This window comes from Mixophyes fleayi, chromosome 2 (assembly GCF_038048845.1).
Source record: "Mixophyes fleayi isolate aMixFle1 chromosome 2, aMixFle1.hap1, whole genome shotgun sequence".
NCBI classification, from domain to species: domain Eukaryota; kingdom Metazoa; phylum Chordata; class Amphibia; order Anura; family Limnodynastidae; genus Mixophyes; species Mixophyes fleayi.
Window position 1 is genome coordinate 198,732,526 of NC_134403.1, and position 72,089 is coordinate 198,804,614.

Here is a 72,089-nt window from a genome sequence, read left to right on the forward strand (position 1 = left end):
TGCTGCCTGATTTATGGTGTTTGTATTTCTAATTGTTATACTGTAAATTGTGCAATAGCTTTGCTTTTCATGCTGCTGTTTTTGTATCTAGATGTTGATTCCGTGGAAAAATCACAAATATTGACTAATTAGTTAGATTAATTCACTGTGCAGCAGCGCTATTGGTTGTCTCCCTCTTAAAAAAGATCAAGAAACAGTTCGGTGCTTATGCTTTAAAAAAAAAAAAGTTTAAGAGACGCAACACATTAGAAGAATCAGGACTTGTTGGATTATTTTCACTGCAAACTACACAAGTTCAACTTCTTCATGATAAATATTTTAATTTTAATATTTTAACTGTTTATGCTGACATCTGAAGCCAGCTAAAGTTCCAGAATAAGTGGGTCCTTTTGTTTTTTTAGTGTCTTTCCTAGCTATTGCTTGATAGGATTTTGAATCTGAATATTGGATTGTGGAATCCTAAGATCTAAGCATTTTCCCAAATAAGTCTGTAAATTAATTACCTTTACCTCAGCTATTGCATGAATTTCAGGAGTGTCCTTTTATTAAATATATTCTGAGCAGGGCTATTATTATTGTTTTTACATTCTAAGAAACATTTATGGCACATGAACTTGTTATTTTTTTTTATTTTATTTTAATTCTTTATTTTGAATGGTCAGTCAACAAAAGGTATTTACAATACGAAGTCAGAAGTTTATGATGTATACATGGAAGGACATGAACATTGTAATGGCGTCTAAAGAAAACGTCTTTCGACAACTTGAAAGAAATATTGACCATATTTTCATTTTTTTTGCTTTTGTATAAATGTAAGAGACAATGGAAAAAATAGAATGGGGGAGGGGGGTGAAGGAAAATTAGAAGGGAAAGGGAAGGGAGGACCACAAAGGTTGATGCATGAGTATAATCGAAAAGAAGGTAAAAATATGAATGTTAGAAGATCAGGAGATGGCAGGACATCATCATCAGCTATTTACATAGCGCCACTAATTCCGCAGCGCTGTACAGAGAACTCATTCACATCAGTCCCTGCCCCATTGGAGCTTACAATCTAAATTCCCTAACATACACACACAGACCAGGTTCAATTTTGATAGCAGCCAATTAACCTACCAGTATGTTTTTGGAGTGTGGGAGAAAACCGGAGCACCCGGAGGAAACCCAAGCAAACACATGGAGAACATACAAACTCCACACAGATAAGGCCATGGTTGGGAATCGAACTCATGACCCCAGTGCTATGAGGCAGATGTGCTAACCACTAGGCCACTGTGCTGCCCCAGGACAGGAGCAGAGTCCTGCCCGCCGCACATGGGTCACAATGGGGTCATTAGAGGCCAGAGGGGAACGAGCGTTCTGCGAACTGCCAAGGAGCCTACACTTGGTTGAAAGCGTAACCTCTATCGTGTAGGTAGTAAATAATTTCTTCCATGGCTGCCACGTGCCAAATTTGCTTTTTAATGGCAGAGAGAGATGGAGAAGAGCTACATTTCCAATTAAGGGCTATAAGGGATTTAGCGGCTGTAAGGATATGTGCAGTAATTTTTCTAGAAAATTTATCAAGTCCACCAGATATGTAACATTGATCCCCTGTGGTAACAACCCCGCCAACAGTCAGGGGACGAGGAGGGGAACATTGTATGAAGTCGGGTGGGGGTGTAGTACCAGCGATAATAGATTTTATAGGATGTTTCTTTTAGTTTAGTTGATATGGAGCTTTTAGCTATCCCCAGTCTCAAGTCCTCCCAAGCCTCCTCATCCAGGGGGGACCCAGATCCCTTTCCTAGTCAGCTTCATGTGAGAGTTGCAGATGAATAGAGGATTCAAGAAAGATATTATAAAGTTGTGATATCATACCCTTATCCATGGGGTGAAATTTGCAAAGGTTTTCGAACAGGGTAAGGGGACTTAGTAAGTATTTGGGTGGTAGGGATTGTAAAAAGTGGGTGATCTGGAAGAACTCGGAAGGGTTAAGCATTCGAGCTGGGGGGCGAGGTTGGAGTTCTACTAGTGGAAGCCACTGGCCTTGTTTCGAGAAATCTGATGGGAATTTGAGGCCAGCTTGAGTCCAAAGGCGGTGTCTCACCTTGGAGAGGCCAGGAGGAAATATAGGATTAAACCAAATGGGAGTCAGGGGGGAGAGGGCAGATGTGAGTTTCAATTTAAATGAGTGAGAATCCCAAATCTTGATGTCAAATTTAGTGGTAGGAAGTAATTTGGATGGAGGGGGACGGTGTATAGGGGATAGACCCCATAGTGAGGTGGAATCAGGGAGGGCTATATATGCCGCCTCTAGATCAAGCCACGAGGTGGAACCCGAGGGGGCATATGATGCAACAATTTGTGAGAAATGGGAAACCAGATAATATAACTTAATATCGGGTAGTCCCCTGCCGCCACTAGGGATGGGCTTTTTCAGAATATTGAGCGAGACCCTTGGGGGCCTGTGGTTCCAAATAAAACGTGTCAAAGCTTTCTGCATATTGGATAGGAAGATGGCAGGGACCACAACTGGTAGAGTCTGGAAGAGATATAACCATTTGGGTATGATATTCATTTTAACTGCTATGATCCTGCCCAGCCATGAGATGATGAGACGGTTCCAGGTTGTCAAATCAGATTGTAATTTGGAAAATAAAAGGTGGGAAGTTTTCCTGATAAAGGAGGTCATAACGGGAAGTAAGATAGACTTCCAAATATTTTATTTTCATGGTCTGCCATTTGAATTTGAAAGAAGACCGTAACATTTCGGCCTCCCGAGGGGGGACATGAACCAGCATGGCCTCTGATTTTGTGTAATTTATTTTGTAACTCGATATCACACTGTAGGTCTGAAGAATCTTATAGAGGTTGGGGAGGGAAATGGCCGGCTGAGAGAGCGATAGCAGGACATCGTCCGCAAAAAGTGAAACTTTAGAGTTGATGTCCCCTACCTGCATGCCCCAAACACTAGAATTAGATCAAATTTGGGAGGCCAATGGTTCAATTACTAGAGCGAAAATGAGTGGAGAGAGGGCAACCTTGTCTTGTACCGTTTTGGATGGATATCGAATTTGAAGGTGTGCTGTTGATCAGGACTTTGGCCGAGGGCAAGGAATACAGTGCCAGGACGCCAGCGAGAAAGTCACCAGTGAAGCCAAAGGCTTCGAGAGCTGCTCTCATAAAACCCCAGGAGATCCTATCGAATGCTTTTTCAGCATCCAAAGAGAGAAGAATAGCAGGGGATCTCCTTGTGTTTGGAACTTATTTTTATAATAAATCCATGATTGATGATGAGATATAGTGCCTATGCTTTTTAATACAGGTTATTCTGCCATATTTATTTCAGATTCAGCGTCCTTGCAGCAATATTTATTGGTGCAACGCATTTACAATAAGGGCATGCACACACCCCAGAAAGTAGCCTGCATCTCCAGCCATGCTGTTAGAAGGTTCAAGAATTGAGTACCCAAGCCGTGGTGGTAAGAACCATGATGACAATGATCAGCACAGACCTTCACTACTATAAAAAAAAAAAATAATATATATATATATATATATATATATATATATTTTTACAAACATTATCTCTATATATCTATCTCCATCGGATGACAACAGCTAGGTAGTTTTACTGTAGACATATTAAGTGTATGTTACTGTAGCTACATACTTGCACTATTTTGACTAGTATATATGTTAAGATATGTGCAATGCAAAATACACATCTTAGGTCCCAATTCTGCTGCCATATTTTTAGGTGTATGTTCGGGTCACAAAATTGCAGTCTACTGTACTTCATATGAGGCCCATTGTGTTTTGTTTGGAACCTGGTTTAAGTAAATTATATAAAATGCTTATCTAAATAAAAAGCTATGATAAATTGAATGTATTTTTTTTCTTATCTTTGTCTTTTATTCTAAGAACTTGACTCTGAATACAGTTTTCACCATTTTTTTTTTCTTTTTCAAACACCCAACCCCTTTTTTATATCATACTAATAATTTCCATATTCTGGTACCTCCAATGTTTGTTTCAAGAACCGACATCCTCACAGGAAGCCTTCGGTCACTCCCTGGCTTATTCCAAAACGTAAATAAACCAGTTAGCATTTGTATAGCCAAGCCATCTACATGATGTTATTAAATGTAATTTAATATGGCAAAATAGTCACAATGCTTAATGTATACAAAATAAAATAACAAAAATGACACACAGTAATAATATGCAAAAGTTTCTTTGAAATAAATACAGAGAATATTACCTGCTATGGTTTGAATGGATTAAATTTAAAAACTTCACATTGTATGCCCAATGAAAAAAATAATCAAGGCCCGAACGCCCCACACGACAAACATTTCATCTTCCCCTCTCTTTTCTATCCACTATCAGACGAAGTGGTTAAGCAATCACATCACACTTTGGGCTAGATTTACTAAAGGGTGGTTTGCTCAAACTGACGCTTTTTGGCTATTTTTTTGGGCAGTTTTGAAAACGCCAGATTTACTAAAGCCCAAACACCGTTAAAATGGCCAGAATTGACATTTTTCAAAACCACCACTTTACAACTTGCCATCTCGATTTCAATAATGATGAACATACAAACAGCCGGATTTACTAAGCTGGGGTTTTCAAAACCGCTGCCAAACCGCCATTCAAACGGCCAAAATAAAGGAGGTGATTGTGAATGGCGAGATTGATCAAAAAGCATACTGTTTTAGCTATTTTGCCATTCAGAATGTAAGAGGAAGCACCATTGACATTTAAATTATTTTTTGATTAAGGTGCAAAATGAATTTAATATTAATGTGAGGGATTTTTTTATTTTTTTTAAGGGGACACCAGCATATATAGCATTATATTATGTGGGAAACGTGAATATATAATATTATTAACCGATTGTTATTGGTGGATATAATTATGTTGCACAATTTGTTAATACATAGTGCCCAAATAATATAATTAAATTGCTCCCGTAATATAATGAGGTTTTTTTCCCCTCATAAGTTATTACATTTATTTTACCCCTTAAATCAATAAATGATTGCCAAAATAATTTAAAAATCAATGGTGCTTTTTCTTATGTCCTGAATGGCAAAATAGTTCAAACAGCATGTTTGAGCTGTCAACCCATTCTGAAGCAGGTATTAAAACATTCCTGTCTTTTGGATGGCAGTTTTAACCAAACCGTCAGCTGTTTAGCTATTTCAATCTGCCATACATCGCCATTACTTTTAAATTGAAGCCTCAAACTGTCCTATAGTAAATACGACGGTTTAGACCACTAAACCGCTAGTAAATGGGTGGCGGTTTGAAACCACCACCAAACTCGATTCTTAGTAAATGTAACCCTCGGTTTGTTGAAAAATACTGCCAACAGTTCCGCTACCGGGACTTTTTGCTAACCTTCCCAACCTGATGAATACACTGCCATATTAGTGATGTAAAATGTTTAAATTATGTTGTTTAATATACAGCCTGCAATAAAGCTCAATTGTGTTTATTCTATTATATGTAAGTGCCGTTTTATTTTCAATTAAAAAAAAAAAAGTTTCTTTGAAATAAAAGTAATAACAAAAAATTAACTCACTATTTTCAAGTTTGGCAGAGAGGTGTAAAAAAATTAACAAATTTTAAATTTCACATCGACAATAGAAATTACAATGAGCTAAAGAATTACATAACATTCTAAAACCACTAACTTCCACCTCTCCTTCACCACACTGAAAATAAGTGTGTGTGTGTCAGTAACTGACTCTTCTAACTAAGGCACATTTATTACTTTTGACTTTATATATTGAAAGATCTTCTCTCTGAAACATCCCAGAGACACAACTTTAGTAGAATAATAGTTAGGCACTCCAAGGTGCTAATGCGACGTAGATGTAAATTTAAGTTGTTTTTCTCTATCCTCGTTACATATAAGGGAAACTAATTAGTATGCCATTTTTTATTAAAATTGACTGACACAAAAACATATAACATTGTATAGATTACATTAAATTGCTGATAATCCTGAAACATAAATAACAATTGAAGTGTGTAAATATTAAAACATATTAGTTTTATTCGAATAGTTGAAGGCAAGTCCAGCCAAATATCTACTCAGTAGTCAATCTATCCAGCCAATGTCTATCTCTTACTATATCAATGTATGGATCCAGGCGAGTGGAAATGCGATGTGATCGATCTTCTACATAGAAGGAGAATGGTAAAAGTTATTCTGCGTATCTAGCAGTGGTGCACAGGTCCTTCACCAGCAATGTCTGTGCCAACGAATATGGATGAAAATATGTACAATGTTGGTATGATACTTGTGGTGAGTCGTTAAGCCAGGCGGGTACCCAGCAGATGTTTGAAGCGAGGTTGTGCAGCGCTGCGAGGTCAGAATATGTGCGCGTTCCACTGTGGACCGCAAGATAGTCACTTCCGGGTTTGGATAGACTAATAGAATTGCAGGGGCGTGTCCCCAACGCGTTTCGTCCCCGGGGGGACTTTCTCAAGGGTGAAGTGGACGTATATATGTCCTATGTGAGTATATATAGTGTGGTTCCACTTTGATATCTGTTTTGATTGGCTGGAGATCTTATATATTCTTATAAATCCATTTGCCTGTTAAACTTAATAGGCTCTATGTCAGATAATTTTACATATGTCAATTTATCAACATTGATTGCACAAAACCTCATAAATGTGCATTCCACAGTATTTTGTCCTACAATATGCTGATTGATCTATAAATAAAACCCCATATTGTATGTATCCCCTCCAGGGATTCTAATGCAAATGTAAAGTTTGTGTTATCTTAATCTCACTGTGTGTTTAATACTTTTGACTCTTTTATTAATTGATTCCCATTAATTTCTTCACCCACCTAGGTATGAGGAGGATGTTAAAAGTATCAATATTGACATGCGGATTAATTATATTCCTAGAGAGATAGTCACACACAAATCCAGTTGGTTAAAGGACAGAACACCTAAGAGTGGCTTTTTCTATTGTGGCCAGTGCTCCAATTGTGTATCACTAGGGTGCAGAAGCACAAGACCAGTAAGGGAATACCGATTAACAGCCAGTGGACAGACACAAGCCACAGACATTGTTTGCCTGGGAGAGGTGTAAAAAATGAACAATTCTTTAATTTTTCACATCGACGTCCAATAGAAATTACAATGATTTAAAGAATTACATAACCTTTTAAAATCAATTTCTTCCACCTCTCACACAACTCCTTGTGGTCGCACCGAAAAGAGGTGTGTGCATGCCAGTGAGTGACTTCTATTTAAAGCATATTTCTTACAATTTTATACTGAAATATCTTTTCTCCAATACATACAAGATATATTAATTTACCTTTATTAAACAAGTCAGATCTCTGGGCACATAGAAAAGTATGAACAATATTCTTTTTATGTGTATTTTTTAGTATGGAGAAGTTTCCAAACATGATTACCCTGCATTTTAGTACCAGATTCATAGTTATATCTGCCCATCAGAACCGAGCTGTGAGCCACAGAGTCTAGTTAGCTATGCATACTACCTGCTGACACTTCCTTACTATGTGTCAAGACTGACACCTTCCAACATAAAACATCCAGCTCAGAGAATTGACAGGTGAGAAGTAGCAAAAGGTAGATTAACTCCTTGTGTACACATCGTAGAACAATTTATATCTGTGGAGAGGGGGAAGTAAGCATTCATACATTTATATTGGTGTTCTACTAACTTGTGATTAGGTCATAACCACCACAACAGAGAAAATTAATTTTCGCTTAAAGAGAAGAGAATTAGAAATAAAATTAAACATACTAAACATTTAATAGCAGAAACATATTTATTCATTATTTAATCAATAATTTTTTATTTTTGTTTTGTTTTTTAGCTATGCAATTACAAGTTATCACAATGCTGATTACAAACATTTTTAGTATGGCTGGATGAACACAAATAACCGAGCATGGTTATATGCATAGAATGATATGAAAGTTATCCTTCACACAAGTAGAATACCAAGTTATGTCTAAACTGGGGTACACATTTTATTTTTTTGTAAGATTCTAGCAAATTTCATATAACCCCATTATTTACTTTTATTAGCACATAAAATGCCTTTTATTCATAAAGATTAGGAAAATGTGTATCGATATCAATCACGCGTGCCCACTTACACATACATAACACCTCACTCAAGTACCAGCAACTAATTTTAAATCAACAATGCACTTGTCCAAAAACACTTTTCTAGTAAGCTGGGTGTAAAATATTGTTTTTAAATTATTTTTTTTATTTGAAATCTACATTTAAATTTGCAATTCATAACAAACACACTAAGGCACTCATGCATTAGATATTTATGGGTTCAATGGGTAGCAGCGTCTTTTTTTTAAACTGACTTAAGTTGATCTTAAGTTATTACCATATGTTATATCCTTATAGGCATTCATGAAGTTGGTTGTCTTAAATAAATTGTATTAACTCTAATAAACATATATCCAAAAATCTTCATCTAAAAGTAAAAACTATTTTCATGGATAGATTTTTAATACTATCAAGTTTTTGATAGAAAGTGCTACAACAAGCACATCATAAAACAGTCTACTCGACTTTAGAACAACTGTCTTTAAGCCAGCAGGAAAATATCAAAGCAATTAGCAGAACTGTGGCCTTATGGTTTCTAAGTCGGATCTATAATATCACCATCTTCATAAAATATACCACAGGTACAATACATAACACATGTTCAACAAAAATAGAGTACACCCTGTAGAAGGCCATACTTGTTATATCAGCTGCAACACACTACTAGGAACAGACATCAAACATCTGAATAAAATACAAGGTGAACCAAAACAAAATATATCTGACCTCAGTGCAACATTTTAACCAAATAACTAAAATGTTATACACTTTCACTGACCTCATTCAAAACAAATGTAAGCAGCTGGATTTCACAATAAAGCAGAGCACTAAAGAGTATGTGCAGTTACCACCCAGTGACATATTCGTAACAAAGATCACATTTTTGATAGCATTTGCATATATTTATGGCACACACTGTAGATACGGGGTATTTTAAGAAGTTTAACAAAAACTTATACTGATAAGTATGTAGCCAAGCTAGATATTACAATTGTGTAAATGTACAATAAGTTGTCATGAGCACTGTAAATTGTACTGATAATAATAGAATCATAGTGGGTCAAGTGCAAGCTGAAAATGAATAATGGATAAAGTACACTACAGGAAAAGAGAAAACGGTGGTAAAAAAAAAAAAAGGTGCATCCCTATAACAAACACTGCGAAAAAATAAATCTTATAAAGGGTCGCTTAACCAAAAACACATGGCGATGCAACATGGCATTTTGTAACATTCCAAAGATATAGATAGATATATATATATATATATATATATATATATATATACACACACAGGGTTTAAGAGGTTTGAAATGATAAACCTAGCCAGCAAATCAAAACTATTTCAGTTCTTATCCATTCAACAGTTCTAGTCTTACTAGAAATTTCATGGGCTTAGAAAAAAAATTGGTTAATAGCCTAGATAATATTCTAATGAAGCAAACTGTATCTCAAATATATCTTAAATCTGCACTACCCCTAGTAAAAAGTGGTAGTGCAGGCCTCCTTGTAGCTAGGTCAAAAATGTGGGGAGGTGTTAGTGGGAGAACAAATCACAAGCCACATAGCATCTTATGTAATATGTATTTTTTGGTTCATTAACTTTGAGTAGAGGTCATATACAAAATAATGTAGTGTCATTTAGATTACATGGTACTTGGGTAATACATATTATTATACAGTCTGAAGTGGAGACTCATAAGACACAAAATGGAGAAAAATGGCACCACTCTTTAACATGCCATTAATACTAGTGAAGCAAGTAGATTGTACAAGTGCTAAATAAACTTTATCAAATTACATTATGATTGTGCAGGGTTATAAAACAAATGTTAAAATACAATGATACTTTTCTAAATAAAGATAGTAAACATTTAAACAAGTGCTTACAAAAAAAAACAACAAAAATTAAAAGTAGCTCCATAATATTTTTCAATAATGTACCTGTAAGATCTATTGTAAGAAACGAATCTGGATGGAATGTATGTATGTTTCACAAAACAATATTTTCCAAAGCAAAACAAAAAACATATTACAATAATCAAGATGTCAATGTTACATACAATCCAGCAGGCACTTAAGACCAGATCCTGTATGCAGCCAGTGTTAACTGGAGGAAAAAAATATTACATTTTTCCATAATATACATATTTATGTAATTAGGTTCTAAGCTAACCTCATCTACCATTAAGGCTTTTCCGCCAACATGTTGCTTAAACACTGGAAATCTTTTTAGTCTTGTCAATTTGATCCTAAGCATCACTTAGGAAGTCAATATTAACAAGGCAAGTAACTGATTGTTGTAAGAGAATAGAAAAGGAAATAGAAAGGACTCCGCTCTTCAGTCCTATATTTGTTTCTCACTGAACCTAAACTGCAAGCAACAACTGAAATAAACCAGAGAGAGTAAATTTCTTCTGTTACTTGCTGTAATTTTAAATTTTCTTTAAAAAAAAAAATCAACTTCCCCTTTCCCCCCCAAAAAAACAAAGAAAAAACAGAGGATATAGATTTAATTTACACCAAATTCCAAAATATGCATGAAAAAACATTACAGTAAATCATCAGGTATATTTTGTAAACTTACCGTACAATCTTAAAACTACAAGTGTCACACACCCACGACAGTATTTAAGAACTTTGGTAATTGGTCACTAAATCTAGAATTTCAATTCACATGAATATTAAATTTGATAAACTATCCTTGCTACAAAAATGGCTTTGCAACAAGTATATAATGTACCTTTAAACTGGAGAGGGGCAAAACATAACTGTGCAGTTTGAGCTGGCTACAGAGGTGACATTAATTGTTGAATGCTGTAAAGAGTACAAATGATTAATGAGATAATTATTTTAAAGCATAAATGAAATAAGCTCATGAGATATTTGACAAATGTATGGACCATGTCAGTGCAAAAACCACACCATATAAATTGTATATTGTAGTTGTAATACAAATGTATATAGCAGCAAGCCAAATAAAAGTGGCAGAACCGTGCACATTTTCAGTTGCTGAGAAACATTATTAGCAGGAGCAAGGAGTGTACAGCGAAGGCTACTGCATTCTTCTTGCTCCTGCCAACTGTTTTCGACAGACAGGCACCATGTTGTCAAACACTCTGCCTGCAGGAGGGTGTAGGAGAAAAGGATGGGCGAGGGGGAAGAGGGTGTCAGGGTAAGGATGTGTGCAAAAATCCATTTCCGTTATGTAATCTTTGGATTACATGGGCTTTAATGTAGGATATTTAGTTTTCAGTGGAATTATTCTTTAAGTATACACATGCTCAGATGAAACTAATCTGTGATTGTAGAATATAAATATTTACTTGTATTATTAACTATTAATAAAAGTATTAAAAAAAAATAAAAAAATACAAAGAAGTGGGCTACACGTTCTCACCGCTACTTGTAACTTGACCAAAGTGTAAAGTTGGCAACCTTGGTAAAAATACAGTAAATCATTTTCATTGAACTTAAGAATTTTAATTTTTTTTTTTTTTTTAAAAAAGTATGAAAATAAAAAATGGAGCATCTGTGAGACCAAGGTTAGATATTTGCTTTTAAAACAGAAACTAAATGCAGTATATTTATTCTACATATTCCAGGGGGTAAATGTATCAAGCCGAGAGTTTTCCGGCGTGTTTGAAAAGTGGAGATGTTACCTATATCAACCAATCAGATTCTAGATATCATTTTGTAGAATGTACTAAATAAATGATAGCTAGAATCTGATTGGTTTTTAAAACCCGCCGGAAACCTCTCAGCTTGATACATTTACCCGCGGATATTTTTGGATTTTGTTGTTCTACACAGGTCAGGTAAGCCTTTTGGTGTTTATATTCACACTATTTTAACAACAAATAATGGCATAACATATTTTTGCTTTATTATCAGCTGCACACAACGTAGTAAACTTGCAGTTTTGGCCAGTGTTCAAGTATGGACAATGTAATCAAAACCTCACAGAATAGGGACAACTGATTATCATGTGAGGCGGGCCAATACAAATGGACTTCGTATAAGGACAAATGGTGAAGAATGAGTCATTGTTCTGTATTTTATGAGACTACACAGTGAAATTAACAGAGGTGTGAGACAAGTGTCCACAGTCTGGTAAGATTTTACTGGGTGGATTAGTAATAAATAGCAGTTCTGGCAATATTTGGGAATGTTTACATATGTTTGAGTAACAAATCACTTTCACGTCAGACATTTTTTGTTATTGTTTTATTTTAACAGAGGGCATATGTAGTTATTCCCATCTCTCAGTTTGTAATGCACTGCTATCATCATAAATGACTAACAGAAATAGGCAGACACTTACTGCTTATACCAGTAAAAAATAGAGAAGGCACAGTACTTTCACTTAGCATGCTTAATAAAATTAAGCGTTAAATATACAATAATGGGCACAAAAAAAAAAAAAACTGTTTCATAACACAATAAAAACCAAAGCTTCACTTAATAGGTTTGAACCAACTATGTTGGGCTCTTTTTAAGAGACATTACTATACTGTAAATTGTAACTAGATACAAGTAGGGTGATAAAGATTCTCATTACTATTCCTAACATAAACGGGAGATTAAACTAGGTATTACCTGCAGATATGGAACATGTGAAAACCTCACATGCTTTTATGCCAAAATAAAAATAAAGATGACAAAAGGGGGAGCAGTTATGAAACTGGTGCAAAAAGGAAAGCAGGTGGTTTGGAGAATCTCTTTAAGGATCAACCGATGACCTTTGAAGCAGAGGTCATCATGCTGTGCAATGATCAGACGATTTGGCCAAAAGCTAGCAAAATCAGCAGATAGTGTATGGCAGTCATTAGTCTGCACAAACGCAATCTTCAACCAAAACATATATTGAAAAAATTAGCATTAATATAAAAATTTTAAGCAAATATATATATTTCATACATAGCCAAATCTTTACTTGGCATGGGTATGCTTAAATGGTTTAGTCATTTATGCTCAACACTTTTTCCATTTCTAACTGTACCTTTAAACACTTAAGCACAATTTGTTCTCCCTTGAAAACTAGCAGTGGTGTATTAGAAAATCAATATTATTTCTTTACAAAGGTAAATTTTGCAAACAGAAATGAAATAAATGAACAGTGCAAATAAACGAGAAAGATACTTTTTTGAATGGAATTCTCCCAATATTCGAGTTATGTGGTAATGTACATGGTATATTGTACACAGAAGCCAATTGTAAAAACGATTATTGCTTTGCCTTGGTGAAATTGTAATGTAACAGAAGATAAAAATAAAGAAGTTAAGTATTTAAAAACAATATTTAAAATGCGCTTTGCATTGTTCTTGCTTGATGGCCCTTTCAGTATTTTTGGCATATACCCAACTGACAGGGAACAGTAAACTGAAATGTTGCCACAACAAACAGCTCACATACACACTTCATAGCGCTAAGACACTTAATATTTTAAATATAATAAGTGAATAAAACTTGATCCTAAATTGGGGGGGGAAACATAACAAAAAGTTGACTTGCTAAATGATTAGACAGACATACAAGATATATGTCTCAGGGATTGGCACATACAATCATTTGAAAAAGACTACTTGTTATACCACATAATAAAAGCAGTATATAAAAGCCATTACACTGTACAATAAACAAAATTAGATGTGAAAATTGTTTTCATTTTGCATATGTTCTTTCAGTCTGGCAGGTATACTTCTGGATGGAGAATGGTACCACCATTAGCTACTTATGTTTTCTATGTAGAGAAAATGGACAGCAATGTGATGAGTGGAAAGGACACTCAAGGATTGACTGCATGCTTAGCTATTCAAAACCACTCCGTCCCAGTAAAGCACGGACAGCCACTGAAAAATAAATCAAAGCAGATTTGTTCTCATTTTACAAAGCATGCGAAGTAAGAAAAAACAAATAATTTAAAAAGGCAGGAGATAAAAAGGATATCCAGCTTAGATATGCCATACTTAATGAATACTAGATAGTTTTCCCTTTAAAAACGGATATTAACAAGACTCAGAAAAGTCCTTAAGCTCAGTGAGCTTCAATGAACATGATATAAAATTGGTGGAGTGCACTATTAGTATATTATATAACATTATATAACTCCTGGCCCAAATGAAACAGGGAAAACAAATCTCAAACTTTTAAACAGTTTTATTTGCATCTTCCGCTTGGAGGAAAAAAAAGGTAACACTAGTCCTTTGCCCTGTTGACTGAAGTAGAAAAAGTGGATAAAGCCGTGAGCATGCCATAAAGTACTAGCCATCAAGCAGATGCGCAGATCTTATCCAGACAATTTTCCAAAGGAAGAGAACCAGAGTTGGATCTGTGTGTTTTGTGCAATTTCACAGTATGAACTTTCCCAGTATGATGAGAAAAACAGTTGGTAGCTTGCCAAAGTTTGCCAGTTATTTTTCTTCATTAAATTTTAACAACTTTGCCCTTCTGTTGTCTGTGACATGAGAAAAGACTGCACAACATCTTCTGTTGATAGGGGGCTTGTATTTACATCCTCTAGGGCATCGGTGACTGAAAACTGACGATCTCGTAATCTGTTCCAATTTGCCAATATATTGTGGTACTCAAATACTTTCTCAAAGTTACCAACAGAATTATACAGTTTAATTAGGCCCCTGTAGTCATACTCTAGTCCACTATAACCTTCGCCAAATAATTTCTTTCCTTAAAAGAAAAGAGAAAGAAAATGAGATGTGAAGACAAATGAGAATACATGCGTAAGCATCAAAACTATTTTTTTTTTCTTTTTTAGCATCAAAACTATTTTAAAGGGAAAATTAATAAGAAGTGCCAGCTAGTACGTGCACAGTCAGTTTAACCTCTAAGCATACGAAATACACATACACAAGCTGTCCCAATTCAAAGTATAAATGTTAAGGAACTAAAATAGAGCTGGGAGCGCTCCTGTATTAGATGTGCCTGCCTATAATGTATATCAGGATGTTGCTGGGCTCTTCATCTGTAAAGTACTGCATTTAATATTTGCAACATATTTATGCATAAGTCATAGCATCAACAGGTGCTACACAATGAATATTATATATTTTTGTTTTTTAATTACAGTATAATGTGTTCTCAATTATACAACCTTAAACTTTACATGTGGCACTGATCAGGTAACCAACTTTTACTACTATAATTATACTTAATATTAACAAGCATTCAACTGAATCATGTTAAAAAAAACATAGCATTGCACCATTGATGCACTGTATTACATTAAGCAGTATTCACCAGGTGGAGGATACCATATACTTTTATTGTGGAACAAGGAATTTAAATTGGAACATAAAAAGGTCACTTTGGATACATTTACAAAAATAAAAGGAAAAAACAAAAGAAACATTAAGTGAAATACTGGAGTACATACCAATAGCTATTGATCGTAGATACAACTTCTCTGCATTTTCATACTGATTCATGTCATAGTTATACAGAGATGCCAAATGCCCTACTGACAAAGCCACTTCATAGTCTTCTTGGCCAAGCAGTTGCTCTTTAATCTGTATAGCTTTAATATGCATTTCCTCTGCCTCCTAGATAGCAATTCACAAGATTTTATTCAGTCCAGAGATCATGAAAGAATAGTTTTAATAACATCTCACAAAAATGAAAACACAGGCACATAATTGTAACAAAAAATGCACCATTCACATCTTCATTTAAGATAACCTTGTTACTATCAAATATATGCAGTATTGAAATGACACCAGCAGCTACATTTTCTTGTTTGTATTTGGTTTTTTACTATAGAAGGCCGTTTGATTATTTGTCCTCTGTAACCTGCATGTTAAGCACAGCCAACTGTAGTAGCAACATTCAATATTTTAGATGACTAACTTGCAGCGATTCTAGTTAGCAGCATTGTGAGACTGGAAAATTGAGTGAGCTTGCCTACAGGATAGCTTACACACTTTACCATATGGATTGCATCGGAGCACTAAGCTAAACATGTAATATTTCATGGGACAGATTCAATTAGCCTTGATGTCCTTCTAGGCAGTACAGAATCTTTGCTCATTTTCCTTCACATCTCTATGGATCTGCCCCTCATGTATGCCTTTTAAAAACTCATGGTTATCATAACTCAAGCCAGATTATAAACAAACAAAAACAACCCAACATAAAACCTAGAATTTTGGAGAGCTCAACCTTACCTTAAACTTTCTCATGGACTGATATAGTCTGCCCAGGTTTCCGTAGTGTTTTGCTGTTTGCACGTTGAACTCACCAAAGGCTTTTTTAGCAAGTTGCAATGAGGAAAGATGAAGGTCATGAGCTTCTTGTAAAAGTTTTTGTTCAGTCTCCTTGTTGTGACAATCTATAGCAATCTCCTCCAGGATTAGAGCTTAGAATGTTAAAAAATATATAATAAAAAAAAATGTGTTTTTATGATGTTCCAGTCACATGTACAGTGTCCTTACCCCATTACATTTACCCCATACAAATTAAGTGCCACAAGGCACCATTGATGTAAAACAGTTAGTAAAAATGGAATTGTATTTGTAAATATGCAACAAAAGAAGGTGCTTGTAGCAGTTAAACATCATGCATGTAGCATACCAGAGAAGGGTATCACTCAATAACAAATGGGAATAAACACACACCGGCTATATCTCAGAAAAGCTCCAAACGTATCTACATACAATCCTGGAAAGTATTGTGTAATATCTGTTCTAATACAAACAATCAGAGCCCCCAATCTGACCCTCTATGGAAATTCAGGACTTGAATGTGGCTGTGCTGCAAAGAAAAGGCGGACTGCACATTTTTAGACAACCATTTTGTAACCTGGTATAAAATATACTATTACCCACAGCAAGTAATCAGACATGTAATCAATTGTATATCTTGACTGCAATTTTATAAATAACCAAGCAATAACACACCGCGAACATCTGAGCTCAAACATGGCGCAAAATAGTTAATAAAATAAAAGCGTAATATAAGTAAAACCTAACGTTAAGAGACAAGTTGAACTTCAAGCGAAAGTTACAGAGGAGAGCAGCCCTGTTCCTACCGTATTCAATACCGTATTATGGAATATTATAGGTGTACATTTTATTGTGAGTCAATTTGAAGCCAATGCTAATTAAAAAAAACAAAAAAACACTTTATATATGGAAAGGTTGATTTAAGTATTGCACCTTTCAACAACTTTGTAAATTTGAAAAACCCTTTGCTACACTTTAACCTTAACGGAGACCTAATAAAGTACTTTTCTTAAGTGTAGTGAAGGGTATCCAAATTTACAAAAGGTGTTGAAAGGTGCAATAGTTAAAAATAACCTCTCATTTAGAGCTAAAGGGGCCGAGTCACTAAAGAAAGCAAAGCCAAAAAAAGGAGTAACTTTGCACCTTAGCAAAACCATGTTGCATTGGAGAGTGGAGGTAAATTTAAAATGTGGGGACAGATTTATATTTGGGGTAGGTCATGTCCTAGATAAACTTTAAATTTATGTGTAAAAATAAAAGTTATCAAATATGTGTGCTACATAACAAAAAAGCCTATATTTTCTTTATGTGCAAAATAATAAACTAATTTGCACCCCATGCATTAACATGGTTTGTCCAGGATCAAATGTACTCCTTTATTTTGCCTTGTTCTCCTTAATGACCCAAAGTGGGGTAATTCAATTGTTCGTCCAGACCGCTGAAAAACTCGCGCTCTAAAACTATTACCGTTAATATGGTAATATTGCGCGTAAAAACCGTTCATACGGTAATTTACTCTCTGAATTTCAGCTCGCAGCTCAGGGAGCTGCAAGCTGAAATTCAGTGAGTAATTACCGTATTAACGATAATAATTTTAGAGCGCAAGTTTTTCTGCTGTCCGGACGAACAATTGAATACCCCCCAAAGAGTGCAAATCTAACCCCCAGCACAATAAAATAGTTTTGCTAGTTAGACTGTCAAATCGCAAAACAGCACATGACTCTAAATGAAGCTCTTTATGGTTTGTTAAAGCAACAGAATATTTGTGCAATTTAAACAAGGTTTTAGTATCGGTGGTAATAACGGACACTGTCTTTATCTGTCTAACACCAAGCTTTGCATTAGTTAAACTTCCACTTAGACACCAGAGATATAAGAAACATAGGACATTAGCAACTTTTGCATTTCAATTTCTGACTAAAAGACAAATAACCATAAGAAATAGAAACACTAGGCATACCTTTAACTCTTTTTGATGAAGCTAATAATAGATGATCTTCTGGGAGTATATGAGTGATGATATCTATGGCACGTTCAGCATGAAATCTTTAACAAAGCAGAACAGGTAATATTGGTGGAAAGCATACAATTAGAAAACAATGTAAATGGTTTGCACACACATATCTACACTTCATAGTGTATGCAATTCATAGAATCAATACAAGTTTACTAAAATGCCCCATCTCTCCCCTGTACATTAACCACAACAAGCTCCACACTCACAGTCAACCGTACTTTGCTCTTGCCTCTGCATCTCTCTTAATTGTCTGCAGTACCCTGACTCCACTTCACTGCCAATTAAGGCTGTGGCTAGGACAACTTAAATTAGTATTACATTAGACCAGTTAGCACATGTACCAAAGCTGCCAGGGTGCCGATGACAATTTAGACTGCGGCTTTAGAGTACCAGTTCCTGGTTAGGCTGGAGTCTAACTTACTATGAACACCACGTCTGTAGAAGTATCCCAGCAGCTGGGGCACTTGAGGGGGAAGATGATCTGTGCAGTTTTATAAGGGTGGGGTAGACGGTGGCATGTGCCACAGCATTAGGACGCAGTTTGTAAGTAGTGCAACAAAGTCTACAGTTACTAGTTTAATCACTTTGCCTCTGAGGCTTTGCTCACCTGCGTGGAACTCATCTTATACCACTTTCAAAAGGTAGGAAAAGACTTTTACTTCTGTACTATGTAGTAAAGATATTTTAGCTTTCATTTATTAAAATATGAAGAATTTGCATACATTCTAACATATAGAAATCTCTAAGTATAATGCTCATAGTGTAGTTTTATTATTGAATTATGTGTAACTACAAACAGAGGTATGGAATCTTCTCTAGAACGTTTGAATGCTTTCCAGATAAGATAGTTTTTCATTAATTTCAAGCATGATGTCTAGAACATACTAATTTGCATTTAAACTGATCCCCATTTTCCCCCATACTTCCCTAGCTTTTCATCTAACAAATCAAAATGCTTGTATTTTTTCAGTTTAGGAATATAATATGGGTATTTTAATTACCATTAGAAGACACCCCGTTGTAGTGAAAAAAATGCCTTTCGATTTTCGTCTGTAGACAAACTTTACACAAAAGGTTTTTGCAAAAATGCCAGCTGACCACTAACCCAGAGGAAATGCGTTTCGTAACTAGATGTGTAACATTATTATGGGATCAAATTATGAAAAAACCAATAACAACAACAACGCTAGCCAGATGAAAATACTCACAGCGCATTGTCAAATTTCCCTGAACTGTACTGATGAACGTAAGAGGAGTAAGCCAAATCTTCATGGGCTGTTGCAACATGAATATTTTTACCTCCAAATACTGACTGCCGGATATCAAGAGCAGTCTAAAAAAGGGTTAAGAATAAAGTTTATTAGTATTCAAAATAAAAGTCAACGGAACAAAAAGTATAACCTAAAATGCACTAAACAAATACAAAATAAAAAATACAATTTCCACTCAATTGACTCCTGGTCAGGTTTATAAAGGGGATAAAATGGTAGAGAATTAATGTTCCACTTGAACAAATTTTAAAAAAAAACAAAAACAAAAAAAAACATCTCCCCTTAAACGGTTTTATTCTGGATATGCCATACATTAGAAAATATATAGCACTTCCAGGCATTACAAATTTTGAATTACAGTCTACTCAGCTTGTTAACTCGTTGCAGGTGACAGGAGGATCAAACACTTGCGTGGTTGTTACCTGATATATTGCAACCGACTGGCATATGTTGTCAACATTGAGAAGATAAAATCCATAATCGAGTAGTGTATCAGAATATTTGGGATGCTTGGGACCAAAATTTTCCCTGATAACAAATAACATTAGTTATTATTAATTTAATTAAAGTGTTACATTATTCCTTCCTGTAAGAACATCCCCCCATTTCTTACCTAGCCAGGTATACTGCATGCTTTATTAACTGTTCTGCCTTCTTGAACTCACGCTTCACCACACAAGCCTAAAGAGAACATGACCATACAGTAAAATTCAGAGCAATCATTTTTAAATTAAAGCAGTATTAAATTTTAATATAGGAAGGTTTAGCCAATGTCCATGTAAGTTTCAAATAAAAGGATTTTTACCATATATTAATCATAGTTATCCCAGATTACTTTAAATTCTTGTTATTCTGCTTACCACTTAAGACACAAAAATGCAGCGTCCCATAACAGATTCACAAAAGAAACAATTGTCTCATTTCCAGTGAAATTGTGAAAATACAGCAACATGAGACTGAGAAACAGAAACAAGGATTTTTTCTATACCGTATTTGGAGGGGGGAAATCATTATTCAAATAAAACACTTCTAGTGTAAAGACTTGTATATACAAACTGTCAAATGATCTGGAACGCATGTGTTTGTAGGAAATTTGTGCATGTGTTCCACATCAATTATAATGTATTTAGTTTAATATGTTCCTAATGGTCATATGAGTATATGATTGTTTTGCCTTAAATTAGGTGCACTCTGTACTTTTCAGTGATGGCTCTTGGAGCATTACTGAGCCTTGAACACCCCAAAGAAATGGCTAGGTGGATGAGTCCTTAAACTTATGTCACCATACAAGTATATTGGGAGCAGTTAAGCGCATCTAAGCCTAATTTCACACATTTTCACAATTACAAAGCTTCATTCTTATCAAAATTTGGAGTATTTTTTCATAGTGACTGATAACAAAATATATAGAGCGATGATATACAAGATAAGCTACAACTCCAAACAATAAGTCTATCTTTATTCTACAGTCATGGCAAAAAGTTCTTAGAATGATGCAAAAATATATTTTTCACAAAGTCTGCCGCCTCAGTTTTTATGATGGCAATTTGCATATACTCTGAAATGTCATGAAGAGTGACCAGATGAATTGCAATTAATTTAAAAGTCCTTTTTTGCCATGGCAATGAACTTTATCCCAAAAACAACATTTCCACTGCATTTCAGCTCTGCCACAAAAGGACCAGCTGACATCAGGTCGTAATTCTCTCGTTAACACAGGTGAGAGTGTTGACAAGGACAAGGCTGGAGATCACTCTGTCATGCTGAAAGAGTTAGAATAACAGACTGGAAACTTTCAAAAGGAGGGTGGAGTCATTGTTCTTCCTCTGTTAACCATGGTTAGCTACGAGGAAACAAGTGCAGTCATCATTGCTTTGCACAAAAAGGGGTTCACAGGCAAGGATATTGCTGCTAGTAAGTTTGTACTTAAATCAACCATTTATTGGATCATCAAGAACATCAAGGAGAGAGGTTCAATAGTTGTGAAGAAGGCTTCAGAGCACCCAAGAACGTCCAGCAAGTGTCAGGACTGTCTCCTAAAATTGATTCAGTTGCGGGATCGGGGAACCACCAGTGCAGAGATTGCTCAGGAATAGCAGCAGGCAGGTGTGAGTGCATCTGCACGAACAGTAAGACGGAGACTTTTGGAGGATGGCCTGGTGTCAAGAAGGCCAGCAAAGAAGTCACTCCTCTCCAGGAAAACAGCAGGGAAAGACTGATATTCTGCAGACTGCTGAAGACTGAAAGAGGATTCATTAAAGAAAATGACTTTACCCCAGATTGTCTTTACCATCAGTCCTAAGTCATGCCAACAGTAAAGCATCCCGAGACCATTCATGTGTGGGGTTGTTTCTCAGCCAACGAAGTGTGGGCTCATTCACAATTTTGCCTAAGAACACAACCATGGTCAATCCTCCAGAGGCGGGTGGACAAACAAAAACCCACAAATTCTGACAAACTCCAAGCATTGGTTAGGCAAGAATGGGCGGCCATCAGTCAGTATGTGGTCCAGAAGTTGATTGACAGCATGCCAGGGCGAATTGCAGAGGTCTTCAAAAAGAAGGGTCAACACTCCAAATATACTCTTTGAATAAACAATACAGTTGTCAATAAAACCCTTTGACACTTATGAAATGCTTGTACTTTTACTTCAGTATACCATAGCAACATGTGACAAAAAGGCGTAAAAATACTGAAGTAGCAAACTTTGTAAAAACAAATACTTGTGTCATTCTCAAAACTTTTGGCCACGACTATACTATTTAAGTTAAAAAATAGCCTGGAAGGTTTTTTGCTTTTTTAAAAATGTGTTACTCATGTAGAAAATGTGTGATAACTCTTATACAGGTAGTACTTAACTTGAGGGATGTCAAGAATCTACTCTATATCTTTGGTTCTTTGTTGCAGATAATCTTGGATGATGGGTAAAATAGCAAATGCTTTACCAGGTGTTTTATCCAGAAATTTGTTTTTAATTTTATTTGACAGCTACACTCTGAAGTGCTTAAAGATACCGCCCTTTCAACACACCCATCATCAGGGTGTTCGCATATTAGCATATTATAGTGCCCTTATCTTGCTATACAGTAATGCCTCCAAAGTACATAAAGAGCATGTATATAAAATACAACCCCATCTACTGATTAATACAAATGTGAGAGACCAGATCCTTCCAGCCATCTCTGTTGCTCCGCACTATCCCAGTTCCGGAAAAGATGAGCTCCACTGATTTTTCTATTGAAGAAAATACCAGTGTCACCAACAAAAACACTGTTTTGTTTGCATTGCCAAAAAAGTTTAACCTATTCAACAGTTCAATGTGGTATCATGATGTTTTATTCACACCCAAAAAATCCTATAACTATTGTGACCCCATCAAAATCTTTTGCTAGCTGCACTTGAGAGTCATTGCTATAGATTGTTAGCAAAGCTCATAAGCCCTCATTCCATGTAACGTATGTTCCTTTCAAAAGTAGATCATAAAATAACAGTTTATCATATTAAACAAATACTTACAAATCAACTTATATAGTGAAAATGTCACTATACGTGGATTAATTGCATTGCTGTGCATTGTAAAGACATTTCAAATCACAAAAGGGTTCCATCACCATAAGTTAGCAAGCAATGCAGTGCATACAGCTATAGCATCAGGCTTTATTCTTCAATTCATTTATATATTGCTATGTGACATATATCCAAAAAAGCTGTACATACCTTCGATGCTTGCCTCAATACATCAACTACCACCTTTACAGGTAGTCCACTGGTAATTTCCTTCATTGCTTCTATACACCATTTATATGCCTGGTAAATTATGAAAATATTGATAATTTTAAAAAGTTCTGCAACTCATTAAAGAAAGGCAACAGTATTTAAAAAAACGGTTACATCATTAAGCAGCTGTACATAATAACACATTACAAACACTGTACATAAGCAACTTAATGATTTGTAGGTGGCTCTAAAGCTTTCAAAATACATTTTCAGTGAGACTTTTTTGTTTAAAGAATTTGTTTTAAAGCTACCAGAATGGAATGTTGGTTATGTATTTAATCATGTGCTAACAGAAATCTGTATCTCAGAAGCAGCTCATATTTAACCAAATACATTGGGTTTTTTTTTTAGCAAACCAAGAAACCTACACAAACATTCATTTTGTTTCCCTTCTCATCTGATCACACTTTAACCACCGCAACAAAACTGAAATATCTTTCATTATGCATGAAATAACATACAAGCATTAAACTTAACTATAGACCAACAAGATGCAAACACAAATACATTGTATACAGGGACCGTATTTTGTGTTACCTCTAGTGACGTAATTAAGATCATCTGTGGCAAGCAACATATTGGTGATATAACTGGTGGGTGGAGATTGTATGTTCATTTGGGCAGGGCCATCGTTACCTTCTATTTCATTTCAATGCATGTGTGGCCAGGTCCACAGATACCCACAAGTTCTCTGGGCATGTAGAAAATGGCTGTCCCTTGAAGTGTTAAAGTCTGGCACCAGAGAATTAAGTCCTGATGCTGTGAGCAAATATGTACAAAATGTTTAATATAATAGCACAAATTTGAGGATGTATTGGAACATGAATCTTGTTCACTTATGCTGGTTGTCCAGAGGACATTGATTGGGGCTCTTCTGGCAGTGTTTACCACTCAGGTTCTCATTTGTGGGAGTCCGAGCTCTGTGGTGCTCAAATCCAGTTACTCTAGTGAAACCAAGTAGTTGTATGTAAATGCTGCAGTACACCGTGGCTGCAGGGGCACATGATGGCGACTCCTGGGGGTATATTTACTAAACCCCAGGGTTTGAAAAAGTGGAGATGTTGCCTATAGCAACCAATCAGATTCTAGCTGTCATTTTGTCAAATGTACTATATAAATGACAGCTAGAATCTGATTGGTTGCTATAGGCAACATCTCCACTTTTTCAAAACAGCAGTTTAGTTAATATACCCTAGACTCAAATTAATCCAGGAGACATGATTTACCTGGGAGTCCCAGCTAGCAAAGTGTCACACTGATACACCGAAGGCTGCATAACCCCATTAGGAGTGGTTATTAACTGCAGGTTATACAAAGATGAAGTGAAACCCAAGCAAATAGGTAAAACCAATGACAGCACCAAAGGCATGATAGCAAAATGATCCCCTCAATGTACAGAGCTGCGTAGAATGTTGCTGCATTATAAATAGATGATAATACTAATAACAAATCTATGTAAATCAACCCCTTTCCAATAGAAAGTAGCAAATGCTCACTAATTGTTAAATCAATGAGGATGCAATTTGTCACTTGCTGTTCTCACCAACCAAAAGATTTCAGTATCATCTGCCTATCAGACCTGTAACACTTTCACTGTTGTATCAGATCATTCTACTCAAGAACAGGGATAGATTGTGACACACAAAGATAAATGAGTGACAAGATTCAGGAAATGCCCTCAAGTGACTACTAGACTTTTCTACAGTGCAGGAAAATAATTGCACAATTTCTCAAGAATGGTTGTTTATATATGGAAAAATAAGGTTTTTTGCTACTACCCATGTTCATATATAGGACTGAGGTGGTAACTCTTAAAAGCATTTTACATACAAGATGCATTACATATGTGAAATATTACAGTTTAACAAAGTTTACACTACTAAAAAAGAGCACGCCCATTCTGGGAGATGCAACATTTCAATGCTATTAATCTTTTCAAAAGGATTGTTTCACTGAGAGCAGGTACATGCTTTACCGCAGTTTCATAGCTGTGCAATAAAGAGCATATTGCATCTCAAACATCCAGGATTGGCTAAAATGAAGGGATACTGCATAATCTCAAGATAAAGCTATAGTACAAAAAAAACATTTAGTCAAGACAGGTGGTTTAGTTGTTGTCAAAAATCAACATATACCTCATCATAGTGACTTTTAGCAAAGAGCAGAGCACATAACTCTCCATACAAAGCAGCTTTGTTTGCATGTTGTCTGTGTTTGGCCAACTTCTCCATGTAATTTTGAGCAAGCTTAAAAGTTTCTTCTCCCAAATAGTATTTGCAGTTGCCATTTCGCACATGCAGTAACCTAGAGACAAAAAAAACCACACAAATGTAAGATATCCATCAGAAGGGATTGTGTTACGAACGAGAAATTCCTGGTTGTATGTAGAAAGGTTTCTTCAGAGTCTGGAGGTGTGAGAGAGGGGGGATTAATACGTTTCATACTCCACAATGCTAAGTAATATAACTACTCTTTATTGCTATTAGCAGTAGATGTGAACACTGCATTTTAATAGGCAAATTTGAATTTCTTGCATCCTATACTGAAGTAGAGTGGTCCGTGTAATCGTTTTATATTACTTTCCTAAAGGGTTAATTAGGATTAATAGAATTCTATTAAACATTGAACATGTCCATAATGGACACCATATGGCTGACCATTCCCAGTTCTCTATATACTGCTCATGGAGTATTTAGTTGAACAACTCCACAAAACCAAATATTAAAAAGGTACAATGGCCAGGAACCCCAAACACAAATGTCTCAATATTTGCCAATGACCTTTTTCTATGCTTTCACATATTTATAGTGCCACTATTGTAAATGGGGAAGAGGGGGAGATACACGTCATCTTCTTCTGGAAAAAAATCCATGGGAGGTGCATCCGGAATGGAATCCGCGAGTCACCTCACGCAGATTTTTTTCTACAGAAGTAATGCTCATTTTTGCGCACACCTCATAGGAGGTTCGAGCAAAAATGTGTTACTTTTACTGTAGCAACGGTAAAAATGAGCAGGAGGAACATCGTGGCCAATTGAATCTGTAACATTTCTGAAAAATCACCACAACAATATTTTTCTGAACACCGCTAGATAGAACCTCAAAGTGAATAAAATACAGAGGGTCTTCTACCTTCATAAATTCAAAGAGAAACTGCACTACATTAAACAAAGTCTAACAGTCCCATAATAATATTGTTTTAACTGATGATTGCTAACCCAAATTATCTTCAAAAATTTACTTTTATTACATACATTTAAAATCAAATAATGTAAAAATCAGTGAAATAAGAGCAAAGTGAAATTGTGAATTAACATAATATTAAAATCCTCTGAGTAACCTTTTAATCCACCCTATTTTCTATCCATCTACATATCTACTATATAAATGCCTAGTGGCGTGTGTGAAAAAAAAAAACAAAGCTGCAGCGCCACCTGCTGGGCAGAGTTATACACTGACCTATAGATTTCTTGAAGGAGAAGTGACAGTTGGGAGTGGTTGGTGGTTGCCGGGGGTGACAGTGGGGAGTTTTTAACACCTTAAGTAGCTTAATGAAGGATGTGGTCATGGAGAAAAATGATGAGGTGGTGACATGTGGACAAAACCACGTTAAAAAAGGGCGCTTGCGTCGGGAAGTAACGCTCTTCCCCTGAGGAGGCCTGGGCTAGGCCCAAATGCATGACAAGAACCTTTTTAACACCTTAAGTAGCTTGTTTTGACTAGAATGCATGAGTATCATGCACGGGTTATCATAATATATATATATATATATATATATATATATATATTTTATTTTTTTATTATTTCTACTATATCTATTTTAGGTTGAACTGTATTGTTGGCTCACTTAATTTAATCACATAAATTACAAGCCCAATTTGAACAATAATTGCTACACAAAATTCACCTTCAGTACCACCCACTTATAGGAAACCCTGCTTTTTACCCCAGACTCTGCATGACATGATTGCTCACAAAGGCATCTACTTCATTACCATTATCTATTATTTATTTACTACTTTCAAGTGCTTCTTTTAACTACCTAAGCTGCACAATATGCATTCCTGTGTGTCTCAGACATTCTCTGGTCATGCCAATTATGTCCTCTCCATTGGCATCACATACAAACAGTCCAAGTGGTCCAAATGTGTCTTATACATGCCACAACCAATTATACAATTGTAAATGGTATGTTACAGCTTTACAACATGAGATTTTGCAAACCGATTCAGACTGTTGCTGAGGCAGCATATGAGTCAGGTGGTATAAACACACATTTTCCCAATTTGGGAGGCTTAACCTCTGATACTTCTTAATGAATCTGATTTGTAATGGTGAATGCACCCTGGATGCAACTCTGCCTCTAAATTAGACAAGCCTTCTTAGACACAAAGGGCCTGATTCATCAAGGAACGCAAAATGAATCTATTGAGCGGGGGAAGGGGTTAAATGCACATATACAGGGCATACAAAGATCCGTATTCAACAAAGAACAGATAGGAAGATACTTCTATTGACAAATACGGGTCTAGGTCCGCTCTAACAGGCATGACACTGCAGGATACATACAATATATATGTGGTTTATCAAGTGACAAAAGAAAAGCAATCCAATTATTGTCACCTGTCAATAATAAAGTCATCAATGACATTTGTTTTTGTCACTTTTTCATCATAATTTTTTTTTTTACGGTGCTATTAATGTCTATCGTACATAAAATACATTTTTACAGTTGCTACTGACTGCAGACAAATGTTCTAGCATACATACACAGTCGTCATCACTAGTAATCGGTACAAACCTGTAGCTGGTGCAAGTGTTATGACTGAAAATTACATACCTTTTAAAATGCCCAAAGCTCGAATCAAACGCTACTGCTTTCGCTTTAGCTTGTCAGGCTCTTACTATACATTGACTATGTACATATGCCCAGTACCCTCCCCGCTGCGTCCCTGCAATAGTAGGCTGTAGTAAGACTCCTTTGTGTTCGAAGACGAATTGGCGCATGCTCAAGTTCTGGGCATGCACAGTGTGATTCTAAGCAAAAATACAGTACGTATCGGTATTTACTCGCCTTAATGAATCAGGTCCGGAATGTCAATTTACAGCATGTAGTAACCTGGGTGTTCCATGCTGCAGTAAACTCAGGACATGAAATCACATTCACAAAAACAAAAAAAAAAAAAGTATTGTTATGTGTCCCTTTCTCTAAGTTTACCTTACATGAAGCAAGTGGTGTTCATTTATAGACTCCAATGATTTCAAAAAGCCTATTCTCCTGGATGGTGATAGTTGGTTATTATTTACAGCATTCAAGAGGAGCAATCATATCTAAACCCAGTTTTATTTTTTCAATGTATATTCCTGCTAGCATGTTTCACCTTACAAAAGTTGCACTCATTTGGATTGTGTATTGAAAAGCTTTGTGTACACCTATAGTTGGAGCAGATATGTTACTCTAAATATCACACTTTTGCTTGTTCTGCCCTATAAACTTGTGGTTATTTAGCTGCTGTTCTTTTACTAGAATTCTAAAAGTAAGAATTTTCCAAGTATACTGTGTGAATGAAAAAAATGGTGTAAATCAGTAATATTTGCAGGCACTTGTATAGACCACCATTAATATGAACAAACTAAACAGCACATTTTACAATTATTTATGCTTCTTGCATATATACTTTTAGCAAACATCTTCTTCCAGGATATTGTTCCTACTTAGCTATCCTTCAAAGGAATTATGTTATACACACCTGACACAGCACTCTACTGCACGAAACCAATGCAGCATTTCATTGTGAAGGGTGCAGAGCTGTAGGCAAGAAAGGAACACCTTCTCAGCATCACCGTACCAGCCAGCATCTGAGAGGAAACCACCTATAACAGAAAAAAAAATTAAGTAAAAATTCTTTGTTCTTTTCCAAAAATAACTTTTTTTGCCCAATTAGAAAACAAAAACAGAGGCAAGAAATTAAATGGAGGTATATAAAAAAAAACAACAAAAAAAAAACAAACACACAGCAAAACAACCCACTACAGGTTATTCGAAACCAGGAAGTACATTCAGTTTGCTCATTTCATACTGAGCAGTGCTCTGTCAATCTCTGCCATGTTGGTGGTTCTCATTAGTCTACAGGGCAGACAAGGCATGGGGTAGTAGTTTCAGGGATTATCATGGTAATTGTCCAACCCACCAGACTCTTCTAGATTTCTGTCTACAGGCTTTGAATATGTGCTATTTAACTTCCTCCCTTTACTATTTAAGTGTACAGTGGATACTTGAGACAAGTAGAGATCCATTAATTTACAAAAACTCTGTTTGCAGAAAAGGGCATACAGCATGCAATAAATTAAAAAACAAAAACAAACAAAAAAAACAAAATTTAGAATGCATGTTATTAATTTATGTACTTTGCAAATTGATATTAATAAATTTTCAGTCTCCATTCAGTAAGCATCAGTTTCTATGATCGTTAAACTGATTGGAGGTTAGTGCAATCACTCGTCCATGTAATTGGACAGCTTCACTGACAGGTACCAGAGATAAAGCTACAGAGAAACAGTTCATGACATCAGCTATACTCCAATGTACCTAAAGTCTACAATTTGTGCAAGTGCTAGCAGCAAGCCAATTTAATTAAATCTAACAGCAAAATAAAATGATTATTTTTTTACATATTGTGTTTAAATGCACATTTTCTTTTTTTATTTCATGGCAGATGTCCTTTAACTGTGTCTAGTACAGGGGAATGCATAAACTAGACCTAAATTTACATAATATATCTGTGCACGCTCTTAACAAACATAGGAGTTAGTGACTGCCTAGTCCACTTTGCCTGCAGCTCAAAATATTATCTGATGTGGACCAGACCACACCCATACTGACAGACCAATTCTCTGGCACCCTACCATACACCCAAGTTGTTAGAATGTTTAACCCATGAAAAAAAGATGAAAAGTGGGTTTTGCAGATGCCCTCATCCTTACTTGGCACGTGTTTGGGAACTAAGGGAGGGACTTGGCATCCACAGTGAACGCAATGTCATTCATTTGTGACAAGCCAAAAGAGGAGAGAAATAGACACCCACTGTATTCTATGAAAAAAAGGGCTGATTGGTGGCTGTTGGTTAGTGCTTGTCAATGTATTTGTCACGGGTCTGGCAGGATTAGATGTCAAAAAGACAACTGACCAGAACAGAATGAGAAATGGTAAACCAAATGGACAGATTTTAATTAAGTCAGAAGTTAAGGCTAGAATATATTCTTTCAAGTCCTTCCCTCTTGCAACTTTTGGGTGTTAAAGGGAATACAAGATTTCTTACCAAGAACAAAGCCAATCTGGATTGCCTTTTCTTTAACATGGGCATCAGATTCAGCAATATAAGAACAACGTCTGCTAAAAGAATATGCCAACACAGAGGCAACCTTAACTCCATGGTCCATTAAAGCTTGAAAGCAGTGATGCAGTAGATGTCTGCAAAAACAAACAAAAGAAAATAACTGTCCTTGTTTTCAGATTTGTTTTTCTAATCACATAGGCAACTTTATTACAATAGGTTTCAATTTTCATTGCATTATATAGATATATTTTACATATACATAATGCAAGCAAAATTAATGTATTGCGCATATAAAACCGCTTGGAAATTGGGCATAAGCACATATTCAACTAGAAGCGGATCTGAAGAAACGTCTCTTCTTGAATACGGGTCTAGGTACGATCTGGATATACAACAGTTGTCATATTGAGGCAGACAATACACTGCAGGATACGTACAAGACATATGTGGAATATAAAGTCCAAGCAGAATCATTGTCACCTGTTAATAATATAGTCATAAATGAAAAAAACTTTTTTTTTTTTTTTAGAAGTGTTTTTCTCCCATTATTTCCTCCATGACATATATTTATAAGAATGGTGGGTCATTCCACATCAGATCACCCCAAAAAAATGAAATGTCCCCCACCCATCTCAGATTAGTTCAAAATTTTTTTAGTTCAGAGGATGTCAAAACAACTATTTCTGCCAAATATCTTGACTGTCCAACAATGAGTTCATTAAATATTCATTTTTAAATAATTTACTAATCGCTGCTTCTTTATCCAGTTTATTTGAAGTATCACGGGTGTTTATTAAGGAATCACCACAAAATTTGGAACCATAGAGTAACTTCCTCCCGAATCCAAATCAAATTACTTTATCTGCCTCACGTTTTGCATTACGGCAAAAACGCACTTTTCATGAGCAGCTGCCATGATGGACTATCTGTGTCTTCCTCTCTCTGGAATGTTTCAGTTTTGGTTTCTCTAAAGGTGTCCCTTTCCCATCAGTTTCTGTTTGTTTCATTTCATGCATGGGAGTTTTATCCCATTGCCTCAGTTTAGTTTACTATTTTGGTATGGTTTTTAACAATGTGTAAATTATGTATGCTGTACAGCTGTAATCAGCATCAACTTCATTATTTTGGGTGGTGGACACCCCTGGTTATTATTATTATCATTTATTTGTTAGGCGCCACAAGGTGTCCGCAGCGCCGTACATAGTACAAACAGTAAACCATACAGGGTTAAACAGTACAGAACAGTAAACACAAAGTACCAATGCTTCAGAAACTCTGGGACAGACAAATGGTTGAACTGACATGGAATGACCCTGCTATTAATGTCTACTGTACATATAATGCATTTTTACAGTTTTTCTCGATTGCAAACACATGTTCTAGCATGCACACTGTTCGTTTTTGGGCATGCGCAATGCAATTTAACGCAAAATACAGCACATATCTGCATTTATCTTCCATAATGAGTAAGGTCCAATACAGGGAATAACATCTGCAATTTGAATGACATGGATCCATTTTCCTTACAACTCCTATCCCTAATCTCAGACACATCTAGTACAATGTTATAAATTCTAAATTTGAAAATTAAAGATGGAGCAAGTTTGTTTTTGAAAACAGCCTGTCACTCAGTGTGTCAATTCCATTGCTTGCACTTGACATTGCCACACGCCTCTTCTTAAACAAAGCGGCAGGTGGAGCTAGCTACAAAGGTTCAGGATTCACACAATGTCCTAAAAACTGTGTGTCATCTCTGATCTGGGAACTATTTTCTTTAACTTTTTAATTACATTGTTCTTTTTAAATGACAGTTTGATAAAAACAAAACAAAAAAATCAACAATATTTTGAGAACATTTATTTGGGGCTCTGAATCTATAACAGTTCCTAACCCTGAAATGCAAAACAGGAAACCTGCAAGAGTGCTTCACATAAATCGGTGTATTGGGTACTATGAGTACTGCACAGTTCTATACTTCTAATATAGGACTTTTAATGCACAAATAGTAAAGTTTGGACGGTCTCACGCCAGATGCTATGAGTTCGTTTTACTCACCTCTTATCTAATGCACGTAGTACTTTGGCGAAAACTTCCAATTCGCAGAATTCACTACCAAGCTGGCACAATCTACCTTGCTGGTAAAGCTGAAACAGAAAGATTTGACATAATTTGTGATGAGGATATTTAGATGAACAATTTCTGTGAAAAATAAAATAAACTATAATAAAACATGCGACACTGAAGAAAATAGCAGCTCATTGTGTGCGAGATGACAGAAGCGGTGTACTTTGTACACAAGGATACCTGGGAAAGAGTCCTGAGGGTACCATTTACTGAACTGCGGGTTTGAGAAAGTGGAGAGGTTGCCTATAGCAACCAAAGAGATTCTAGCAGTCATTTTGTAGAATGTACTAAATAAATGACAGCTAGAATCTGATTGGTTGTTATAGGCAACATCTCCACTTTTTCAAAGCCGCAGTTTAATAAATATACCCATGAAGTCAGATAAAAAAAAATTCTAAAGTGGAAGGTGATGTGGGCTTTTTGCTTCCAAGAAACAAATAATAAATATTATATAATAAGCAATGCTGCTAAGAGTTAGAAAAAAGCCCACTCAAAACCAATCTCCTGCTCAGATTGTTACAGTTATCACAAAACCACAGGACAGTGACATTTTTTTCTCTGTTATTTCCAACATAATTCAATAGAAATGCTTAAATTAAAATATTGTTTTGAATGGAGCCTTTTGGTAAGTAGAAACCATATAGACAAACTGGTAAATTGAGGCCAAACATTTGAGGACCGTGAGAACTATATACAAAAGGAGTGGCAACGTGGGAACGGAGTTAGACACATCATCAAAAAATAGGAAGTTTGAAAACACTGCATTGGCATGCACAAGTACATTACTACAGGTCTACCTTCTGGGGACTTATCCATCTAAGAGAAGTGCTGGCCGTCACAAATGTCCCCGGAGTGAATTACTATCTTTGTGATGTGCCTGACATTTATCTTTATCAGGTAGGAGTACCTGCATCTCATGTGTGCTTTTGATAAATAGATTTTTTTTTGTCTAGTGTGGAATGAAATAAAGACTTTTTTTTTTACATAACATGTTGCACTAGATTATTTCTATTTTTATTTTGGGTCATACCCTATCTGACGAGGAGACTTATTTGTAAGACATCACCTCTATCAAGGATACAAAGACCTATATATACACTCGTGAACCTTAAGATCTAATACAGTTAGCACAACACCTATAAGGAAGAAATCATGATTAAAGGTGTCGCACCACATTTAATTTTCAGAAGGCATAACCACAATCCTATGTTTTGTAAATTCTCCAAAAGGGGATTTACACTTTGGAGACTGATCTGTCCTATTTTTACTATCCTATTTCTTGAATTAGGATATTCCTGTATAAACAGTATTGCACTATTATTTGTGTATTTTAACTTTTATATGATGTGGACTGCTCTGGTGGAATCCCCCGAAACTATCCAATTCATCTTAATAATATAATTATATTTATATATGTCATCTACCTAGTCTATGTGAAAAAGACAACACCTGAATATTGTTGTTATTGTTTTTTCTATTTATTTTCTATCAACTAGGGTATGGTTGTTATTGGATTAATTCAAACAGCAATCTGAGTGGAGCGATCAAAAATAACTCATTCATACCGCTTTCATACTGCCGCCCCGGCAATATCCCGGGTTTTTCAAGCCGGGTTTTTGCCGGGGCTCGGAGCGTCCCAGCTCAGAAACACCATTCATACTGCACCTCGGACCCGGGAATTTCCCGGGTCGACCCCATTCATACTGCACAGCTTGATCTGCACTCCACCATCCACCATTTCTCCTAAACTCCTTCTTGAATCTTCCACGGGCTCCCACCGATGACATCATCCTCCAGAGACAGGCAGACTGCCAATCAGCTTGTTTTCTGTGCAACCCAGGTTGAAAAACCCGGGTTGCACCATTCATAGTGCAGGCAACTCGGGGCTGGCCCGGGAATTACCCCTCGATAAATCCCGGGTTGAAGACCCGGAATTTTTGACTTGTACCATTTATACTGCGCCAAGACCCGGGTCGCTTGAGCTCGCCGCTGCAAAAACCCGGGATTTTGGTGCAGTATGAATGGGGTATCATTCATTATTTTGGTGTAGAATTTACCAAGCAAAAAACCCCCCCCAAAAAAAAACAAAAACACACAAGCAGAAAGTATTAGTTTTATGCAAAATATTGATTTTTTATTTTGTCACGTGTAGGATAACTGTTATGGGTGGCACACAGTGCAAAATAATTCTCAGTAACAGTCATATGTAAAACAAAACAGTGCACTTCTATTGCTATACAATCATTTTTTGTCACTTATACCCCATTCATACTGCATCAAAATACCGGGTTTTTGCAGCGGCGAGCTCAAACGACCCGGGTCTTGGTGCAGTATGAATGGTACAAGTCAAAAATCCCGGGCCTAAAAACCCGGGTCTTCAACCCGGGATTTATCGAGGGGTAATTCCCGGGTCGGACCCGGGTTGCCTGCACTATGAATGGTGCAACCCGGGTTTTTCAACCCGGGTTGCACAGAAAACAAGCTGATTGGCTGTCTGCCTGTCTCTGGAGGATGATGTCATCGGTGGGAGCCCATGGAAGATTCGAGAAGGAGTTTAGGAGAAATGGTGGATGGTGGAGTGCAGATCAAGCTGAAGCAGAATCGGAGTTTGTTGGAGAAAATTGCTTTTATTTCACTGAAAAAGTGTGTATTAACAGCAATTATGACACACTGGATGGAGGAAGAGGTGCGTGAGCTGCTCTCAATGACATCACCATTTTTCAGCCAATGAAAACTGCTCTGGTGATGACTCCCACAAATTGCCAGGGCACAGACTTGTGCAGTATGAATGGGGTCAACCCGGGAAATTCCCGGGTCCGAGGTGCAGTATGAATGGTGTTTCTGAGCTGGGACGCTCCGGGCCCCGGAAAAAACCCGGCTTGAAAAACCCGGGATATTGCCGGGGCGGCAGTATGAAAGCGGTATTAACATGTTAATCTTATTACAAATATTATTGGTTTGAGTACAGAATTTCTTTTGTTTTTACATTACACTTTTAACCCTGTTCAAAAACATTTACCATAGCAGAAAACTCACAAAAAACACTGCCTCTCACTTTAAGAAATGGTGTAGTAATGCTGAAAGAATCTGATCAAAATTTACAAAATAATATAATTTTCATTTGTTTTGAACAGTTTTCCATTTTCCCCTACAACCTTCAAAAACCATATTTCACTGAACAGCAGTCTTCAAGGGAGTTCTGCGCAATGCCAGTATGTCTGTAGCGAGCAGTCTTTCTGGAAGATGTTTTGAGCTGTACCTGTTACTTCAGCAACTTCAGGTGGCTGTATTTGAATAACTTCCAGTCGGGAGGTACAATCTTCAGGACTGTCAGATTCAGAATCAGAGTACATTTGGAAGAATCGCAGATTGAAAACTTTGAACATTTTGTGCTCAGACTGAAAAGTGTGCCCAGCAATCAAAGTCAGTCTGTCGTGGCCTTGCAGGTAGTATAGTGACTGTAACCCATCAATACCAATTACAGCTTTACCTTTTATCTAGCACTTCATTGTTTTCTTCAATTTCAACATTTTTCACTGACGAGCGTGCTGCTAAAACAAAGTCTTTAGAATTCACAACTTGAAATGTGCGCTGTTTTACTCTGCTCTACACAGTATATTTTACTATGGCTCCTATCCCATCAACCATCCCCTTGTCATGGGATGTGGCAAAGAACTACCATTTTCCCTCCACACCGAAGTCTTCTTTCGTAAAAAAACAAAGGTCAACATTGTAAATCTATTCTTAAATTAGACTGCTGTCCCATCTGAAAATATCTTGATGTTTAGTAAACAACTAATTTCTCAATGAAATTACAATTCTTTAAAGGTAGGCAAATACAGCATACTTGTCTAATACCTTCTTTTATTGCCATCTCCAACTGCGACACACCCCTAAACACCCAATTCTCCACTCCCACCCCTCCATATCCAACAAAGTCTCTATTGTCACTCAACACACCATTTCCATACTGTATTCTACTCAACTACTCCCTTACCCTAAAGCATGTGCGACACCACCTCTTGTCTCCGTTACCAGCAGATATACCTGTATGTTTCACATAGGGTTTATTATTCTCCAATCAGGCTATCATGCATGGGCCATAAGCCTAATGGCAACTGCCCAAAATGTAACTCACCTGGTAGTGGATTCTGGCATATGTTATGCGACTGCCAGGTGGTTCATAATTTTTGGTGTGAGATCTAAAATTGTGTTCTGGATACTGTGTATGTTGCTCTCCCCAATGGTCCAAAGTGGTGCTTGTTTGGCATCTCCCTCGAGGACCTTCCAAATTTATTTATTTTCAAATATATTTTTAGTTTAGTGACCGTGGCTAAAGTCATTATAGCTCGGCATTGGCTTGCCCCAGATCCTCCTGACTTTCACAACTGGTGAGCTCTTGTTAACTACACTATACAGCATAAGAGATATATGTACAAAAGTAGAAAAGCAAAGTATCCTGGAGGCCCGCCTTGTGCACCTTTCTACTTGTAATGGTTCAGTGTGCAGCACAGGCAACGTTGGCAATAGGGTAACCTAGGGAGGTTAAGATGGCAGTTGAGGAATATTATAAGCTTGCCTGAAGAGGTGGGTTTTCAGAGAACACTTGAAGGTTTAAAGTGCAGAGGAAAGTCTTACTGTGCAATGGAGGAAATTCCACAAAGTGGGTGAAGCCTGGAAAAAGTCCTGTAACCAGGAATGGGAGCATGTAATGAGAATGGATGAGAGACGCAGATCTTGTGCAGAACGGAGGTATTGAGTTGGTAGATATTTTGAGATAAGTGAAGAGATGTATGTTGGTGCAGTTTTGTTGATGATCTTGTCTCTTAGTATATTTTATATTGGATTCTGTGAAAAACAGGCAACCAATGTAGAAACTAAGAGTGGCTCAAAGGAAGAACGATTTGCAACGAAAATCAATCTAGCTGCTGTGTGCAAAATAGATTGTAGGGGTGAGAGTCCGATTTGGGGAAGACAAGTAAGGAGGGAATTGCAATAGTCAATGTGGGAGATGAGTGCATTAATGTTTTTGCAGTGTCTTGTGTGAGATATGTGCATATTGTAGAAATGTTTGTTAGATGTAGGTAACATGAATTAAATACAGAGTCAATGTGGGGAACGAAGGATAGTTGAGTCAAGGATCAGAGCAAGGCAGCGAGCTTGAGGGTGAGATTTATGGTCACACTGTCAAACAGAAATATAAATGTCGGGTAAGTCACTTCTGTTATTACACTTATCAGCCATATTAGAACAGAGATTGCTGGAAAGAATTTTAAAACGGTTTATGGATTAACATCTTGTTGCTTGTTATTTTAAACGGTTCTGCATAAGATATATGACTTATTTGAATAAGTTTATCATTTAGAAGTATAGTAATGTAATTAATTGTAATACCCATCATTTTTAAAGTTTGCAAATTCTTATTTAAACTAATGCCAAAATGAAAAAATATAAACACATACAGTTCATGGTAAGCCTTTCCAAGGTATTCCACTTAGTACAGAGAATAAAATGACCACTAATACCCAAACTTCATATTTTCTTTCATGAACTATGGAGGTATTTGCTGGGTACACACCTATGCAATCTTACTTCAAATGCAATATCGGCAATGATTTCACCAACAATTGAAATAAGCCGATTCATGTGTACACACCTATACAATGTGCCTTCAGATCTGTGATCTTCATCTCTCATACCAATCTGCTGAAAAGACATTGTTCCATCATTGATCATAATTTTTAGGACATTTATAAAAACCAAAACAGATGCAAAGTGTTTTGGCAAGATAAAATATAAATCATGTGAGCGTACACAGCTTCATACTTAATATTTATGTAGATATAGACATATGTATACACTGTATATTCACTTGTGAAACAAATTAACAGTATTACATTCAGGTAATTTGTTACACATGTATATTCTACCATATACATCAAATATCTAGTTTTGTAAGCTCTTATTAGTTGTATTGAGTTGATGGCAATACTTGCAGATAATATGTTTATATAAATAGGAGAAGATGTAATGAAAGACATGGATACTGTACTAACAAAATGACATTGAATATACCACCATGTAAAAACTTGACCATGCTTAACTTCTCCTTTATTAAGACTGACCTGATTCCCAACTTCATGGGAGCAAAAAAGAAAATATTACAGTATTTTAAATCTTTACTTTTGATTACAGCATTAGCTGCAGCATTTTATTAATCCATTTCTAAATATTCAAATATTTAGGCTGCAGCATTTTATTAATCCATTTCTAAATATTCAAATATTTAGGCTGCAGCATTTTATTAATCCATCTCTAAATATGCAAATGTTTAGTTTCATAGACAATGGTTTATCAGAAGCAAGAAGCCAGACATTTTGGCCAGTAAATCAATCCAGAACATATGTAAAAGAACAAATCCACCTTTGTAGGCTTTTGCAAAGTCATCAAATATCTAACAGTTGGTTAAACAGCATTCTGGGTGAGGCGTGAGCAGTGCTCAATCTACACCCAGCTCTTACTGTCTATGTCACAAAGTCAAGGTTTGAATGTAACAGTATGAATAGCTGTTCCGGCTGTTAAAACCACTGATATTGACGAGATGATGTACCTGGTGGGACAGGTATAGACAGAGACCTGCATATACCTTTGCCTATCTAAAGCATGAAGAAACCCCCCCCCAAAAAGTGCTGTGTTCATGACTTTATGACTAGGGTATTGCAGAATGTATTGGAGATCTTCAGATCCCTTATCGCAGCTTATCTGCTCTCCTCTCCAGTCACTATCACAAAGGTCGCCACTTTGCAATAGTGACAATAGAGGACATAGGAGACATGTCTTCACAGGAACAGCAGTTTTTTGTGACTGTAATGAATGAATTATGAATCTGAATAGTTAGAAAATTTCAATCCTTATAATAAGGAATAAAATTGATAGTGTTTAAAATGCCCCAATAGGTACATGGGCCTTTCTTTAACAGGTGTGTGTGTGTGTGTGTGTGTGTGTGTGTGTGTGTGTGTTATATCTCAAATGACCAACATATTATAGCAGCCTTGTAGTACACCATAATATTCATTGTTTGAATACATGCCTTCAGCGCACCCAGGCTCAGAGTTCTATCAGAACTGCACTGCTACACAGAACCACTGGCTATTACTTACCCACAAGCTCCATTAAATGTCACAGTGTAGATTTGTCTCCAGTAATATATCAACTTTACAGAACTCTGTACCTGAGAACAAGTTCAGATAGTTCTTATTAGATGCACCACAGTGAAGGATTTTATGGTCAACACAAGAGGGTAATATACCTGGGTGCACTTTTATTTATTTTTAAAGTCACAGGGGGGAATGCAATTCCCCCCGAAGTACCGCTGGGTTAAAACTATTACCGTTATTATGGTAGTTTTAACCCGGCTTTCTGCTCGCAGCTCGGGGAGCTGCGAGCAAAAAGTTGGTGTTAGAACTACCGCAATAACGGTAATTACGCGTAATAATGCGCACTATTACCGCGTTACTTTTCTCAGTAACGCGGCCAACTGAATATGCCTCACAATGTTGACTATAGATGTCCCGTTTTACATGCAAAAGATTGCTTTTTCTTTGTTTGCAAGGATTTTATAATTGATTGCTGCTACTGCATATACTCTCTCAATGAATAGAGCGCCTGTTTGCATCTGTATTTAAAACATTGCTAAATATGCTCTCTGGAGTTTGAACCAAAAGCCAGGCTAGGAATATATTTACAAAGCTGCAGTCGACGCTTTGCAGTCATTTTTTTAGAATGACAATTATATTAAAGACAAAATCCAATAGGCTTGGTCATTAATAAAACTACCATTTTAAACTAAATGACAGCAAAACGCCAAGAACTCTTAGTAAATATACCCCTAGGGGTTTATACATCTCACTCCAACATTGCTCACTGATATACAGGAGATTGGGAACTATGTACACAGAGGGACAAGGGGGAACAAGGTTGAAAAGCATGTTCCACAAATGGACTATGAGCATTGCTTGAAATTTAGGTACCACAATAACTATCAGTAAATTTACTTACATATTCCTGAACTATGGATTTTAAATTATAAGAAGACGAGATGACAAACTATGTATACAGACTTACAGCTGAATATAGTAAAGTAATTTACTAAGTAAAGTACATCTATCAAATACAGAATATATGGATATAAGCCAGCAGAAGCACATGACTAACAGGAACTTTCCTTGCAAGCTGTGCATGTGTCAGTCAAAGAACTACTGGGTCATCAGCCAATCACCATTCATATACATATGTAAGCACCTCAAAGTGCCTAAAATAAAACACATACACAGACAGTGCACAAGTTTGGGCAGTTGTTGAAACTGCATGTTTCACTGAATCTTAAAGCGAAAAAATAATATAAACTTCAACATAACATTTCTGTACAATTACTATTTATGGAATTCAACAGACTGAATAAATAATAATAATAAAAAAACATTGAAAGGGGTCATCAGCAACTTTGGACACCCTTCCAGTTGATCCATCATTTTTTTATATTTATTATTGGAAGGCTTTAAAACTCAATTGACTGATCGGGCTTAAATTTAAGGCAGATTAAGAATTACAGAGATGTAGAATAGAGCGAAATTTATAACTATCTTATCCAATGTATTAAATTCTGTTATGTCGCCTTGGAATTCCTGGGCTAAATGAAGATTAGTAAATGATTATTAGCAGACGTTCCATATAGACAGAAGGGTATTCACAAATGGAAGAGTTACAAATATATTGAGAATGTGGCATCACCAATCCAGCCAACAGTAGAGTCATGAAGTCTGAAACAGACTGTTTGAAAGAGGTGTACAAGAGTTGGGTAGATGGCTATTAGTTCACTGACTAAAGCCTAAATGTGTTCACAGCTCATAAGGGTATATTTATTAAACTGTGAGAGATGTTGCCTATAGCAACCAATTAGATTCTAACTGTCATTTTGTAGAATGTACTAAATAAATGAAAGCTAGAATCTGATTGGTTGCTATAGGCAACATCTCCACTTTTTCAAACCCGCAGTTTAGTAAATATAACCCATAAGGGCGTATTCAATTGTTAGCGAGATCCCCGGAAAAACGAGTGCTCGAAAAATATTACCATTAATACGGTAATATGCGCGTTAATACGGTAGTTTACTCGCTCAGGGAGCTGCGAAATGAAATTCAGCGAGTAATTACCGTATTAACGCTAATATTTTTCGAGCGCTCATTTTCCGGGGATCTCGCCAACAATTGAATACGCCCCTTAGTGTCTTGTCAAAGGTCAATTGTGGCAGCCAACATCCCAACAGTGATCTACTACTCCCAGCAGAAAACTAATGCATTAGGAACAGAAACATCATGTAACAATCAAAAACTACTAGAGGACAAAGGAACCATCACCATTTCTGTAATTTCTGCTATGTTTCAGTACCCCCCTCTCCAATTTGTGTCCCCTTGTTCTAGATCTTCTTAGATCACATGTCTATTCTCTCCTCTAAGCTGAACATGTTAAATACTTCTACTATTTCCCAATAGGTTGTTATACAGCCCATGCACCATTTTAGTAGTCCTTCTTTTGTTTTCTTCTGTTTTATTAACATCTTTTTGGAAATAGTGCCTCCAGAACTGTACGCAGCAAGACCTTACCAGTAACCAATGAAGTACCAATATAGACTCTCCCTTCCCGCTACAAACGCCTTTCTACACCAAATATTCTAATTTCTTTTACTAATGATTTACCTTTATGCCATCAAACTATAACTCCAAGACCCTGTTCTTCAGTTACTGACATCACTTAATTATTTATGCTGCTTTTGGATTTGCTTATCCCAAATTCAGTATTTAACATTTCAATATATTAAACTTAAAATTCCACACTTAGTCCATTCCCTTTTTTTCTATAAATCACTATGCAAGTGTTTTTACCTGATCTAATTAATCAACCCTGTTACAAGAACTTGTGTCCTCAGAAACAAGACTTTCCACTAGAGATCATAAGTAATTTCTCTACTGAATACAGAAAAAAAAACCAGGACCAAGTACTGATCACCAAAGTTGCAGCACTTGTTCTGAGCTTACACCATTGACTACAACACTGTCTCCTGTCCTGTAGCCAAATCATTATCCAATCCACTAACTTTCAGTTAAAGCCAATAATTTTCAGTTTCTGAATTTATTGTTAGAGGTCTATCAAATGCCTTGCTAAAATCTTGAGTGCCACATGCACCATGACAGGATGCTGACTTGGATATTATAACATGTTGGACTCTAAATAGACATTTTATTTTACAAAGTTAGTTTCCCTACCATTAAAGTGAGATTTATGTGTACACATGAATAACTTTTCTAGCTGGATAAGAGCAAAGTACCAGTGTGACACCACCCTTAACAGATCTGCAGAGTTCTCTTCATAAAATACAACACATATCCACATAGCAGCTTCATGTTCTGTTCCAATGTAGCAAAAATAATCTGCTAAGCATACACAAGCCAAAACAATTAATGTCACTTGAAAAATAACATTTAATGGCAAACTATTAATACACAGGATTGGAACGTGTTCAAAATTAAACTTTACAAATTGCTCGATGAGACAAAAATGCTCAAGTACTGTTTTGTAATACCCATCCTCTTTTAGTAATAAAAGACTTTTATAGGCTATAAATGGTAATGATCAGAAAGCAAACAGTCACTCGAGGAAAGCCCAACAATTCACCATATCCCATTTTGGACTGGACTGTTTGTTTTTACAATAGAAGATGAACATTATCAAAAAATATTAAATCTATTAGCAGATTGTCATCTACTTGACACAAGCATTAAGTGTATCTACCCAAAGTTGTATCATTTAGTCAAGCTTATCATAATATCACCTTAACCATCACTGACTTTTTTACAGCAGGTAGACATTATCATCGCGGATTTGTAAGGCGTCACCATGCTCTGCCGCACCAGAGTGTGGGAAAAACAGAGCATACATAAAATAGGGACATATAATTTAGACAAAATGAATGCAGGCATGAAAACAAAGTGAATGCCCTGCTCATGGGATAGTTTACAATCTAATGGGAAAAGGGCACAGTCGATAAGAGGAACGAGTGTGGCTCAGTGTGAAGATACAGACAGTTTTGAGTTTGTACCAGTCCGAGTAATAGAGGCGAGAATAAGTTCAGCTGTAATAAAAAGATGGTTTTTCAGAAAGCATTTAAAGATTAGAATACTGAGGGAAAGTCCTACCAGGCATGGTAGGGAATTAAATAACAGTGTTGCAACATGGCAGAAAACTTGTAGAGGTGGTTATCAGAATAGGCAAGGCACAGTTGAAAGGTACATTTAAGAAGGCATGAGGAAGATTACTTCGAGATAAGATTTGAGATGTATGAAGGGGTGGTGTTATTGAGGGCAAGTAATTTGAATTGGATTTTGGAGGATATGCAGTCAGTGTAAGGATTTGCAGAGTGCTGCAGAAGATGGGGAGAAATGAGACATCAGTATTGCTGGGGAATTTACAATGGATTAAACAGGGGTTGATGGGTGAGGGCAATGCCAGAGAAGCAGATTTGACATGAGGACAGCAGTTATAGTTACCTGTACATTAGCTCTGCTATGTACCCTCACACTTTCATCACAACAGAAAAAAAGCTGTTTCAAGGATCTACTACAATCTCTACAAACATGCTGGACCCATTGAACTCTGTGGTGATTGCTGTTGTCATCTGTTTGGCTGTTGGATCCACTAAGCACAAAAGTCAGTGTCCAGTATAAATTCAGAGAAGAATTTGAATATTAATGTTGGAATGGGACCTGCCCAAGAAGTGTCAAAATAAGAACAGGGGGTGAAAAAGCCTCAACGGTGACAGGATTAAAAGGTAATTTGCTATGTTTTAGGCTCAGTCATACAGATGACAAAAAAACCCCACTTTTTATGCTGAGAGAAACATCAAGTACCAATAACTCTACATAATAGATCCCATATCTGTAGAAAAAAAAATCCACTGGAATTAATGTGCTGTGCAAAATGTTTCTTTAAAACCAATTTAGCTTTGCAAGCATCCCAATGTCATACAAACCTATTCCCTAAATAGAAAATACACAGAAAACGCGCAAGAGTGTTTTGACTCTATGAAAAGATCCACATGTGCTGAGAACTGACCTGTCTGTGACCTCTTGGGAAGATCTAGAAAAGCATTTAGGGCTATATTTACTAAGCTGAAGTTTGAAAAAGTGGGGATGTTGCCTATAGCAACCAATCAGATTCTAGCTGTCATTTTGTAGAATGTACTAAATAAATGAAAGCTAGAATCTGATTGGTTGCTATAGGCAACATCCCCACTTTTTCAAACCCGCAGTTTAGTAAATATACCCCTTAGTGTTTATGGAGGTTCGACTAAACAACACTGCATTATGTTATACTTTAACTCAGAAAAGCCTAGCAAAACCCATGACAAAATGTCAATTTTTTAAATAAATAGACAATTCTGCTTGTACAAGAATGCACAAAATTCAGGTTTACCTAAACATGGACATACAGACTACACGATTCCCTTCACAGGACTCTAAAATATAAACTTGTAATTAGTAAGCAGCTAGTATTGTCTGTAAGAAGCATTACGGTCAGTAAAAAAAAAACAAGAAAACAAGAAAAAGTCCACTAGGTGTGTTTAGTGACAGCTGAGATGCTATGACACATCATGTCAGTGTCATTTGGTATAACAACTTTGACCACTTCAGAATGAATGCAAAACAGTAACCTATAATTTGCACAAACAGGGTACATTACATCATTTATATATGTACTTCTCAAGCTAATACAGCAATATAATATATGTGTAAGCAGTTTGTAATAAAAACTGACCCAGCCAAAAAATAGGACTACATAACAGCGTTGACACTTTGCCTACAGAGCTACAAGTACAAAAACATCACAACACACACAAGACACATACAGACAACAGCCAAACAGCGCTGTCACCTTATAATAGACGTCGAATTGGATGTTTTCGGGCAGGCTGCGGATGTCCCTGCGGGCTCGGCTGTAGTTATCCACCACTGCGGAAATAGCCGTGTTATACAGGGTCTCCGGAATCCACTCCAGCTCCACCGCCGCCATGTTCTCTGGACCCCCAGGGCAGCGCTCGCTGTGTTCCCTGCTCTCCGGCTATGACAACTGCCCGGAAGCCTCAGCAACGGCCAACCAGCACTGAAAACTCCCGAGTATAATATTCTACCGATGTCACCCTTCTTACAGAGCACACCGATACTCCCCGCTGTCAGAAATAATCCTCCCAAGCAGTATTGCACAGCAGCCTCGCTGTTATTTATTGTTACATTCGGGCATCTTACACTCTAGTTTGCCCTCATCGCATAACGTGAGGGGCCACGACAGTGACATCATCGCGCACAACGGAACAAGCGAAGGAGGCGTGCACAATCCGTGGGTCGGTGACAGGCGGGCGGGGTCACGTGGTGGCTGATGCGCCGAATGTGCTGGCACATATTTGTGCAGAATGGGTGTTTTGTTTAAATTGAATTGAGCTTGCACTGTATCTCATCACCTGTATTTGCCTGGACTGTGTTTAGACGTGACGAAACCTTTTGGATTTTTTGTATATACGCCATATACTCCGCTTTTGTTGTTATGCAGAGTCTTAACTATAATTTTAGTTTGTTGGATGCTTCAAATCCTGGCTGGTCTCACGCAATTATCGACAACCACAAACAGTGAGATGGCAGTTTCCCATTGGACAGTGTGGACATCCTACTATTTGAACATGACTTGCAAACACACGTTTGTTCTCTCAATACTTTGCCAACAAGCCCATTTTAAACCAGCAATCCCATGAAAAAATAGGTGTTTATTTTTTTTTAACATAAACCACGGTGACAGGCTGTATAAAAAAATATTGGCAATTACCATTTTCCCTTGTTTGTTATGTGCAGGCTGTTATAAATTACTAGTTTAAAGCCTGTCATTTTTTTCCATCAAATTGATTGAAAAATAATCAGATCATGGGACCACAGTTATGAACTTTAATAATTGTTTCATCCAACTTACGGACATCAAGAATGACATGGCATCATGGCATTTGTAGGCGTTGATGTGATACTACCTTTGTCCTGTTCGCACTTCGATTGTTTTCTCTGTGACGGGCAATTTGCTGAGGAGTCACATTTGCATGGCGATGACAATCACATTCGCATTCTCTTTGGGCATCAAGCAAAGTTTATAGTTAGGATTTATCTTGCTCGGCCCTTCTTCTTTTTTGCTGCTTCTTGCTGTGCCGTTACTCCCACACAGCAGACATTAGCCTTTTAGGTGGCTTCACAGTTACGGTTTGTTGCTTAAAGTAATTAGTATATTCCTATTAATTTAACACTAAGTGCAAATAAAATGAATGGATCAAAAATCAAGTTAATTTGGAATATCAAAGGTTATTATAAATGGTAACTGCCACACAGAAAACCTAAATAAACCAACCAAAATAAGCCCAAGAAATGAGGAAAATCTAGTCAGTAGGAATAGTCAAATACACAAAAGAGTAATTTGCAATCATTTTACCAAATTTGTTTGTATGTTTTGTGTGTGCATTTTAAAGGTGAGAAGCAGCGTTAGCCATATATATATATATATATATATCTATAATATAAATGTCTAGTGGCGTGTGTTAGTCTGTCTGTGTGTGTGTGGAAAAAATAAAACCAAGCTGCAGCGCCACCTGCTGGGCGAAGTTATACACTGACCTACTAAATTCTTAGTGTGTGTGGAAAAAAAAGTTCAGAAAGGACTGAAATTTGGTATACTAAGGTGTTTTTAATTTGTTAATTGTTAAAAGTATTTATAAAGATTTTAAAAAAATATATATATATTTCTTGAAGGAGAAGTGACAGTTGGGAGTGGTTGGTGGTTGCCGGGGGTGACAGTGGGGAGTGGTTGGTGGTTGAGGCCTGGGATATGGCCCAAATACATGACAAGAAGCTTTTTAACACCTTAAGTAGCTTGATTTGACTAGAATGCATGAGTATCATGCACGGGTTAACTTGTGTATATATATATATATATATATAGTTGTACAAATGCTTCATGACTGCTATGGCAACCACAGTCACATGGCACATTATATAGTGACTAGAGAGGCTTTGGACATTTTTATTGTTAATAAAGAACCTGCAATATACACTTTATGCAATGACTTTTACAATTTTTGAATACTTAAGGTCTAAAAGGAGTCCATGGGATAAATGTATCAAGGTGCGCTTTTGCAAAATCAGCGATTTTCTCGGGACGGTTGAAACTCGCAGATGTATGAAGCTGAGATTTCATGCAAAATTGCCAGAGTTGTGCTTCTGTCAAAATCGTTATTTGAAATATCGATAGAGATCAAACTCCAGACTGTTTTCCACTGTAGCTATAAAAGTCTCAAATGTATGAAGCTGCAATTAAGCAAACTCAGGAGAGTTTGCTTTCAAACATGCCAGATACAACACGCTGCATTCTAGCAGCGTGTTGTATAAACACATCACTGTTACACTGCCTGTCATACATACAGCTGCAGGAGCTCCGGCAGTTGTCAAAACTGTAAAGAATAGATAAAAGTAAAAAAAAAAAAAGTGTGGGGTCCCCCCTCTATTTAGTCTTAACCCTAGTGCTGCCAGCCTACTGCTGGTTCTGTGAAAATCAGGGAAAAATTTTGCGTGGGATTTTCACGGAACCAGCACTAGACAAACCAGCCGGGGTTGGCTGCACTATAGCAGGGGGACACGCAGCAGGGGTCCCCCTGCCATAATGACTAACCAACCCCAGACTGTTCAGCCCTGGGCTGGATTCCCTGGGGAGTGGGGTCCGCCGAAAAAAATGAGCGGGCCCCCCCTCCCACCTAGAGACACCCAGCCCAGTGCTGATAGCACTAGGGTTCTTCCTACACACCTGGGCGGTGGGTGTAGGGTAATAACGGTGAAATAAGTGATAAAAAAAACAAATAGACACCGTTTTGTGGAACTACAAGTCCCAGCCAGCCAGGTTGCCCTAAATAGTGTGGGCATGCTGCCACTTGTATAACTACAAGCACCAGCATACCCACGGCAGTCAGGGCATGTTGGCACTTGGAGAACCACAAGTGCCAAAATGCCGTGACACCCACGACTGGCTGGGACCTGTAGTTCCACAAAATAAAATGTTTACAAATCCACAAGACCTTGGTTAAAACCACTAACATTTATTAAAAATAATAAACCAACAATAAATACAGTAAACACCCTCATTTACACCACATAATTTTATTAAAAATAAAAAAAACCCAATATACTTACCAATGAAGTTTTCATCTGTTGTGAGCAGCTTTTAATGCAGAAATGAATGTCACCAAAGTGCAAAATAAATTTGTAATTCCAAAAGTCCTGCTTGTAATGTCCAAAACATATTTGTAATTTCCAAAAGTCCATGCTTGAAATCTCTTCAGGGGGGCCCCATATTTGTAAAATCCCCTAATCTTCTTGCTTGATTGAAGAAAAATAAAAAAAGGTTGATGTTTGTTGTGACTGAAGTTGTACAGTGAGGGTTTTTTCCTTCTTGTTATCTGTCTCTGTAGGTGACACAGGGTGCCTGATTGAAGAGACACTCATAGCGGATTTATGGACAAGTGCAGGAACTGACACACAGGTTGATATGGGCACAGAGAAACCCTGATCAGATGACTTGACTGTAGATGGAAGATATTTCTGGCAGACTGCATTAACAAAGTCCATGGTGTTGTGCGTAATGGGATTGTCAGAATTAAGAAAGAAGAAAGGCCCAAGTCTGTGGCTCCCCTGTTAAACTCATGATAATAGTACCAACTTGGTTAAATTAGTCAGAAAAATATCCTGGAGATTCTTTAAATTGTTTCATACAGAGTTAAAGAAAATTGTTTCAGGTCTCCATCAAAGTAGGCTGGAGGAGGGTCTGAAGATTCAGAAGAGGCCTCTTGATCTGGCTGGACAGCAGACTCTGGAGAGTCCCCGACTGGGACGGCAGAGCAGGAGTCCCTGACTGGGACGGCAGAGCGGACAGCACTGTGAGGAGCCTCTGAGCGGACAGCACTGTGAGGAGCCTCTGTGTGGACAGCACTGTGAGGAGCCTGAGTGGACAGCATTGTGAGAAGTCTCTGAGTGGACAGCACTGTGAGGAGCCTTTGAGTGGACAGCACTGTTAGGAGCCTCTGAGCGGAGAAGGCCAGAAGGCATCTCAGGCTGAACCGTACCGTGTGGCAACTCAGGCTGAAGTGCATTAAGTGGAAACTTGGGCTGAAACGCATTAAATGTCGATGTCTCTGGAGGGACAGGGCCCTCCCTGGAACAGACTGGAGGGACAGGGCCCTCCCTGGAACAGACTGGAGGGACAGGGCCCTCCCTAAAACAGACTGGAGGGACAGGGCCCTCTCTGAAGCAGGCTGTAAGGGCAGCGCCCCCTGTGGAGCAGGCTGTAAGGGAAGCGCCCCCGCTGGAGCAAGCAAAGTCTCCGGAGTGGTGGCTGGCACCTCTGAACTGGAGGCAGGAGCTGGCACCTCTGAACTGGAGGTAGCAGCTGGCACCACAGGACAGGTGGCTGGAACTGGCAGACTAGGCCCCATCCCAGGGAACAGATCAGGCTGTAATACAGCAACAGGAGGTGAAGTACAAACAAATTCAGGATCTGGAGAGGAACACGCTGAAGACTACTATAGGATGTCATGGTCTGTGGAGTGGACAGTCTTGTAAGTAATGTTCGTTATTGGTGCAGTAGAGGCATAGGTTGCCAATCCTTTAGCGCCATCGCTCCTCCTCAGTCAGATGGGGACGCAGGTAGCTTGTCCGTTTAGAGTCCCTGATGGTAGAGACCACTGGCGCTACCATAGATGCAGCACCAATGTCAGATAAAGTTCTGGGAGGATTTCCTGTGGTCTGCATGCTTTCTTTAGAGGAGTTTGTTGCTCTAGAATTGGTATTTGTGTTGAAACTGCTCACTACAGAAGCAGGAAGGGTTTTAAGCAGTTCCTGAAGTAAAGTAGATACCTGTATTATTTGGTAACGGAGCTGAACAATGTACATTTGCAGCATTTGTAGTTGTGGATTTACTGACATGTCTTAACAGCCAAACACAGAGTTCAATGCAAAAAAATACTAGGATAACCAGGACTTAAGCAGAGGTAGTGCAATCAGCAGGCCCAGATTGTATGACAGTTCATCATGTTGCGATTCCTAGCGATTTCAGGAAGCAGCAACAGAAGTATAATACACCAAATGTTTTTATTCAGGCAAAATACATAAACAGGAATTCAGTTTGTGGGATATGCATTTTTCCAGGTAGCAGTATAAACAGGTATAACTCAAATCCACAGATATGAACAGGTGTGATCAATGGCAGGAAAGTCCACAGAGCAACTGTTCCAAGTAATGACAGATACAGTTAAATAGCAGGGACAAGTATAATGAGTTACCCAAGTCCAGGAGGCACAAGGCTATCCAGGGAAGCAGACAAACTGAGAATCCAATAGCGAGGCAGAGGTCAGGGTCACAAGCGAATAAGCATAGTCCAGTAATCAAGCCGAGGTCAGGGCAACAGGCAAACAAGCAGGGTCCAGGAATCAGGCAGAGGGTCACAACAGGAGGTCAAACAGCAGCTAAGCAAAACTGGAACAGGGATTAACAGGAGACAAGCAGCAGCCAGGTTAAAACAGAACACAGACTGAGGCAGGTATTAGAGCTGTGAGACATGTACAGTTCTAATCAGAAAGGAAGATTAACTCCTACAGGCATGGTGGAAAGTTCAGGGGCAGAACAGCAGCACCTCTGGTGGATTTGAGGTACTGCTGCCACATACAAAATATAGGTTGTAACATTGCGTTCATTATCTCCCTGCTCTCTGGTCAGGCTTTGGCTTGGGTCTCTCCTTTATGGGAATGAAACATTCCTCTCCTGCAGAATGCCTCATCCTTCATCAAAGCTTTTCGCAAGACTTTTGATGAGCCTGGTCGGGTCTCTTCTGCGGGCTTCCAGCCCTCTGAATTTACGTCAAGGCTCCCAGACCGTGGGCCAGTATGTGTCAGGCGCCGTCCCGCACTCCCACCTGGTGCCGGGACGGACGCCTTCTCTGCAGATCGTCCCGTTGCCTAACAACGGGACGTCACTTCCGCTTCCCAAAGCGGATGTTCGGGCGCACATCCCATCTCTGTTGCTAGGCAAAGGACCACTCTACTTCGGATTCTCCCTGGTTCCTGTTTTGATATCCTGGCTTCGACCCCTGGCTTCCTGACTACCCCTCTGCCTGATGACTGTACCTTTTTGCCCGCTCACTTTTGACCCTGGATTGTCGACTTTGTTCACCAGACCTCGCTGGTAGCTACCTGGTAGGGGCGCGACCGACACGTCTCAGCAGCCAAGCCCAAAACTCCTTGCGGGGTTCCCTGGTGAAGACTTGGGCCGTGGTTAGACTCTGCGCCTCCTTTCGTAGCAGCACTGATACCAGCAGGTGAGGCTTTCCGATTACCTTGTTCGTGATAGCATACTCTGGCCATGACCTCGGACGGCCAAGGTGAACCTTCAGCTCGGGAGCTGTTGCTCCATTTGGCTCAAAAAGTCGAACAACATGATGCCTAGCAAGTCAGGCTACTTCAGTGTACTCAAGGTATAGCCACCCATCTGGATTCCCTTCAGGTTTCGCTATCTGTTCCTCAATCCACTGTCGTCAATTCATCTGGGGCCATTCCCCCTGTTCCCGCTCCAACATCAGTCACATCTTCCTCGCTTCGGCTGCCCACGTCTGAGAAGTTCGAGGGGGATCCTAAGGAATGTCGAGGATTTCTTAATCAGTGTTCCATCCATTTTGAATGCAACTCGGGGGCTTTCTCTACTGAGCATTACAAGGTGGCTTTCATCATGTCGCTCATTTCTGGACAAGCCCTGGCATGGGCCTCACCACTGTGGGAAAGAGATGATCCCCTTCTTCAGAATGTTTCCTCCTTCATTGCAGCATTCTGGAAAATATTTGATGAGCCAGGTCGGGTTTCCTCTGCAGCCTCCAGTCTCCTCTCCCTACGCCAAGGCTCCCTGACTGTTGGCCAATATGTGGTACAGTTCTGCACCCTAGCTTCTAAGCTCAAATGGAATGATGAGGCACTTGTGGCGACTTTCTGGCAGGTTCTTTCGGATCCCATCAAGGATGAGTTGGTGTCCCGTGAGCTCTCAGCGGATCTCTATTCTCTCATTTCCCTATGTAATAGGGTAGACCTCCGCTTCCGGGAACGTACCCTAGAAAGATCTTCCACTAGATGCTTTTCTCCTCACCTCGATTCTAGAATCCGACCCCAGTTATTCCGGACGAGCCCATGCAAATAGGTCGCTCCCGGTTATCTCCTGAAGAAAGGGAGAGAAGACTTCGGCAAAATCTTTGTCTCTATTGTGGTGAGGCTGGTCACCGGTTACTTTCCTGTCCTAAACGGCCGGGAAATGCCCCATCCTAGTCTGTGACAGGGAGGCCGTTCTAGGAGTTAGACTTTCTACTCCCTATTCCACCTCCAATCCAGACTTTCTCATGACCATCACACTGGACTCTCCTAGTGGCCCTCTTCTGACCTCTGCCTTTGTGGATTCCGACGCTGCCGGAAATTTCATCTCCGCCACCCTGGCATCACAACTCCAAATTACTATTCATGACTTACCTCAGCCATTATTCCTAACCGCCATGGATGGAAACCGCATTTCTAACGGCTCCATTTCCAACGTTACCGGTCCAGCTAACGGGAGGGGTCCTGCATTCCGAGTTGATCGAATTTTTGGTTCTACCCCAATCCATAAATTCAGTCATCCTAGGTCTCCCATGGCTTAGACTACATGCGCCCCAGTTCGATTGGAGTTCAGCACAGGTCACCTCCTGGGGTCCCCAATGCCACAGATGTTTTTGTTTGGTCAAACCCAAGAAGTTATGCCTCTTCTCTACACCATCCCAGACGCACTCCTCTTATCTTGAGGTTCCGGCTCCTTACATTTCGTTTTTGGATGTGTTCTCCAAGGCTGCCTCAGAGCTCCTCCCTCCCCATTGTCCATGGGACTTCCCTATTGAATTACAACCGGGGAAGCCCATTCCTAAGGGCAGAATTTATCCTCTTTCCCTTCCCGAGGATCAGGCCATGTCCCAGTATATCACAGAAAATTTGCAACGCGGATTCATCAGGAGATCTTCCTCCCCTGCTGGAGTGGGCTTTTTCTTTGTGAAGAAGAAAGATGGTACCTTACGTCACTGTATCGATTATTGACAGCTTAATGACATCACTATTAAGAACAGATATCCACTTCCCCTCATTTCCGAACTCTTTGACCGTATTAGTGGTTCTAAGATCTTTTCCAAACTTGACTTACGGGGTGCTTACAATTTGATCCGGATAGTGAACGAGATGAGTGGAAGACTGGTTTTTGTACTCGAGAAGGACACTATGAGTACCTCGTCATGTCCTTCGGACTATGTAATGCTCCCGCTGTATTTCAATCATTCATCAATGAGATCTTCAGGGACCTCCTCTATAACTCGGTGGTAGTCTACCTGGATGACATACTGATCTTTTCTTCCGATATTTAAGGAGTAAGGAATTGCTTGCCATTTAATCTACACTTGAAGAGTGACGTCATTTTCTGGAAGGAGCCCGCATTCCGGTTACGGTTTTTACTAACCATAAAATTCTTGTTTACATCTGGGATGCTTGCTGTTTGAAATCCCGTCAGTCCAGGTGGTCCTCATTCTTTGCTCGTTTTGATCTAAGACTCACCTACCGGTTTGATGCACAGAATTTTCAGGCGGATGCCCTATCTCGGTCATTTGTCAAGTCTGATCTTAGTCCCGCCTCAGAGACTCCCCGCATATTTGAACCCTCCAGTATTGTTGCACTCACTAGAATTTCTTCTAAGACTCCTGTCGGCTGCTTTTATCTGGAATCCCATCTTTACCTTAAGCTCTCCATTGGGCTCATGCTACTAAACTTGCTGGTCATGCCGGGTTTGTGAAGACTCTCTCCTTATTATCACGTTGCTACTGGTTTCCCACCCTTCGCGCTCATGTTAAGGAATTCGTCGCTTCCTGTGTTGTATGTGCCCAGAATACAGTACCCAGACAGAGGACAATTTTGTCCCGTTTAAAGGTCTTCCTGATACCTCCAAGCTTGCACAAATTTTCATCAAAGAAATTTTCCATCTCCATGGATGTCTGCGGGAAATCATATCTGACTGTGGGTACACTTCATCTCCTAGTTCTGGAGAACCTTCCTTAAAGGTCTGGGGATGGGGTTGATATTCTCCTCTGGCTATCATCCACAGACTAACAGCCAGATGGAGTTGGTTAACCAAGGCCTTGAAATAATTATTCACTGTTTTCTTATGCTCCAGTGTTTCTGCCTGTTTCCCTGCTTTCTGCCTGACCTACTGTGTACCGACCCGGCTTCCTCTGCTTGTGGTTGTGCTCCTGGATCTTCCTTTGGCCTGACTGCTCTTATTGGAACTGACCTTTGGCTTTCTGACTCTGATTTGTTTACTCCTTTGGTACCTCACTTGTCCACACAGTTTGACCTCTGCCTGTACAACCATGCCAGCTATCCTTTCACTTTGCCGGTAGATAACTTGGAGGGCCGCGACCTGCACGTCCCTTGCAGCAAACTCCCTTGCAGGGGTCCCTGGTTCACGACTCCACACCCCCCAGCTTAGTAGCGCAAATACCAGCTCTAATCATCTCAAGACACTTCTCCCCTTCTATACTATCTTGTGTAACCAACTTTCTTGCTATCTCCACATGGATGTCACAATGCTACCTAAAGCTCAACATATGCAAAACAAAGCTTATTGTCTTTCCTCCTGCCAGAATCACCACCTTCCCCAAATCTCCCTTACTGTCAATAACACCACAATTTCCTCAGTCTCCCAAGCCCGCTGCCTTGATGTCACACTTGACTCAACCCTCTTTTTTTATTCCTCATATCCAGACTCTCTCCCAGTCCTGTCGACTCCACCTTAAAAACATTGCCAGACTTTCTGTACCCCATAATCCTTGAAAAACCAATAAAATACTATTGAAAATTATAACATTGCCAGAATACACCCTTTTCATAGTCAACATGCTACCAAAACTCTTATCCATTTTCTCATCATCTCCTGTCTTGACTATTGCAACCTCCTGCTATCTAGCATTCCTGACACCCATATATCCACAATTCAATCCATCCTAAATGCTGCTACAAGACTGATCTTCCTCTCTCACCACTCCACATCTGCTGCAACACTTTGCAAATCCCTACCATGGCCTCCTGTGTCCTCCAGAATTCAATTCAATTCATATTACTAACCCTTACCTACAATACCTTCAACAACAACAATACCTCACTCACGCCTACATGACTTCTCCCATGCCACTCCTCACTTCCCTTCCTTCAGTCAGGCTTTCCCACAGCCTTCAAATCTTTAGATATTCTCTAAAATTCCATCTCTTATTTAAAGCGTACCTTATTCTTGATGATACTATTCACATTGATACACCCTCACAGCTATCCCAATCTCATCTCTAAGCCACACTCACTCCTCTTGTTTCAGCTGTGCCCTCTTCTACTTAGAATGTAAGCTCTCTAATAAGCAGGGTCCTCCATACCCTTTTTTTTCATGTCTTCAATTATTTTGTCTGCCTTGTATGTTCTTGTTTTAAGGATGTCCCATTTTCCCTACTGTATGGCGCTGCGGAGCACTGGTACCTTACAAATCTACTATGAAAATAATAATAATAACACACAATAGAATTGGGATCAGGTACATTTTGATCAGGTCAACTCTTTCAGAAACATTTTTTTTATTTTTTTAAACTGTTTATTTCTTTCACTATTTATTTTGAAAAACAGCAATGATATACAGACAAGAATCAGCAATTGGTACATTGCAGTAGTAGAAAAAAAACAAAAAAAAACAGAACATGGGTAAATGACACTGTAACAGGAATTATTTGAATAGCAAATATCAAAGACAACAACAGATTGCCATTGAACCAACAAGTAAGTAAACAATTGTTGCCCAGATTACTTAAGATTCTAAAACATTTTATAATAGTAGAGTGTGGGGGGTGGGAGGCTCACTGGTCATCACCAAAAAAAGAGAAAACATTCTTCCCTTTTTCCTCTTTTTTTTTTTAATACCACCTATAGTATATTTTATATGCGTTCTCCTTAACCAAAGTAGAAATAGAGTTGGTTGCGACCTGTTCCATAATGATTTCCCAATAATCCTCCTCTGGGGGGGCCCAGATCCCTCTCCCACTCCCTCTCATGCCTAATGCCCGGAGGTGAAAGCACATAGAGAATTAAGCTGTAGATAAAGGAAATCGTGCCCCTACCCAAAGGCGAGGAGAGACATACGGTTTCAAAGGGGGAATGAGTCGCCCCCCCCCCCCCCCCCCGAGGAGAGAGCCCACAAAGTGTTGTAACTGGAAATACTCGTAGAATTTAGGATGGAGACCTGGATATTCAGAGCGCATCCCAGGAGATAACGGCACCTTGAAATATTAGGTCTCTGGCAAATCAAACACCCGCAGAGACCCAGGGACTATAGGCCGAGGTGGGTCCAGGAGGGAAGGCAGGATTACCCCAAAGAGGTAGAACAGGAAGAGAGGACACCGGGATATTGAGATGGGGCCGGCAGGTCTCCCAGATTGCAGCTGAGAATAATAAGGTGGGACATCAGCAGGTAAGGAGAGATCTAGCTTGTTTTGAGAGATCCCATATACAGGAAAGAAATGGGAATTTAAGATAGGCAGATTCCATGTCAACCCACGACAATGCCACAGGGGGGGAGCAAAGGAGGCTACAATCTGGCTCAAGTGAGCTGCCAATAGGACCAGAAGCCCAGTAAACCTCTTATAATAGACAGCAGTGAAGCCGTCAGGCCCCGGAGTCTTTCCTGATTTCTGGGACTTTGTGGTCTGTTCAATCTCTTGTCCAGTAATCTCATCCCCCAGAAGAGCACTAGCCTGTGGAGAAAGTTTCGGAAGCTTAGCAGAAGAAAGAAATGAATCAATCAACTGCGAGTGTTGTAGGGAGACTAAGGGATCAGAGGGCTGAGGAAGGTTGTAAAGTTTAGTATAGTAGGATTGGAAGGCAACATGTATCCGCTGAGGGTCATAATGTAACACTTCATCAGAGGCCCTGATAGCCAGGAGATTCCGGGCCGCTATCTTAGCTCTAAGTTTGGTGGCCAGCAATCTATCGGCCTTGTCACCCTTTTCATAAAAGCGCTGGTTGAGCCACTTCAGATTATTAGCATCCTTGTGGGATAAGAGATTTAATTCAATCCGCACAGAAGCAATTTCCTGGAGAACTAGGGGATCAGGATTCAATTTGTGACGTTGCACTAGAGCCCTCAAAGAGTCCGTCAGTTGAATAATTTTAGCCAGACGAGATTGCTTAATCCGAGATGCCAGAACAATAAAATGACCCCGTATTACCGCTTTATGAGCATCCCAAAGAGTCATAGGAGAAATATCAGGGGTATCGTTCGTCACAAAGTATTCAGAGAGAAGAGAATGAAGGTGAGTAATAGTTTCTTTATCATGCAGGAGTGATTCGTTAAATCTCCAGGTTGCTTTAGGAGGGCGGTGGGCAAGGGAGGTAGACGAACGGGCATGATGAGTTCATGAGGGACTTAATTGTGAGTTTTAACTCTTCTGCAGTAACTTCGTTATTAAGGGACGTTAGTTGAGCTTGGAAGAGACGGGTTATATGTAATTTTCTTAGATGGTGTTTAATCTGTTCAATAAGTTATGCCGGGGTAGCGTCACCTTTCTGGAGATCGTAAAGGTCAGTATAATAGTTGTGAAATTTGTGTGCAATTATTTATGGGTCATAAAGTGGCCTCCCCGTTGGGTCTTGGATGGATATCACCCTGCTCCGGGTTCTTCTTGTACGCAGTTTTTGGGCTAAAATGGAATCTGCTTTGTCGCCTCACTCATAGTAGCATTGGCATAGCCAGTGGAGGGTAGTGGCTGATTTTGAAGAGAGAAGTTGATTAAGAAGAGGGTGGAGGGCTAGTTTATGATCTTTTGTTTGGGTGAGTGCTGATGACGCACTGTGAGCTCAGCCACCTATGGCGGATACAAGGTTGGAGATTTGCTTCCGGAGTTTTTTCTTTTCACTGCTAGCTAGGGATATAAGGGAACCTCGATGGTAGCCTTATGAGCCTCCCACACTATCGAAGGTGAAATCTCCATCAACGAATTGTGTTCTCTGAACTCCCAGATCGCTCAAACAATCTGATCTCTGTTCTTTTTTTTAAGAAGGACATGGGCTGGCAATCTCCAGTGAAAACGTGCCGGGCCAGTGGTCTGGAGGTCCACCTCTAAAGAAACTGCTAAGTGATTTCACCAGGAGATAGGGATGGTAGCAGTGGAACGGAGCAGCTGCATGGATGATCTATCAAACAGCAGCATGTCAATTCTTCAGTAGAGCTGGTGAAGAGCGGAATAATGAGTAAAGGCCCTGGTCGAGGAGCAGAGGACCCGCTATGAATCGTATAAGTTGTGTTGCTGTAAAGAGGAGGTAAGTTTGCGCAAATCGTTCGGTGCACTGGAATTTGTGATCGCTCCCCATCGTGGGAGGGGAGCGATCAAGAGCAGAGTCTAGGACCGCCTTTAAATCGCCACCAACAATGATTCTACCTTTAGCAACTTCAGAGGCTTTTACGAATACTGGAACTTCTTTTAATATGATAGTTATTTGTGCGCCTCATTCTACCCACTCCATTTGGGCCTCCACCTTACCTACTACTTACCTCACCTTTTCGACCACTATTTCCATATCCTCAGCACCCACTAACTCCTTCCCCCTCTCTTCCCTAACTTTTGCTATTTTTGGTATTTTACCAATTCTCTTACCCCTACTCTTACCTTTACCCCCTTATGAACTAGATACTATTTTCACTGGTTGCCATTTACTCCTTGGTTTAGAGCTAATATTTCCTCTTTTTTTTCTTTTTAAAACCGGCTTCTCCTTCCTCTAATACAATCTCTTCTTCACCTTCCTCCTTGTTTTCTGAATCAGCAGAAAAGAAGAACCTTTTACTTATGACTATGTATTCCACTTTCACACTTGCTTTAGCTTTCTTTTCCCCCTGCTCTAATGCACGATTTTCATGACTGCTGTCTCAACTGGCGTTACAACTTTTTTGGGGACAGATTTGGTAGTTTCTAATTCTGCAGGTTTTGATATGGGAACCTGCACTGGGGGCTTTGAAACAACCAACTCCTGCTGTTAGAAGTACTCTGTGCAACTGAACACGATTGAAATATAGATCTCTCCACTGATATACTCACTACAATCAGTTCATCATCTAATACCTTATTATGTTCAGCGGATGGACACTTGCTGTAAGTGTGACCCTTTTGACCACAAAAGTTGCATACAATCTGGCTACATTCACTTTCTGCTGACACATTGAACACTTTTTATTAGTACATGTAATTCTGAGGTGTCTAAATGAACCACATTTGTGACACTGGCGAGGTTGTACTGCATAAAAACATTGTATGCATAAAAACACTGTAATCTCGGCCAATATAAGCCACAGTGGGAATATGGACAGGTTCAATGTCAAACTGGCAAAACCTTACCCAGACTGACCATGCTCCAGCCCATACCGTTTTCTTATCATCCGACACTTTTGTTAGGGGGGTAACTACATCCGCATGTCTATTTAATCAATGATGTGGAGGCAACCTGATTGACACAATATTGACTGTTTATGGTTAACAGAGCCATAACTGAAAATTTTAGCGCCTGGGATGAGAAACAATATTTCCACCCCCTAGCCCTCAATTTTAACCAAATGAACCTAAAATATTCAACTGCGCTCCCCTTCAGCTTTGTGCCCTGGATGGTCCCCCCTATCGCACAGCCCTAGTTACGGCCTTGATGGTTAATATTGTATCAATTAAGTAATACAATACACTTATATTTTATTTGGGTAAATAAGTGGGTCCAATTCTGTTCTCTTCAGAATTCATCTGTAAGGGGTCGAAAATTGACTTGTTCTGACCAGATGTATTTTTAATGACAGCAGGACAAAGTTATTTACCTTTAGGTTTAAGAAAGGTCTCGCAAAACAAGGTAAAGTGAGATTTACAATGCTTTAAACAATGTTGATGTATATTGTTCATTATCTCCAGATAGCCAATGTGAATTAGAAACTTGTTGGGATCTGGTTCCGGCTGGGGTTTTTCCTACATTCTCAGACTCACAGAGAAGATTTCATTTACCTCAAAAAATCTTTTATCAATATCTTCAACTTAGGCACCTCTATCGATCTTTAAATGCGCCCCCCCCCCCCCCACTCAGTTCGATATTCTACTTTCGAATCTTTATGTCGCCGTTCCCCAACTACTAGAGACTTAATTTCCACTTTGTATCAATTGATTAATAGCTTTGGCCAGCCCGACTAAGATCCTCATGAGCTTGCCTGGGAGAGGGACACCGGAGAGACCCTGAATCCTAAAGAATGGTCAAAGGTGAGAGCTAATATAGCTAAGTCATCTATATCAGTTAGCATAAAGGAAAACTCTTACAAAATTTTCTACAGGTGGTATTTGGTCCCCTCTTGTCTCCACTCTTTCTTTCCGACTACTAGTGACAGATGTGTGAGAGGATGCGGTTTGCGGGGTACCCTGCTGCACATTTGGTGGTGTTGTCCTAAATTACGATCTTATTGGCAACAAATTCATAATCTCATCAAGGATATTACACTGGTTAAAATGCCCGAGTCCCCCCTATACTCGCTTCTTCCTAGACGGCTCCCGGGCACTAGTCGCTCCACGCAAAAACTTATCAATCATATATTAAATGCTTCTAAATGTTTAATTGTCGCTCTATGGTAAAACACCTCTCCACCCTCACGCTCAGCCACTATCAATAAAATTTGGTCAGTTTATAGGCTGGAAAGAATCACAGCTCTCCTCAAACACAAACCAGTGAATTTCAAGAACACTTGGTCTTCCTGGACGAATTACTATGATGCTGAACCTCCCTTGACAACCGTTTGACAAATCTCCATTGTTTTGATAGGTACCCCCGTCAGGCTTATATAGGATCACTACGCATATAAGTTTTGTAAAATCCCAAATTAAGTTGATCTCTATATAGCCACACGGGTTAAGGCCTCCTTTCCCTATAGTCTGATGCATAAAACGATGAGTAAAATATTCTCCTGTTCCCCTCCACATCCCTAAATCCTTTCCTTCCTCTTTTGTTCGTCTGCCCCCTCCCTTTGAAAAATGAAAACAAACAACATTTTTCTTTTCCATGTACAACATACCGGATTTTAGATAATTAATCTAAGTCTTTCTTACTATTCTGTGTAAACTTTATTGAATTTCATATGTATGCAGTATGTTTATACATTCTTTTGGTATGTTTCAAACTCATTGTTTTGTTTGGAAAAAACCCTTATAAAAATTACTTTAAAAAAAAGAAAAGAAACTTGTTTACCATATTAGGGAACTGTAAATAAGAGTAAAGATCATAATACTTGTCAGGCTCCGTCCCTGCACTCACCATTCGTGCCAGGGATGGACGCCTTCCTCTGCCGGTAGCTCGGTCCCTTGTTAGGCAGCGGGCCGCCGTCCTCCTCCCTCAGCATCTTTTCATTGCCATGCATATGTGTGTCTGCTCTCGTTTCCGTTTCCCAGCAACGGGACGTATCTGTGCACTTCCTGTCGGCGGTCAGCTGTTCAGGCCGCCACCTTCACTGCCACCAATCAGGGCAGGGGCCACACTATTTAAACCTGCCTCTAACACTGTCACGAATCGGTGTCTTGGTCCTGTTTACACCACTCGGAGGTACCATATCACCATACATCTCCCTTTTGATTGAAGGCAGCATTCTATCCTGGGACAAGTGTGACTTCTGTTTGCAGTATTGGAGGCTGCCATCTTGGGTGAGACATTTGCTAAACATCCTGCTGATCACCTGATCTCATCCACCAATTAACTTCCTCTGCAGACTATAAAAGTCTCCACCTACACTCAAATTGCCAGTGCAACACTTTCCTAGTTCCTGGTTCCAGACTACCACAGTTGCTGTTTGTTTGCTGCTTCATCCTGTCTGCTGTATACTGATCTCAACCATCAATCCTTCGTGTGAATTCAGCTTCATCCTGTTTGCTGCTTCATTCCGCCTGCTGTATACAGATTTCAACCATTTACCCTCTGAGTGAATTCAGCCTCATACTGTTACTAATACATGGACTTCAAACCATTAACTCTTTGGGCTAGATTTACTAACAGGTGTGTTTGTAAACCCAAACGGCCAGAAATGATGTTTCCAAACCCGCCTCTGTATAAAGCGCCATGACGCTTTCAACAATGTTCAACATACAAACACCCGTATTTACTATTAGGGGGTTTATAAAGCCGCCGGAAAACCGCCATTCAATAGACCAAAATGAAAGCGCTGCTTGTGAGCGGCAAGATTGTTCAAACAGTGTGCTGTTTCAGATATTTGGTCAATCAGAACAGAAGGAAAAGGGCCATTTCATGTACAAAGTTTTTTCCTTTGGGATTGTATATGTTAAAAGGCCAGTGTCTTGTAATTGCAGTGTTGTTTTGGTTTCTTTTTCTCTTGTGTTTTCCCACCATGCAATTTATTTACTGATTTCCATATTTGTTTTTTGTTTTTGTTAATATTGCAACAAAACCCGTAACAGAGTGTAAAAGCAATTCTAATGTACTCAATAAAGAATGGGTTTCTGACTGATGACTTCTCTGCTGCGTCCTCACACATCTGCACAGCACAAATTCAATGAGGCACATACCCACTAGTAGAGGTGTGTTATAGCGTACCTTTGTACTTTGGTAAACTAGGTGCATGTTACTAGAATAATCTGGTTGTGTGGCTATGTATGCACCTGAAAAGGGGTCTGATATTATCCTGGCTGGCTGTTTGATACATAATCTAGCAATACATCAACTTACCCCACAGATTATTGCAGTAGACAGTGAAGAAGAAGGGGTCCGTGTCACATCTGGTGATGTGCAGAGCACAGAGGGCGGAAGGGAGATTAGAGACCGTCTAATTACAAACTACTTTATGTGTAAGTACATAGTATGATAAACATTTATTGCTCAAAAATGTGTTTTATGTGAGTGCGTTTTTTTTTTTATGTTAAATGTTTTGTAAATTGGAACCTTTAAAAAGAGGATAGTGTGTACTCCTCATGTGGTAAATATGAACATCCCTGGAATGTGACAGTTAGAGGTCAATGTTTACGTGAAATTAGTGCATAGTTTTTAAAACATCAGTATACTCTTGTTTAATTAGCAGAAAAGAAAGACTGACACCATAGAAATTTAACTGCATTTATTGCAGAACACAATAAATAATAACGTATAATGCTTACACAAACTTTTGAAAACATTAAGAAATAATAATTATTGCATTAGCGATGCCTTTTTGCAGGCATATCGCAATGCTTGGTGCCACTCTCTCCCCTCCCTCGCCCACCCCTGGTGCGAGCACCTCTCCTTGGAGGAGTACTCTGTACAGATCTGCTAGTCGTACTAGCGGTACTGGTGGTGGCTGAAGACATAGGTGCCGGTAAACGGGCTACAATTTCTGAATGTAGTTGCCCTGCCAGCCGAGTCACATTGGCATTCCCCTCACGTACTGTGGAATGTAAGGCCTCCACAGCCCCAGTCATTTGGGCCAGCTGCACATTGGTTTGTTCTAAAGCAGTTGCCAGACGGTTGATTCCAGCAGGGAGTTGACTATTGGAGCGGTGTATCCGCCTCAACTGGGCCGCAATTTGGGACATGTGGCGAGTTTGCTGTCCATGAACATTGTTTGCTGCTGCTGGAATGCGCCAATAGACAGCGCCATTTCTCTGGCTGGGTCCATACTTTCAGGTGCAGGTTGGTGGTGTGATGGTTCAGCAGGGCCAGGTGAAACTTCCTGGAGGCCAGACACAGGGGCATCCACTGTTACCAGGGTGATGGTCGTTTGATCCTCTGGCTCAGGGGACATTTCCAGGGACTCCGCCTGAGGTGCCTGGTATGAAGAGGGCCCTGTGTATGAAAAATTACGGTAAGTATATAGTATATAATATGTTTGTATATTGCATTCTGAACACTGGATAGGAAAGAATATTCTTTAGCAACTACAGATTCTTTCACAATGTTTGCATTCCTGATTTCTTGTCCTATGCTACCTGCTTAAGGATGCACTTATTATCCTTTTAATACCCATTATCATTTGGACTATGTATGGCTGAGGGGGATAAAAAAGCAAAATCTTTTTAAACTACAAATGTAAGCATTTAGTCAGCCAAATGCTGCTAGACCGTGCTTTGGGGTAAACTACTACTATTTTAGTACTCCCTCTGTGTAGTAAATGCTGGGTTATTTTGACTAAACTGCATGCTATAAAAAGTGGAGATGTTGCCTATAGCAACCAATCAGATTTTAGCTGTCATTTTGTTGAATGCAATAAATAAAGTAAAGGTATATTCTGATGGGTTTCTATAGGCAACATGTCAGTTTAGTAAATGTAGCCCTAAGTTGTCATTGCAAACAATTAAAAAAAAAAAACATTGACAGCAACATTTGCACAGAAAATCATTTAACTCCATTATATCTCTCCTAAACATAAATCACGCACCTGCTTGCTCGTCTGTGCCTGAATCTCTCGCTGAAGGTGGAGGTGTAGGTCTGGGACTGGGAGTGAACTGCGGTCCTGCCGATTCTGGATGTAATAGAAAAAGCATACAATGTATTTGCAGCAAAAAACATGTTAAAAATATACTGTTTATTTCAAAAATGTGTTTGCGAATAAAAAAACAGAAGTCTTGTAAAAAAAAAATCCTTTACAAACTTAGAGTAAAAAAAAACATTTAAAATACTGTTAGGGTAAAAAAAACAAATAACTCACCAACTACTTGGCCAAAAGAGGGGGAAATCGGTGTCCTGCACATTTATGCCCTCTATAATTTCAGCCGGCATTATCTGGCGCAGCTCCTCCTCGTACGTGGGATACTCCATACAAAGTGGGGGGCCACCACCCGTGCGCCTTGTAGACCTCCTTTCCTGGGCCATCTTCTCTTTAAGCCTCTTAATATCAGAGAAGCGCTTGCGGCAGTGCGCCACTGTCCGCTTCAGTGGGCCCACCGCATTCACGGCATCACAGACACGCCCCCACAATTGGTGACGCCGCCTTAGAGGAGTCCGGGCTGCCAGGTTGCCTAGGATGACCTCGTAGCAGGGAATGATATTGTGCACCAACACACAATTCTCATCATGTGAGAAACGCATATTCCTCCCTGTCTTGGTCTTCCTGCCCTGTCTCCTCAACCTCTCCCTCTCCCTCCTCTGACCCCTCAACCTCCATCTCCCTCTCCTCAGCCTGTTCTCCCCTCCTATCTCTGGACATAATGACAAATAAATGCCAAACACAGAAAACACAGAAAGAATTACAAACACAAAGGACAAACTACACTAAATACAGACACACTCTCCACACAGGCACACACAAGTAACACAGACAAAGGACAAGTCAAATACAAAAAATACAAGACAGAAAATAAAAGAGAAAATAAATGTACAAAACAGAAAAATACCACCGGACTACTCACACTTCAATCAGATATCGCTCCACCAATCCACCAAACTCCAACTCTCACCAACTCTCACAAAGCACAAACCAACTAACTCCTCTCTCAAAACTCTTCAAAACCCTATCAGAGAAAAAAGTGTCAGGCCAGTGGTTTATATAGGGCTTGTGATGTCAAATCTCCTGAGTTTGAAAATAGCCAATAGTTACAGGCCAGGAGACAGGTGTAATTTTCAAAAAAACCGCCTTTACACGAAAGCGCCGTCATTTAAAGCAAAAGCGCCATGTTCTATTCAAAGCTGCCGGCGGCTTTGAACATTACATCCCGCCGTGACATCGCCGGCGGCTTCAAATTGAAGCTGAAATGCGCTCATTAGTAAATCCGGCTGTTTGCAATGCAAACCCGCCGGAAAACCGCCGCGATGCATGGCGGCTTCAAGCCGCCATGCATCACGCCTGATAGTAAATCTAGCCCTTTGTGTGAATTCAGCTTCATCTTGTTGCTGTTATTTGGATTTTAAACCATTAACCCTTTGTGTGAATTCAGCTTCACTATGCTTGCTGTGATACAAACTTTGGCTATTTATTCCTCGTGTGGATTCACCTTCATTATATCTGCTCATGTAGTTTCCATCTGTTACCTCCTATATGGATCCTCCTCTCATTAATCTATCCCTGCCTCTCCTACTGGCTATCTGGGGTAGTAGGTTGTTCTGAGTTATCCACTTTCTGGAGCCATCTCTGTGTCTCAGAGTACCTACTTCCAGTTCCTACCTCAGGTTCTGAGTTGTCCAGGGCCAGCTCCAGGCTTATTCTGTACAGGAGGTTGCCACCCCCTGTATACTCTCTGCCAGAGTTCTGACTCATCCCAGTCCCAGTTGTGGTACTATATTCCTCTGTGTTTCTGAGTTCTTGGCAGTATTGAGTCTCTGGTCGTGGGGGTCAGGTCCTCCCTGTTCCCACGTCCAGATTCCATTCCATCAGGTCCAGATTCCAGTCGTTTATTCCAGTACGGAGTCTAGTCCAGAATTTCTCCTCCTAACATCTGGTATACAGGAATAGAAGTACCCCTATGAGCAAGACATTAATCCGGCCTTCCAGTTTCCACTACATCCCACAGCTAGCCCCAAGGGTCCCGACGAGATGGATCCCAGAAACCCTATTGCCATGACAAACACTAGGTAGGCGCCAGAGTATCTAGGTCTTCCTATGCTCCAGTGTTCCAGCCTGTTTCCCTGCTCTCTGACTGACCTCCTGTGTACCGACCCATCTTCCTTTGGTTATGCTTCTGGATTTCCCTTCGGCCTGATTGCTGGCGCTGTATCTAACCTTTGGCTTGCTGACTCCGATTTGCTTTTCCCTAGGATACCACATTTGCCAGTATGGTTTGACCTCTGCCTGTACGACCACGTCTGTTCACCATCCACTGCGCTGATAGCTAACTTGGAGGGCCGCAACTTGTGGTCTCTTGCAGCACACTCCAAACCCCCATGTGGGGGTCCATGGCGAAGACTGAGGGCGTGTTTAGACTTCACGCCTCCTATCTTATCAGCAAGTGACCTTGACTGACTCGTGACAGTATACTCTGGCCATGTCTACTGAAGGACCCGGTGAACCCTCGGCTCGTGATCTTATGCACTTGGCTCACAGAGTTACTAAACAAGAATCTGAGCAGGCCCAGCTCCTCCAATGTATTCAGGAAGTTGCTGCAAGCATCTGTGTGGTCTCTCATTCAGTTGTTGTCACCTCTTCTGGGGTTACTTTATCTACCCTGGCCTCCTCTACAGCTGCTGCTCCAGCCCTACATCTTCCTACACCTGAGAAATTTGACGGATACCCAAGAGATGCAGGGAATTTGTGAATAAATGTTAGATACATTCTGAATGCAACCTTGGATCCTTCACCTCTGAACACATCAAGATTGCGTTTATTATCTCCCTGCTCTTTAGTCAGACCTTGGCATGGGCCTCTAACCTATGGGAATGCAATGATCCTCTGCTGCAGAATGCCTCATCTTTTATGGAAGCCTTTCACAAAATATTTGATGAACCTGGTTGAGTCTCTTCTGTTGCCTCCAGTCTCCTGAATTTACGCCAGGGTACCCAGACAATGGGTCAATATGCAGTCGAGTTCCGCACCTTGGTCTCCGAATTAAAAGGGAATAACAAGGTTCTGGTGGCAACCTTTTGGCAGGGATTGGCAGACAACATAAAAGATGAGTTGGTCTCCTGTGAGCTCCCACTAAACCTTAATTCCTTAATCTCTTTATGCAATAGAATCTACCTACTCTTCCGGGAACGAGCACAAGAGAGATCGTCTGGCAGTCGATTCCTACGTCTGACCCCTCGCTTTCAGAATCCGGTACCTCCTGATAATCCCAGGCATATTGGACAGTTCCATCTCTCTCCCGAAAAGAGGGAGAGGTGCTTCAAACAGAACCCCTGTCTTTACTGCGGGGAACCAGGCCACCTAATTTGTGCCTGCCCTAAGAGGCCGGGAAATGCCTCCTCCTAGCCGGTTTCAGAAGGCCGATCCAGGAGTCAAGTTCACTACTCCCTATACCCCTGCGGGTTTAGATTTCTCAATGTCTATCACTCTGGATACTCCTGATGGCCCCTTCGTGACTTCATATCTGTCACAACTCCATATTCCTACTCAAGATCTCCCTCAGCCGTTATAACTCACTGTGGTGGATGGGAACAGAGTTACTAATGGTCATCCATTTACGGTTTATACCTGCCATTTAAATCTTGTCTACCTTCGGGATGTTTCGTGTTTGAACCCCCGCCAAGCCAGATGGTCCTCATTTTTTGATCGCTTTGCCCTGAAATTGACATACCGTTCCAGTGCTCAGAATTCCTGGGCTGATGCCCTATCCCAATCATTTGTCGTGTCTGATCTTAGCCCTGCCTCTGAGCCTCCTTGCATATTTGAGCCTTCCAGTATTGTTGTCCTCACCAGGACTTTATCTAAGACCCCTCCTGTCGGCAGTTCCTATTTGGAACCACATCTCCACCTTAAGGCTCTTCGTTGAGTTCACACCACGAAATTTGCGGGTCATACTGGTTTGTGAAAACTTTCCTTACTGTCTCTTTGTTACCGCTGGCTCACTCTTTGCGCTGATGTGAAGGAATTTGTTGCCGCATGTGCTAGTTGTGCCCAATAAAGTACCCAGACAACCTCCATCCAGGTTAGTCTTGCTTTTGCCTATCCCTGATCGTCCTTGGGCAAGTATATCCATGGTTTTTATCATAGATCTACCTTCCAGTAACGACTTTAATAACATCTGGGTAACTGTGGACAGATTCTCAAAAATGGCTCATTTTGTCCCATTCTTCCATCTTCCCTCTGCTGCCAAACTTGCCTAAGTATTTATCATAGAAATTTTTTCGTCTACATGGGTGTCCGCAGGAAATCATAACCAATCGCAGAGTACAATTCATCTCTCATTTCTGGAGGGCCTTCTGTAAAGATCTGGGGATGGGATTGAAATTCTCCTCTGGTTATTACCCCCAGACTAATGATCAGAAGGAACAGGTTATCCAAGATCCTAAATTATTCCTCCGCTGATTTTCCAATAACAACCAATCTGACTGGAGCAATCTACTTCTTAGGGCAGAAGTTGTTCATAACAACCATACCCATGCAACTTCTGGTTCCTTCCCCTTCTTTATTGTATATGGTGCCCTCCCCATTGTTCCCAATTTTTCCTCCTCCCCGACAGGGACATTTCCTGCTGCTCATGCTATGGTTCGCGACTTTGGCAAAGTCTGGGCAAACACTAAATAGAAGTTATTACAATCCTCTCAGCAGTATAAACTCGCAGCAGACCGTCATCGGAAAATGGTTCCAGTTCTGCAAGTTGGAGACAAGGTGTGGCTCTCTACAGGGAACCATAAGTTGCGGGTACCCTCAATGAAATTGGCCCCACGATTTATTGGGCCTTTTCCAGTACTTCAGGTGGTTAATCCCATAATCTATAGAATTCAACTCCCTCCCTCTCTTAAAGTGCACAATACTTTCCATGTTTCCTTGCTGAAACCACTGTTGCTCAAATTTTTTTCTTATATTCCATCTTCTAATCCTATCCCCACGGCTTCTGGTAATAAGTATGAAATAAGCCATATTTTGGATACTCGCAAGCTTCATGGATGCTCCCAGTATTTGGTCTACTGGAAAGGCTTCAGCCCTGAAGAGAGGTCCTGGGTGTATGAGGATGATCTAAATCAGGCCTGTCCAACCTGCGGCCCTCCAGGTGTTGTGAAACTACAAGCCCCAGCATGCTTTGCCAGTAGACAACCTGTTGATAGCTGGAAGGGCATGCTGGGACTTGTAGTTTCACAACATCTGGAGGGCCGCAGGTTGGACAGGCCTGATCTAAATGCTCCACGTTTGTTGGTCGGTTTCCGTAAAAATGCTCTTCGGAGGGTAGGCCTTCTGGAAGAGAGGGGGTGGGGGTACTGTCAGGCACCGCCCCCATACTCACCATTGGTGCCAGGGACGGGCGCCTTCCTCTGCCGGTAGCTCAGTCCGTTGCTAGGCATCGGGACGCCATCCTCTTCCCTCAGGGTATTTTCATTGTCATGCGCATGTGTGTCTGCTCGCATCTCCGTTTCCCAGCAACTGGACACTTTTCTGCACTTGCTGTCGGTGGTCACCTGTTCGGCCGCCGCCTTCACTGCCACCAATTAGGAAAGGGGCTCCACTATTTAAACCTGCCACTAACACTAGGTAGGCACCAGAGTATCTAGGTCTTCCTATGCTCCAGTGTTCCAGCCTGTTTCCCTGCTCTATGACTGACCTCCTGTGTACCGACCCATCTTCCTTTGGTTCTGCTTTTGGATCTCCCTTCGGCCCCACTGTATCTGACCTTTGGCTTGCTGACTCCGATTTGTCTTTCCCTAGGATACCACGTTTGCCAGTACGCTGCCTGCACAACCACGTCTGTTCACCATCTACTCCGCTGATAGCTAGCTTGGAGGGCCGTGACCTATATGTCCCTTGCAGCAAACTCCAAACCCCCCTGCAGGGGACCCTGGCGAAGACCGGGGACGTGTTTAGACTCTGTGCCTCCTAGTTTAGCAGTGCAAATATCAGCAAGTGGCCTTCAGTCCCTGTGACTCGTGACAATACTGTGTAACATATGTTGTTAAAAGATATAAAAGTGTTACTTGTCTGTACAAGGAAACACTTCTCTCTGCTTGAGAAGTGTCCACATCTGATGTGAATGGAATAAAGACTTCATATTTACGTCCGAAGACTTTGCGCCTTATTACCAATAAGTAATATGAACTGGGGACAATGATTCATTCCTAACCAGCACTGTAACCTTTATTTATTCTTATTTATTAATAAGGTTTGTCCAGAAGTGCCACAACTGCCATTTCCCTTCACTTCCCTAAATCTCTTATAGAAAAATAACCGTACCAAGTTATTAATTTAAATTTTATCTATAACACATCCCCTATATTACCGACCATGCAGTATTATCCAAAATTTTGTAATTAATATCACAGGAGGGTGCACCCAAATACATAAATATAATCCAGAGAAAAAAAAGAAGGAGAAGTATATATT

General features: G+C 39.4%; 1 protein-coding gene across 1 annotated transcript; it reads right to left on the reverse strand.

The window, feature by feature from the left end:
- Positions 1 to 14,261: 14,261 nt before the first annotated feature.
- Positions 14,262 to 46,308, reverse strand: APPBP2 (amyloid beta precursor protein binding protein 2). The gene is made up of 13 exons (XM_075195314.1): positions 45,868 to 46,308; positions 32,812 to 32,900; positions 30,739 to 30,890; positions 29,170 to 29,293; positions 25,556 to 25,724; positions 23,361 to 23,450; positions 20,257 to 20,324; positions 20,066 to 20,171; positions 19,581 to 19,705; positions 18,316 to 18,401; positions 16,299 to 16,489; positions 15,512 to 15,677; positions 14,262 to 14,805 (listed from the first exon to the last, which is right to left on the reverse strand). The coding sequence occupies exons 1-13, from the start codon at positions 46,003 to 46,005 to the stop codon at positions 14,552 to 14,554; spliced, it is 1,758 nt and encodes a 585-aa protein (XP_075051415.1). The 5' UTR covers positions 46,006 to 46,308; the 3' UTR covers positions 14,262 to 14,551.
- Positions 46,309 to 72,089: the final 25,781 nt, after the last annotated feature.

Bases quoted from the DNA above. Each gene is read 5' to 3' on its own strand.
- APPBP2 (XM_075195314.1), bottom strand. From the start codon at position 46,005: ATGGCGGCGGTGGAGCTGGAGTGGATTCCGGAGACCCTGTATAACACG. The intron at 23,451-25,555 runs GTATATGTTGAT...ATAATTTACCAG, and splicing joins CTAAAAGTCACTATGATGAG to GCATATAAATGGTGTATAGA. The intron at 15,678-16,298 runs GTAAGGTTGAGC...ATTGCTATCTAG, and splicing joins AGTCCATGAGAAAGTTTAAG to GAGGCAGAGGAAATGCATAT.